Source organism: Ricinus communis, chromosome 5 (genome assembly GCF_019578655.1).
Source record: "Ricinus communis isolate WT05 ecotype wild-type chromosome 5, ASM1957865v1, whole genome shotgun sequence".
Classification (NCBI taxonomy): Eukaryota; Viridiplantae; Streptophyta; class Magnoliopsida; order Malpighiales; family Euphorbiaceae; genus Ricinus; species Ricinus communis.
The window spans coordinates 10,434,963-10,507,051 of NC_063260.1; the positions used below are offsets into that span (position 1 = coordinate 10,434,963).

Below are 72,089 nucleotides of genomic sequence, written 5' to 3' on the forward strand. Positions count from 1 at the left end.
TTCAATGGGTGATATCATTGTTTTACATATATAGCTAGTGATAGTCAAATTGCTGATGTATTTACCAAAAGATTATCTGTGTATACGTTATCGACAATTACTGGGCAAACAAAATAGTGAAAAGTTTCAAATAAAATGGAAAATAATATCATAAGAAAAGTTTAAAACAGAGAAAAAAATTGAAATAAAAAAGAATAAGGGAAGAAAATCATAATCAAACAAAAAATTTAGTGCAAAAGAAATCAGTAATCGTCAAAAGAAAGAAAACAAAACCATCTAAATAATATTAAAATTAAAATACAAAAGCATAAAAATAAAAGTAGAAAATGAGGCGGATGAAAAACTAAAGAGGAAACAAATCAGCGTGAGTAATTTCCTCAATTTTAAAACTAATTAGCAATTGGGCTATGAACCTGCAGTAGGATGCCATGACTATGGAACTCGTGAACGAGTTCGTTGTGCTGATCTATTCGGTGGAACCGGTGGTTAGATGCGTGGGGAAGAGGGCTCGCAGTACCCTCATTCGAATATGGAAAATGGTGACAACAGATACTTCTTTCTCTTTAGAGTTCGGCTTCCGCCAATCGAAGTTTTGTGCAGTCTCAAACGTTGGTGACAATACTGATGGCTCCTTCACAGGGAAGTAGAATATGAAAGAATGCCTAAAACAAGAATTTGAGCTTCATATCATTATCCAATATAATGAACATGAGGAGCTCAATTTAGACTAAAAAACCTCACTTCGGAATTGTATTTTCTGCAATTCAGGAGCTTCTCAATTTATTATGGGTTCACCAATCACGTGGTGAAACCTTTTAACACTGGAAATTATTAAAGGTAGCTTCCCTTCGTGGATACATCATATTTTCAGAAATTGCATAGTTTAGGAAGTTAAGTGGAAAATGCCAACAAGAAATCTGTAATGCCTATAAATGTGAAAAATTGAAGAAAGTACTCTACAAGATATCTTTATTTTCAGAAAAATTGTCATCCCATCCTCATTATACTCATCATTTTACATAATTCATATTCCCCGCAAAACACCAAAAAAACAAAATTGACAAAAACAATAAAATAAGAAAAGAAAAAGGAACAATTCTAAAGAAGCAAAAAAAAAAAAAAAGAAAAGAGAGCTTAAACTTGTTCAATCTTCTGGCAATTGCAAACCACAGGCTCTGGCTCAGGCTCAGGCTCAGGTTTAGGCTTAAGCTTAGGCTTAGCCAAGAAAGTAGGATTGTTATCACCAGCCATAATAACAACAATCTTTGGCTCATCAGAATCCACCATTACTTCCACTTTCTTAGCACCTGTTTTGTCTTCATGATCATCGTCTCTCGACTCATGATTGAACAAAGACTTCCTATAAGAGCATGCAAGAATTATCAAAGACACAGTAACGAAAGCCAACATCACTGCTAACCCACCAAACAGGTAAGGGATAGGAGAGCTCCAATGCCAAAATCCTGCAGCAGCTGCTGTTGTAGAGTTGCTTGTAGCTGTAGGTCTCATCATAATTTCCAACCTCTCTCTCTAGCTTTTGGTCCTTTGCCAGAAGAATGAAATGAAAGTATACCCTATGGTGGTATTTATAGCACTAAATAAAGGAAAGGCTTTAACAACGGAAAGAAAGAAGAGTTGGGTTTGCGCAATTAGCAAGAAAAGAGAGAAAGATGGTTAGCTCTTTTCTTCATTTTCTTCTTCTTTTTTTTTTTTTTTTTCTTATTTCCTTTTTGTTTTCTGCTCTTCTTCTGTCCTTACTGGAATATTTATCTGATGGTCTGATTAAGCGATACAACATGATGCATATAGTTAAGGTTTAGATTTGGGATAAGTAGGATTATGAATGGATAATCTTTTTATAACACCAAAAAAAAAATTTAAATAGGTCGATCATCTTTAATCAAACAGCGAACCAAAATAATATTTATTCACATGAGTTAATAAGTTAACAAGTAATGTACTTATTAACATATTTATTTTCTTGTAATATATTTATATAAGTAGTTTTGTCATTTATGAAGATGTTTTTATAATTTAAAATAATAATTCAAATATGAGGCATTCTATTATTCTTAGAAAAATATACATTTTTTGAAATTTAAATCAATATTCTTTTTTTAAAATATAATTTATTAAAAAAATATACATACGAGTTAATATAACTTGATTATATCTAATTAATAATCGTATTCGTGTTTGGATTTAATATTTCGACACGGTTAGTTAAATAGTTATATTCACATTAATTATGTTATACATATAATTCGAAATGTGACAGTTAGACAAGACATGATATAAATTGTCAATCCTACTATTCCTACTATACGACATTAAACATTACATAATTTTGATTTAAGTTATACAAGATGTTATTAAAGTTATATTTAATTAATTTAAATTTTTGCTTTTGTGATAAAACTTTATAATCTTATCAATATATGGACATATAAATAAAAATATCAAATTAAAAATATTATTATAATCAAATAAAAGAAAATATAAAAAATACTAACTTAAGTAAGTAAAAAAGAAAACATAAAATCATTTAACAAGCTATATCCTTTTATAATTACGAAACAAATTTATTAATTAATAATATTATTAAAATATAATTAAAATACTATTTTTTCAAATCAAAACTATTATTTGATTAAGAAAATAATTTATATGTGTTAAAAGTAAGTAGATATATGAAAAGAATTCTATGTCTTAATTTAGTAGGTAGTTATATATAATTAAATTACTTTTTAAAATTAGACATAATAGTATAATATAAAATTAATTTCTTAGTTAATATGATATTTAAAATATAATTAAATTAAATTTTAAAACTATAATTGTTATTTAATTAAGAAAGTGATTTTTCCTTAATAAATTAATGTAAAAAAATCATAAAACTAAACATAAGTTTAATTTTATATATTAAAAATAAATACATTAAAAATTTTCTATAAATAAAAATAATAATGTATGTCAGAAAAAGGTTTATAAATCCGAGAATATATTTTACTGCTTTTATTAGTAATACTGGAGACAAAGCTAATGGCGGAAAAAGAAAAGAGAAGAGTAGAAAAGTTTTTCTTCCCAAAGAAAGAAAGAAAGCTGTTATCCTAAGCTGTGATGTGATATGAATTGGATTATGCCATTGGATATAAACAGAACCCAATCCCATGCTATTTTGTTTAATGTTTAAATAATCTTAAACGAATAGTTAATTCTGAATTTTCCTAAATACCATTAAGTTTATTTTTTAATGGGTACTATCTTAATTTATTATTAATTTTTCTATATTATTTTAAATTTATTTGAATTTTACATATTTTTTAATTATTTATAAAAATTAAAATAAATTTAAAGTTTAATAATTATTGAATGTCATTGGTTAAATTTTAAAAATAAGATAGAAATTTGTGAAAATAAACAACATAATTTATTAGCTGATAATTAAGTACAATGTATAGTTGTAGTATTTAATTATATTAATATATTATTAAAATTAGAATTATATTAATAATTATAAATTTATAAAATATCATACATAAATTATATATTAAAAATGAGTCTTTAATTATTTATTATAAAACATTTACATAATTTTATTTGTTTTCATAATAAATGATTGTCACATCTTACTAATAAAAATAAAAATAATTATGAATTTAATATTTTAACTTTTTAATTTTTCTATTTCAATGTCGAATTATTTCTTTTCTTAATTAAATATTTGAATATGCTAATTTATGTATATTATAGTCTCTATTATAAATTTTATAGGTTAAAATAATAATTTAACTCATATTATATATAAAATACTCTAAATATTCTTACTCATTATTTTTTATATTTTTTATTCTATTTCTTCTTTTCTTTTTTAATTTTAGTTTTTTTCTAATCTTATTCAAAATTTTTTGCACTAACAAATATTGAATTAATCTTTTAATTTTAATTTTTATTCTTTTTAAAAAAATTACTTATTATTGTTTTATATTTAGAAATTATCTTTTTTAAAGAAAACTTAATACATTTATCTATTCTCTTATTATTTTAATATGGAAGAATATATCTTATTTTATTTTTATGGTGAATAGAAGAAAATAAAAAAAATAGATTAACTAGTTTTATTTTTTATCTAAATGAATGAAAACTAAACTTTATTAATTTTTTTAACAAATAAATAAAAATTTAAATAAATAAAAAATATAATATTATTCTTTTCGAAGAATATTTAAATTAATTTATTGATTAGAATAAGCTATGTAAATATTTTAATCTATAAAACTGGATAAAAATATTATATTAAGTATTTTTAGTTGGTTTAAATATTTATAAATAAAAAATAATTTAGAAACTAGAATATGAAGGATAAAAAAGATTGAAATACTAAAACTCTAATGAAAATAAAAATAAAAATTTTAAAATAATCAAATATATTTTAAAATTAATCAACATATCATATATATATAATATTAATGCGATAAAAGTGTATATATTCTATTAGTGAACGTAAAACAACACATATATAAGGTGTCAAAAGTGACCCTATCAATCTGTCACATCTATGGATATTATTCATGAGGCACGAATAAGAGTGAGCAAAGTCATCGGTCTAATCCCACTGAGAAATCAATCAACTGGATTATACTGTTCTTTTTCAATTTTCGAGAAAATTGAACAGTTCATTTTTAATTCTCAATATTTTAAACAATATTTTAATTTTCAGTTCGAAATTAACTTTTCAATACAAAAAAATCCTTAATTAAGTTTAGCCAACCAAAATCATTAATTATACATATATAATACTAATTTATCAATCGATTGACTAATTAATGGTTGACTAACCCTTAATTAGGATCAAAATCTTGTAACTTTTGATATCTTCATTATGTTGCAATATGTCAACAGGAATATCCTGAGGATATATTCACACACATTAAATAAGGAAAAAGGAAAAAAAGAAAATTGAAAATTGAGGAGAAGAGGTCTAAATATTCGACTGTCTCCCATTATGCACAGTGGTCCAAATAAAGGCAATCATTACTATTGAGAGGCTTCATGCCGCCGCGTCCACTAACACTTTAACCAAAATAAAATGTCAACAAATTATTCCAAAACTATGGAAAATGAATGATGTGGCCATTCTTATGTTATCCAATGAGGTTTTTAGGTCATTATAACCACATATTTCAACTCCATTGCCTACAGTGTAGCATCATTCTCATATTGTTTTATGCTTTACTTAAATTGATTAACTATGTATATTTTTCTTATTTATTCTAAAATATTCATCTCTCATTTCAAAGAATATTATATTTTTTTATTTATAAATAAGTCCTAAAATTAGAGAAAATTTTGATTATATTTTTTTATATTTCGGACTCTTAATTTTTAATTAGGTCAAGTTATCATCGAGAGTATTAAAAATAAAAGAATGATATATACTTTTTTATCACACACATTTTCATCTAATTGATCCGTGGCTTAATAAAAATTTCAACTTTTATTATTTATTATTTATATTAAATTAAAACATTAATATTGAAAATGCATCCGTGTCGGTTGAAGTTAAAAATAGATTTAATAATTATAAAAGTAATATGTAAGAATATAGTAATTATAGTTGTAAAAAAAATAGATTTTAATAATTATTTCTATTGGTATTTATATTTTATAAAAAAAAAAGGACTCTAAAGAAGACATTGGAGACAAAGATCAAATAGAAAAATTGCTTTTATTTTACCTCCTCTCACTAGATTGCATTTGCTAATACAACTTATCTCATGATACACATAAATTAATATCTATACTTGGTCAGAGCTAGAAGTTGAAGTTGAGGTGAGTACTGGTGTTGCTATATAAGTTGGCTTTTCATCTCCGGCCATGATAACAACAATCTTTGCCTCAGCTTCAAGCCCTGAAGTTCCAATGTGACTTCTTGGTTTCTCTTCTTCATTTCCTGATGTAGTTGCAGAGTCTTTAAAGTAGGAGCATGCCAGAATGATCAATGCTAATGCTATGATAATCAGCATTAGAGCTAAACTGCCAAAGAGGTAAGGTATTGGAGAATGCCATGTATTTTTGTTGGCAGGCTTCATTTTATTCGTTTCCTCTCTTTTTGCGATGATGGGTAGTTTTAATTTGCAAAGGCAATTTCTTCAGTGAGATATTGATGGGTTAATGTACTTATAGGGAAAATGTTCATTCATTTATAATTGGAATAAGATTTGGCAATCTTGGGTTGATTACTATAATGCCCTTTTGTGTTTGAGAGAAGAAGAAGAAGATTCCTCGTGCCTTCACTAGATGCCTAATCATAATGGTTAATGATATAATTAAGTTCAACCTTCTTTTATCAAATGAAAATTTGGAATTGTGATAATGATTACATGTTTGCATATTTACTTGGTGGCTGATATGCATTTTAAATCTTACTAGAAGTGTTTCATGATTAGCCTCATGAAAAATTCTAAAAATACAATAATTTAACTTAATTAAATTATATAATTTGGATTTTAAGTTGGAAGGTTAGTAAAACGTAAAGTTAGAATCGAACTATCCGACTAGAACACATTAACGAACGGTAATTTATTTTATTTATATATAAATTTTCATATTTAGTAATAATAATTATAGAATTCATTCTAAATGAAATGAATATTGTGTTGATTATAATTAAAAAAACAAAATAAAATGAGATATTAAAATTTGAAAGAGGTATTTGGTTTCTATGATATGTATTTTACTTTTAAATATAGAATTTATTTAGAAATTTTATATATTTTATTAAAATTTAATCTAATTATAATTAAATTTAAAATTATATAAATATTGCTAATAAGTTTATAAATAAATTTTATAAAATAATTTTATACTTATTTTTTTGACCAGACATAATTTAAATATTATGGAACTAATTTATACAGATGCAATGTTGATATCTTAATTTAATGAAAATAAGGCTACTTATTTTTAGAGTACCACTGCTTACTTATTTTTTACCATAATCATGAATTCTATAGTATGAACGGTGCTGATCAATGAATGAATTATTCAATGACTTAAGAGTCGCAAATTAGTATTACCCAAAACTGATATAAATATCAACAAGCAGAAGAAAAAGCAAGTTAATAATATGGCATTTCAAAGACCTTTTTTCTTTTAAGCAAAGGACCCATTTAAAGACTATCACAAAGCCATAAATTTTCTGCAAATCTTATATGGGCATAATTAGGAAGATGTAAGAATGAGAAAGAAAACGATAAATCAACACATCTAACTACCACTGATATTGTCATACTGTTTTGACTTCCAACTAACTAAAGAATTTCCTGAACAAAACACAATACCTTGTGACGTATTTTCTAGTTTCCTTGCATGTTCCTTAATTACTATCAGCATATGCTTTCAATTTAGTTACTGATATGGAAGAAAAGAAAATGCTTTATCCAGGTGCATTCTTAAAATATCTGACTACTTTCAAGGCTGTTGCTAGAAGGATATTTACATAGTAAGGACATGCACAAAAATATAATGTCTGGTCTAGTTAATGTAAGGTACATCAACTTGCCCACCAACTTTCTGTATTCATGCCTTTTCCAAAACACTCGGTTGAATTTCAAGTTTCATTATCTGGAAGCCGTATAAGGATTTGTGTAACCCGCATACCATCTTAGAGTTGATCGGATTCACATGAACTCTCCCTTTGAAACTGATAACCCTTAGGAATATCCATGTATACTTATTCAATCAGATCACCAATAAAAAACATTTTGTTAATGTCTAATTAGCAAGATACCAGCCTTATGATGCTGCTGAAGCCCAAAAAGACCCAGACAGTTTGTATTTTTCACAACGGGACTACATATTCTTCATAATCAAAACCATATTTTTTTGGGTGAAACCCTTGGCCATTAACCTGGCCTTGTAATTATCAAGAGTGCCAACTGAGTGATATTTGGTTTTGAAATCCCATTTGCAACTTATTAGCTTTTTATTAGGTGGTAAAGGCATAATGAAACAGGCTTTATTTAGAACTAATGCTTCTGATTAGTTGCAACCCAATGATCAAATTGACTGCTTATTCATAAGAAGTAAGATCAAGTTGTAGAAGAGATGCGCACTTTTGATAAGAGGGTGGCAACTTGGAATAACAAAGAACCTAGGAAAAATTGAAAGTAACATCAGAGATTTTATGATGAGGGACTGAAGCTTGATAATCCTGAAGATAAGAAGGAAGTTTGACCTGCCTAGTACTTTTCCTTGTAGGACCAGTACCGGATGAAGAAGAAAGGATAAGATCTTGACAAGTGGAGGAAGAAATAGGTAAGTCAGGTGACTAAACTGATGTATGTGAAAAAAGAACAGGTTCAAAAGAGATAGAAGTTTCTGTATGTACATGAGTCAGAAAAGAATCTTGTCCATAAGGGACAAGAAAATTGTGGATTGATATGGGAATTATGAAGTTGAAAAGGAAATATTTTAATGAAATATAACAACTTTATAAATAAAACAGATATGAGTTTCAAGATCATACACTTCGTAACCTTTAACACCAAAATGATAACAAATGTAAATACATTTCCTAGACTGGGAATCAAATTTGGTACGATAACTAACAACATTGGCTACAAAACATAAACGACTAAAATAGCTCAACTGATCATAAAAAGGAAGTTTATTATATAAAAGTTCAAAAGGAAACTTGTTTTGTAAATTTGATGATTGAGCTCTGTTTGAAAGGAATGTAACAATGAGAATTGCATCACCCAAATACCTTAAAGGAAGGTTGGCATAAAAGAGAAAGGATTTAGCTAAATTCAAGACACGTTGATGCTTCCTCTTAACAGTACCTTTCGGTTGAGGGGTAATATGCACAAGGTCTATGTGAACAAGCCTGTGATGTAACAAATAGAATCAAGGATAGGAGCTGTAGCAGATGATGATGCTTGTAGATAATTTAAGCCTTGATGAAATTTAGCCAGTCCAATAATCATCCATGACGAGAGGACCTACATAAAGTCATGTGGGTTGGGATGAGGCAAAGTGCTTTTGGAGGTTAACTTTCTCACAGAAATCAAGTTAAATGTGAAAGATGGAATACATAGAAATTATGCAAAGTAATGAAAGGATTCAAAACAATAGTACCAATGCGAGACACTTTAGCTTTCTTTCCATTAGGAAGTTGAACAAAACAAGCATGAACATGAGAAGATTGAAAGTGAGACAATGAACGAGCAATATGATTTGTTGCTCATGTACTAATGATCCAGGGAGCAACTTGAGACTTATTTTGCAACAAGTGATTGAATAAAGAACTATTGGAAGCAAAGAAGACAGAAGAGCCATTACCTGCAACCTAGACAAATATGGTAAAACATTGCTAGAAGACCCAGCAGTAGAAGACACAACTTCATCACTAAGAGGAGTCAATAGCTTATGAACTCGCACTATAAGAAATTCTGGGTTTAGCGGCAGATTTTATCTACCTTTAATTACAGACGGAATAACGACGATTTAGCAATAGAAAAGTTAAAAAAAATAAAAAATGAACTTTTAAGATGAATTAACAACAGAATAGAGACAGCATTTGCGACACACCCAACCCATTGCAAAATTGAAGCCAAATTTAGCGACGAACTTCAAATCTTTCACCAAAAAAATATTTGACGATTCGTATAGTAATAGACTTAAAGATAAATTTAGCAAAAGTTTTAGTCATGAACTTAGATTTTCTGCACTAAAATGAAAAAAGTTTTAGTGACGATGGATTTTCAATTTTTATATTTACTGCACTTTCTAGATTTTCTGCTTACTTTTTTGGAACTTAATGATGCTTTTTTTTGAATTCTTACACTTTTTACTTTTCTCACTTAGCAACAGAATCCATCGCTAATCTTTTGACCCATTATAATCTCTTCCTCCCTTCATTTATTATCTCTATCACTTTTCTCTTTTCTTCTTATTTCTTTTCTTTCTTTCTTCTTCTTATTATCACTTTTCTTTTTCTATTTCTTTCTTCCTACGCTTTTCATTTTTCTGTATCTCTCTTCTTCTTTCAGTTTTTCTCTCATTTATATTTTTCAATTTAAATATAAATGGTTTGATTTCATACTTTGTCTCGGTACCTGGCTGCAGCTTGAGTCACTGAGGTTTTGAGATTGTAAAAAAGCAACGATCTTTGGGTTTCTTCTCTAAGCACCAAATTGTATGCCAGATCAAGAGTAGGAAAAGGTTTTAAATTATAACCACAATCTGAACAAATAGCCTGATAGAAGTCATTGAGAAACTTAATAACATAGTCATTTTGTTTGATTTCGATAAAGACTTGAAAGCATCCTTGATTACAATCCTTCCTATATATATTCCATTCAACTCTATGAAATAACCATCGACACTCTTAGTGCCTTTAACAATTGAAATAAGATGTTGTAGATGATAGATTCTCAAATCACTGATTAAGTTTGTCCCAAATCGGACTTGCCTCCTCCATGTAGAAGATGGTTGAAGCAATAGCAGTTGAAATTAAACTCAAAAGCCAAGCAACCATGAGATTTATCCATATGATGTAGGAGATACAAAGGACAATCTGGTGATTGTCTGAGAATGTTGCCATCAAGGAATCATGTTTGTTTATGATTGAAACAATAAGAAGAAAAGATTGCTTCAAAGAAGCAAAATTCATGAAAGTAAGTTCAGGAGCCATAATAACTGAGCTATGATTCTTCGCATGATGAAGAAAGAATGGTAAAGGAGGATCTTCAGGTGGATTAGAGGATGAAAGAACATAATCCACCATGATGAGCTAAAAGACCTTGAAAAGAACGATGAAGAAGTTAAAAAAAAAAAAAAAAAGAAAGAAAGAAAGAAAACTAACTGTTTCTAAATTTAGGACTTGTTTGACTAAACTGGTTAGAGACGACAATTTGCCTTGTACCCAAGGGTTACCTGTAACCTGACCTAAATGGAACGGAGAATATCCGTCTGGCTACTAGTGACGGGGCGGGAATAAGCATAAGCCACCCCGTCCTATCACTGCAATATAACTTGCCCCTACCTATTTTTATATATATATTTTTTATTTTTTATTTATAAAATATAAGTAAATATATTAAATATTATTTAAATATAAACTTTATTCATTCAATTATAGTTAAAATATTAAATAAATATATTTAAAAAATTAATAAAATATATTTTTAGCATAAAAATATATAAACTAAATATAGTGGGTATTACTCAAACCTGACTCGAGCTCGCTTAAAAAAACCTTTTCCTACCATATATCGGCTCTGATCCTTGGCGGGGCGAGAATGGAGGAAACCAGACTCACCTCAACCCGCCCCATTACTATTCTTGTAGTTGGTAGCCAATAGTTGTTGCTAATAGCTAATAACTAATAGTTAAAATCATATATAATTGATGTTGTTCATATGTGTAATCACTAATATAGCCATTAGTTAGTTGTTTATTTTTAAGTGTCATATTTGTTATTTCATTTAAAAAGTTTTATATATAATATAACCTATTATTAGTAGATAAAGATTATCATATTAAATTTATTTTTAAAACAATATAGTTAATATAGTAAAAAATAAAATAATAAAATATTGAGTGAAATTATTAAAAAATATATAATAATATTTTATTTTAAAATATCTCAGAGTTATTTTTATATATATTTATTTCTTATATTTTAAAAAATTCTCATGATAAAAAAAAGAGTTGTCATGATCTGATCTGTGGGTCCATGACCGGCGTTAGGAAATAGATGGATTTAAGGCTACCGAAATTTGTAGCAAACCTGACTAATCAAACTCAAATAATACACACATATGTATATACTAGTCGAATATATCAACAATTCATTTACTAATATTCATTCACATAATCACAATATAATTAAATCAATCTATCAGCATGATCACTTAATAATTTTTCATAGTTTTAACATATCAAAATGAAATATTTAAGTTTGGAATCACTACTTCGGATAGTCTAAATTTTTAAATAATTTGAAATGTAAATGAAAGAAATTAATTACAATATGCCTGAAGGAGAAGGAAGTCGGACTGTCGAGAGAAAGACAACAAAAAACATAGCTATCACTTGAAAAATTAAAATTGAAACTGTCAGTTTTGAGAGTGAGTTAAAATCATATATTTGAATTAAAAAAGCTATATATATAATGATTATTTAAATAATATAGAACATCACATAATAATAAATGCGTGTCATTTTATAATTTAAAAATATGCGATTTTTAACATATACGGGACGAGCACTTTAGCAGAACCCTAACCTCAATTCTACCAGCCTTTTAGCTCTTTTACTCCAATAAAACTGACGCTTAGAGAGCAAAACTCGATTATGATCCTTAAGTCCAGTCTGGTCATTTAAATACCAACACAGCCGGCGCCTAGAGAACAACACTCGACAAAGGACCTTTCTCCGGCAACCAAAAGCCTATAAGCCTAGAGAGTTGTGCTCGACCAAGGCACAACACCGAATATTACTGTATTACCTGACTCTGACTTCCATCGATGCGCAAATGGTCCTGATGTAACCCATTAAGTAGTACGTTCTACTGTTGTCTTATCCCGAACTGCATTATACATTAGCATCAATAATAATATGCAACATGACACTCCAACAATTGCAATTTAATTCATGTAACATAAAATATTAAGAATCATTATTCATTAGTAAGATTTAATGTTTTTTTACTCAAATTCCACATTGGAAAATTGGAGATTTGAGATTTTTTTGTTATTTTTTTACCACATTGGAAATGTAGTAGAATGCAAGGCTCCTCCATGTATATATAATGGAGGCTTCACCTTGTTAATAATTCATTCCAAAAAAACAAGTCTTATGTATTTGACTAAGTTTGTTTTTCTTCTTTCTTTCTTATATTATTATTTTTTATGAGCTCAATTCTCTTCAATTGGTATTAGAGCCAAAAATTTCTTAGTATGCTCTGTGGTTCCACATCAGAAAAGAATTTTGGTACTGGAACTAGTCTGTCAAGAGTCCTGTTTATTAACGTACAAAGCAGTTGTACGGGGGAGATTCTGCTCGTGCACAGTTTGGAACTGTGAGTTCATCGGTTTGGAACCGGAATTATTTGGTGAGACGCGGGGCTGCTGAAACCAAGTCACGATGGCAGATTCAAGTAATGTTGGTTTTATTAAAAAATTGAATAATAATAATTATAGCATGTGGAAGACCTACATGGAGTCATACTTGCAAGGTTAAGACCTCTAGGAGGTTGTTGCTAGGACCGAGACTACATCACCACTAGAAGATGAAGCTGGTAATATCAGAAAGTCAAAAATTAAAGTTGGCAAAGCTATATTTGCCATTAAAATCACTATTGAAGAAGAGATGATGGAGCATATAAGAGAAGCTTCTACCCCAAAGGAAGCTTGGGATTGTTTTGCTTCACGATTTGCAAAGAAGAATGATGTAAGGCTACAGTTGTTGTAAAATGAACTAATGTCAGTCTCACAATGAGATATGACAATTAGTCAGTATTTTACGAAGGTGAAATCCATTTGTAGAGAGATTGCTGAGTTAGATGAGGCATCCAAAATTGTCAGTAATAGGATGAGACGGAATTGTCAGTAACAGTATGAGACGGATTATCACACACGGATTGCGACCAGAGTACAGAGGATTTATGGCTGTAGTTCAAGGTTGGCCCACACAACCTTCTATTGAGGAGTTGGAAAATCTACTGGTAGGATAAGAAACTCTAGCAAAACAAATGGCTCGGGTATTCTTAAATTCTGAGAAGGTGGCACTCTACACCAACAAAAGGAGAAATCAATTTCATGGTCAAAATAAATGAAAGACTAGAGGGAATACCCAATATGGGGGAAGTCAACAAAAGCAACACGAGAACAACAGTCAATCTAGAAATTTTAGACGTTCGAATGGCGAGTGTTTCAATTGTAGCAAAAAGGGACATTACACAAGAGATTGCTAGTCGAAGAAGAAGACAATAGAAAGTAATGCAACAACAGTGAGCAACTATAACCAAGCAGAACCTGAATGGGATGCTGAGGCATTGTTTGTGAATTTTGAGACAATGCAGTTTAAGGAATCTTCCAGTTCAGAATTTATGGTTGTACTTAGCCTCATGGCTACCAGTAGAAGAAAAAGAGGAGCAAGCCTCTAGTGCTGCGAGTTCTTATAGAATTGATTATGAGAGAAATTGGATCTTTGATTCTGAGTGTTCCAATCATATAACAGGAGATATGAATAAACTGTGTAATATTTCAGAATATAAAGGCAGGTGAGTTGTGGTGACTACAAATGACTCGCAGCTACCAATCACTCATATTGGTGATATGGTGATTGATTCTTATCTAAATCAAAAGCAAATGCAGTTGGAAGATGTTTATCGAGTTACTGGGATGAAGAAGAATCTTTTATCAGTCTCACAATTAACTGATAGTGGGAAGTTTGTTATTTTTGGCCCTAGAGATGTCAAGGTTTGTCAACAAGTCAAAATAGTTGACACACCAATTATGGAGGGACAGAAGATAGATTCCATGTATGTTATGCTGGCAGAGGAGGCATATGTGGAAAAGACAGGGAATAAAGAAACTGAACCAGAGTCCTTTAAGGAGGCTTTCCAGAAGACAAAATGGAGAAAGACGATGGAGGAAGAGATGGAAGCTCTTGTTCAGAAGCAGATTTGGGATTTAATCCCAAAGCCAAAAGATGTAAAGCCCATATCATGCAAATGGGTGTACAAGATCAAGACTCGTCTAAATGGTTCAGTTGAAAGGTACAAAGCTCGACTAGTAGCACGAGGTTTTTCACAGCAGTATGGATTGGACGATGATGAGGCGTTCAGTCCTGTAGCAAAGATTGCAACAGTTCGCATTTTGTTAGCTCTAGCTGCAAGTAAGTACTGGAGCTTGTGGCAGATGGACGTGAAAAATGTTTTTCTGAATGGAGAGCTTGATCGAGATGTGTACATGGAGCAACCAAAAGGATTTGAGAACCAGCTAAATTTTGAATAAGTTTACAGGTTGAAGAAAGCGCTCTATGGATTGAAATAAGCTCCTAGAGCTTGGTATGGAAAAATTGCTGAGTTTCTCATTCACAGTGGATATACAATTGCACCAGCAGATTCCAGTTTATTTGTGAAAGCTAGAGAATGGAAACTAGCAATTATTCTTATTTGTGTGGATGATCTTATTATCACTGGAGATGATGTGACAGAGATCCACCAGACAAAGGAGAATTTATTAGTTCGATTTCAGATGAAGGAACTTGGAAAGTTGAATCATTTTCTTGGTTTAGAAGTAGAGAGAATATCAGAAGGATTGTTCTTGTGTCAGCAGAAGTATGTAATGAATCTTCTTCAGAAATATGGGATGTTTGAATGCAAACCTTTTTTTATTCTGATAGAGGTGAACTCAAAATTGAGCATGTCAAAAGGCAAAGATTTGGAGGATTATGTTATGTATCAACAGATTGTTGGCAGTTTGATATATTTGACTCTCACGAGACAAGATATTACTTTTGTAGTTGGAGTAGTGAGTAGATTCATGCAAAATCCGAAGAAGCCTCATTTGGAAGTAGTTCGGAGAATTCTGAGATATATCCAAGGTACACTTGATCTCGGTATATTGTACAGAAATGGAGTACCATGCAAATTGGAAGGATACTGCGATGCTGATTATGCAGGAGATTATGATACCCGAAGATCAACTACTGAGTATATGTTTAGTCTGGGATCGAGAGTTATTACTTGGTGCAGTAAAAGGCAACCAACAGTGTCATTATCAACAACAGAAATTGAGTATCGTGCAGCGACAATGGCAGCACAAGAAAGCACCTGGTTATGCTGTTGATGAAGAATCTACATCAGCCAGTAGATTATGCAGTACCAATATATTGCAATAATTAATCAGCTATCAGTTTGGTTGAAAATCCAGTATTTCATGCAAAGACAAAGCATGTGGAGGTGCAATATCATTTTATTAGAGAACAAGTATTGGTTGGAGAAATCAAATTATTACAGATAAAGACAGAAGATCAATTGATTGACATTTTCACTAAAGGACTCAATAATCTGAAATAAGAAAAGTTTAGAAAACTACTTGGCATGATTTCAAGAAAGCATATCAAGGAGGAAATTAATAATGAGGGGAGTGTTAAGAATCATTATTAATAGGATTTAATGTTTTATTTACTCAAATCCCACATTGAAAAATTGGAGATTTGAGATTTTTTTTTTTTACCACATTGGAAATGTAGTATAATGCAAGGCTCCTCCATGTATATATAATGGAGGCTTCACCTTGTTAATAATTTCATTCTAAAAAAACAAGTCTTATATATTTGACTAAGTTTATTTTTCTTCTTTCTTTCTTATACTATTATTTTTTATGGGTTCAATTCTCTTCATAAAATACTAAAATTAAATCACAAAAGATGTACTGATATAATTTAATACTACAACATTCATAATAATAATAATAAAACTAATAATGAGAAATAATAATAATAATAATAATAATATAGATAGTAAAAAATAAATTCAATAATATTTATGCTACTAACATAACCATACTAATTATTCATTTAAAGAATTACATTTAGGTCCAGATTTGACATATGCAGCAGAATATATGACTTTAACTCATAGTTCTATCGAATTTCCACTAACTACTCCTACACCTCGGGTGGAGCCGATTGGACTAACGGATTATCTATTCATGAAAATAATTAAATTAATAAAATCTTTCATAATTAATCCTAAGCCTAGACTTCTAGATTTGATTGCCTAAAGAAATCTCGACTGATCCCGACTAGAAAATTTTATCGAAAATTCGATGGAACCTCCCAAAAAATACGGACGGTTGTCCCCCGTATAATGAATCTATAACCTGCTAAAACTACTTCAAATATTCAATAATTATTTAATAGAATCGAGGCCACCAAAACTGCATTATTTTTTTCCACTCCGCAGCACAATTCAGATCACAAAAATTATTTATCTATCCGGCATAAACATTTAATGCACAATCAACTCACAAATAATTTGCAGGTACCTAAATGAATCGTTCACAACTACTTTTATCATAAAACATAATAATATCTAATCATACTAATTAATTTATAATATTTATAATTAAATTATCAATTAATTTAATCAAATTAAATTAAATTATTTATAATTAATAATTAATGGTAATAATATTTTATAAAATTCTTAAATAATAATTTAAAGTCCAAATAAAATTTATCTAGTCCAAAAATCTAAAATTTGCATGTCCAGAAAATACTAGAATCCGAAATCTGATACTATCAACGGTATCAAAATTTGAATTCAAAAGTACTTACGTGAAACTTGAGCTGCGAGTATGTAGATATTTTTGCCTGAAACTCACTGAAAACCACCGGATCGAAGCTGAAAAATTTCGTGAATAACTAACTACCGCAGTCAACTCAACTATAAACTTCTAACTAACTATAGTAGTTAGAAATCTTTTCGTGAATAGCTTTGAAGACATTTCCACATATTTTATCCCCAAATAGATGCAAAGATGATTTAGGGGGCCCCATATTGGACCTTTATGCCCGTAGTTGGCAGCAATTAAAGAAACTGGAAGGGAAATATTGTGGGAATAAAATTTCTGTGTAGTCATATATTTAAATTAAATAAAATTTATGATTATATGATAAAATTATAAATTAATAAAGATTTAAGTACTAAAAATTTTCTTTAGATTTTAAATTTAATATTATTAATGAAATAACATAAATTAAAAATAAAATATATAAATATCTTGTCATATTATATAAATAAGATTGATAAGATAAAAAATACTACAGTAAAATAAAATATAGCATAACATGTATTTTTTAAAAGATATATAAATATTACTATATGGAAAGATATTTTTTTAAAGCAAGACTTAAAAATATATAATTTATTATAATATAGAATTTATTCTTATTTATAACTGGTCCAAATTAGAACTATAATTTTATAACACTATATAGAGATTATTCGTATGTAAAATATCACTCGAGAGAGATTTTACTATATATAACTTTTTATCCCCGTAGCTAGAATCCAAATCTTCGCTTGCATTTTGTAGTTCCTAGCTAGCTAGACTGTTAATAATTGATTTGATTTATTAATTAATTTATGTACAAATAGATCAAGGACAAACTTCTCTGTATTAAATTTAATTTTGTTATGAGATTAAATTAATCAATTATTTATTTCAAAATTAGAGATTTAGAAGAAAGAAAAATATTTCTTGAGATATAAAATATAAATATAGTATATTTATAGTTGATTAATTCTGTTTTATATTTTTGAGAGATATATATAAATATATTACATTAACATTTCAAAGGATTAAAATCAAAATCAAAATTCTTTAGAAAAAGATTAAATAATTTAAAGGATATGGATATGAAACGAAAAGCAATTTATTTAAAACGTCATCTTGCACCTAAATACAGGGCCGCATCTTTCTTTCTGTTTTCTGTTAAGCAATTGACCACGTGGAACTTTGTTATTGCTCCAGTTCACACCCCAATTGAACTGTCCATATAAGTGGGAAATATTTTATATTTTCCAGTGAAACCCAAACCAAGAAAATTGAAATTCTTCTTTAATCAAGATACCCATTTCTCTAATCGTTCTTGCTTCAAGATCGTTCTGCCATAAAGAAATTGAAAACCCATTATTTTGTTCTCTGCAATCCTTTTCAGCATTGGCAATCAAATTTGAATTCTCTCTAGAAGGGGATTCTGTGATCAGATCTTGGTTTCTTTTCTTAAACCAAATTCCTTAAAGATTGAAGTGAAAATCCTCTTTCTAATCTTATTATTCATTGCAAGAGGAGGAGTCAGGGTTGATCTTTAATTCATTACAGCAACATTATAGTCATTTGGGTTGGTTTTGGTAGAACGTCTTTTATCGATCTTGGCAAGCATCATGGATAATCTTCCTGACGATCTTGTGAGTCGCATTCTCTCTTTTCTACCAATAAGAGACGTAACTCGATGTAGAACCATATCCAGTAGATTTGGAGAGTTAGGCAACAGGATTCTTGCTCAAAGCATAACGATAGATTCAAGAACAGTAGGAGCCGATCTAAGAAAACGCCGTAAATATTGTTTTAATTTGAATAGACAGTGGACGGAATTATTGCGAGAGAGGAATATGGGAACGTTAAATCTGTTCTGGGAGTTCAGTGCTGCAGCTCTTGTAGAAAGACGTAACGCAATCAGATGGATAAATTATGCTGCGGCTCTTAAAGCCAAAGTGATGATCATTCATCTTCAGGAAACTCTTTATCTGCCACCATCTGTCTATAAATTGGAATCGCTCGAGTATCTTTCTTTGAGTAAGATTACAATGATGCGATTGTATGACAATGAAGTTCGTTTTGGTTCACTTGAGGTCCTATCTTTATGCCACGTAAGAGTTACTAAATCCCCCTTGCTTGGAGAATGGATATCAGCAAATTGCCCCAGACTAAGGGAACTGAATGTTCAGTTTGTAGAAGGGGTAGAAGTTCTTAATGTTTCAAGCACATCCCTTGAAAAGTTTTGTATTGCTAACAGCATTAAAGATGATCTCCACAGAGTCGACGTTTCAACTGAGAGACTTAGGATGATGACTGTTTGGCTTGTGACTAGCCCGGATACTAGGCAATCTACTTCATTAAGAATCGCCGCGCAAAATCTTGAATCTTTAACTCTATATGGAGACATTCTTGATGAGTATCGATTAGGAAACTTAAACAATCTTCAGGAAGCTTATCTTTACTATAATGGGTGTAATTCATTGATAAATAGAATAGGCAGAACGGTGGATCAAAATCTGATGGAAATTGTTCGTGGCGTAAGTCAGGCTAGACGTATATTCTCACATGAATCTTTCATCGAGGTGATTTATTGGCTTTTTAATTTACTGTGAATCAGTAGAATAAGTAATTCATTCTTTATTTATAGTGCATGGATCTTTCTGGTATAACATCAACAATGTTGCAGCCACTGATTGAAAGAGGACTGCTGCAGCAACTAGCAACATTTGGCAGAGCAGAATCCTTCTTTCTTTGGATTCAGTCACCGAACCTCCCATTCCGAATAATTGCTTCGTTCGTTGAGGCATTATTACGGCCGAATCTGAGGATGATTAGCATTACGTATACCAAGGTGAATTGTTTTCCAATTTTCATGATCACTTTGACTGAATTGATAACTTGCATTGTTGATCGTTCAAATTGATGATTTTTCAGTTCATAGTGATTTCGCCTGAGGGAAGTTTCTTTCGGAGTCAGGTAACCCAAATGGGTACAGATCTAATGCAGAAAATCATTCGTGATGAACTGGAGATCGAGACTGACATAGAGATAGACATAGATGATGATTCAGACTTCATTTCAACAGTACAGATATCCTTCCAAACATAGATAGTTAGAATTATGAGATATTGTAGTAAGGATGATCAAGTCTCTTGTCATTTCTTTTTTCTTTATTTGTCTTGTCTGAATTGGCACATTTGTTAGGACATTTATATTTTGGGTTAAGGAAGTATGGATGTTATTATAATGGCAATTAAACCAAGAATCAGAACATTATTTGCATATGTTGTTATGTACTGTTTGAAATATTTAACTATGTTGTTATGTACATATATCTAACTATTTTTATAAATTCAAAATGATTCTTAATATCAGAAAGTAATATATTAGTTATTCTTTGATAATAATTTAATCTAATTTTATATATTTTATTCAAATGAAGTTTAGTTATAATTTTCAGACTGCTAACCCACTAATATAGATACCCAACATCAGTGCTAACCTACCAAACAAACAGGAGAGCTCCAATGCCAAAATCTCTCTATTTTTTAGGCCTTTTGGTAGAGTAATGAAATGAAACTATCATATGTTTGGTACTTAGGAAGTAAAGGAAAAGCAAAAAGGAGTTTGGTTTGGGTAGTTAGGAAAAAGAAGTATAAAAAACAAACACTACGGATAAAATAAGGTAAAATGCATACATTATACTATAACTATAATTATTACATCCATTCAATACCTAATTCAATAATCACAAAAGATGATACTCAAATTGATCAGTAATGAATCATGTTATATTTTTCTGTTATTATATGATACTGTGGCAACTAGATTCTTTTCAAGTTTTCTTATCAAATAAAAACATTCAATCAAAATATACAATAACAACAAAAAAGGATTGTAATACACATTGTGAAAATTAATTAATACACATTGTGAAAATTAATTAATGAATTGCTCTTTTCCAAAATCAAGGAACCGAAACTAAACAACAAGCTCATTAGATCCAAACAAAAGTCTTGTAGACATCCAAAGCTATTAGTACAAACCCAACTTATATTTTCCAAAAAATTAAAACATAAAATTTAACACGCATTTATGTGGTAATTGTAGATTTTAAGAAAAAAATAATAATTTATTTAAATAAAATCAGTAAACTCATTTTCTTCATCATCATCACATTGTTACAATCATCCTCAGTAAAGTCAGAATCAATTAATATCAATTGAATACTTAATAACAACTTTATAACTAAATAAAAAATAAACACTATGAAAAGATATAATTTAGAGACCATATTTAGCAACCATATAAATATAATCACTATTTAGTTACTATTTAGAGACCCTTTGCTACTATTCATAAACTTAATTTTACTTTTGTTGTTTAGCAACCATTTTACAATTATTTAGCAACCAAATCAGAAACGACCATTTAGACACTACTTAATTGGACGCTAAATTTTTGTACATAATTTGAAAACCACTTAAAAATAATATTTGTGGTCTTACATGGTCGCTAAAATAGACGCCAAAATTTGTACATGTAAAGTAACAGCTGCTTAAAGAATACAATTTTGGTCTTTAAATTAGAGACCATCTAAATAATCGCTAAATTAAAGGCCAAATATTTTAAAATCATTTAAAGACCACATTTGTCCATATTATATGGTCTCATTTTCTTAACAGATATTTAAAAAAGTATTAAAAATTTATATATTTGGTATTAAAAACAGAAAATATAGTTTTAGAATTTTATATTTATTTACATTTAATAATATATAATTATAAAATAAAAGATGTATGTTAAATGTATATAAATATTAATTATATTACTTATATTATATATTTTGTTTAATATATTTTCAAATATTTTATTTTAATTAATTATTTTTACTCTAATATTGAATTATTAATTTATTTCTATTATTAGAATTTTATGTTTATTTTAAATTTATATATATATATTATGTAATTATATTGTAAAAATAAATAATATATATGTATTTAATGAATATATATTATAATTATAAAATAGATCACAATGGATGAAGTGATCGCTAACTGTGAAATATATGAAAATAAAGCTATTGATTCGGTGTCATTTGACAACGGTGTCACAAATATTGTTACCTACAATATCAAGTAAAATAAGTAATAGAAGAAAAGTTTTCCTTTTTTTAAAATCTTAACCCTGTAACAGATAAATTCTATTTATATGTAATATCATCTAAAATTACTAAAAATTAAATTTAATTAATTATAAAGTGCTTTTTTTCTATTTTTTATATTTCAAAAGATTTTTATTTAATTGATAAATATTATATATTTTAATCAATTTAAGCCTATTAATAGGTATACTTTTATTTTATTATTGTCTCTAAACAATAATAAAAAAATAAAATCTTAATTTAATTATTAATTGCATATCATAAAAAAAACTTAATGTTAACTTTTCAACAATTACAATTTTATGTATGTTTTGTTAATTTATATAATATAAGAGTATAAATTATTTTTATCTTTTTATAAATTGATGGCTGTATTTTTTTTCAAATTCAATTGATTCATTATAAATAACTGATTTGATATAATTTATAAAATAAAATTTGTTAGTGAAATCATAAAAACTAATAAAAATATATAAAAATATATTACAAATAAAAATAAAATAGTATAAAAGTATAATTATAAATAAATAATGTGACAATAAAACTTTAGAGGGAATAAAAAATAACATATTTATCTTTTATATTTTCTTAGAATTAAAAATTTAATCCTAAGGTTTAGGATTCAATTAAGTAGCTTTTTTTTTTTCTTTCTACAGTGAAGAACTAAAAAATAAAAATTTTTATGGTAAAAATTTATAATAAATAAAAAATATGTGATAGAATCAAATTTATCAATATTTATTTAATATAGTATTAAATAATATAAAATGAAACTCTCACCGTTAAATTGTAAAAATTGATAAAATAAAATATTAGATTTTAATTATATAAATAATTAAAATTGATATTTATTTATTATATATTATAATATATATTTAATATTATTTTAACCAATGATTGAAGTTACGATTGTTTAAAAAATATAATTAAATGAGCAGATCTAACTATTAAAATCATATAGGACTCTATTGTGTTGTGAGACCAAATAATGCCCCGGAAACAAAAGCTTTCTCCTCTCATTTCCCAATTATTTCCATAATGTCTCCACCCAATGAAAACACTAAATTCCCAATTGAGTGGCCGCGCCACTGGTCTCCGCCACCCTCCGCTTTGTGCGCCGCTGCTCAATGTGTCTCTTTCTCATTCCCGATATGAGAATCAGTCTCTCTTTCTCTCTCTATTTCTCTCGCCAACCTTACCCGATTCTCTTACAGGTTGAGCAGCCATTTTCGGTTTCTTTCTTCCTCTCTCATTTGTTGTTCAGGCTTGGCTTTGTATTCTAAGGTGTGTTCCTCAAATTGTTATTGAATAATTCTTATTATGAGCATTGTTTGAGCAGCCATTCTCAGTTGAGCAGCCATTTTCGATTTCTTTTAATGAACATGTTTACTCATAATGTATGTTTGAATTGTGAGTATTATTTGTGAATTTGTATTATCAGGAAAAATAATATAATAATACTTTGGGTTTGTTGTTATTCCTCTCGAGCCAAAGGAGATGGTAAGGATTTGATCTTTCTTGTTATTCCTCTTTTCTTGAATTCCAATTGTTTACTAATATAGCATTGAATTCTTGCTTTATTATCTGCTTTCTTTCTTTTCTTTTTAATGCTATTGGCAGATTTGGTGGTGATAATTCAGTTGTGATGATGTGTCAGATTCTCTTATTTTTTTGTGTTTTGTATAAGTGGTTATGATGGAATAGGGATGAGTTCTTATTATGACATCAATTAGATTGCAACAATTGACTTTGATGGCCGTCTCACTATTGATTTTCTCTGCAATTCTCTCCCTTGCTATTGAAAATTTGATTTATTCCCAATAGGTTTCCTCGGTTGTTGAGTATGTATGGATTTTTATTTTTAATGTTGTTATAATATGATTTGCAGTGAACGCAATGGATCTAAAGGAGAAGTACTGAAAACATAATGAGTTATCATGTATTTGGAACACCACCCTTTAGTTTAGCTTTTGGATCAAACCCATCCTTTCTTACAGAGACTATATGATCAAGGAGCAAGGAATTTTTGGATGCTTAACACATGTCCTCTTGAATGCTTGACGCATAGTGTTTTGTTCTTTTCTAGTTTTCTCCCACTTAGATTTTATTTACCTTGATCCCTAATTCCTAATTCCTAATTCCATTAGTAAGTGGTTGTGATGTGTGTTGATATGTTAGATATAATATTTTTGTTTCCTGATAGAGTTTACGATTTTATAATTTTGTATTTTTTAATTAAAGTTATGTAATATAATAGTTAAATATATTTCATTTTTGGATATAATTATATAATATTATTTCTTTGATTGGAATAATTTTGATTGTTTATTAATTTTAATTTTTTATATTTTTAATCTTAATGTTTATATTTGTATAAGAAATTATAATAAAATATCAATCAGAAATTAATTTTTAAAACAAAATCAAAGACTAATTTAGCTACCACATATGTAGTTTCTAACTTTAACTACCACATTATATGGTTGCTAAGTGGTTTTTATAAGATGAATATTTTCAATTAGCGATCACAATGAATAAATGGTAACCACATCAAGTGATTGCTAAGTAGTATTCTAGTGGTCTCTCATGTCAAAACTATAACGATCAATTCGAGACCAAGTAGTGACCACACAAGGATAGCACAATAGAAACCACAATGTATACTTGCTATTTTTGTTAACGACTACATATAATGTTCTCTAAATTGTTTTTCTAGTGAAATATGATAAAAAAAGCTAAGATATATAATATAAATTACTTTCTACTTGAAAACAATTTCTAAGAGTAACTATAGCTTGAATAATCTTTAACTTTAGAAAATTTCTGGATATGGATATGATTTTGTCTTTTGTGCTAAAGTTGGCAACTGAAGTCATCGAAATAGATAAAATGTCATATACCAACTTTGAAAGCTCCATTTATCTTACTGAACTTTTATTCTAAAATTCTAAAACATCCAACTCTTCATCCAAATCATGTTTTAGAGATAGGTGTTTCATCCAACACTACCAAAGTTTACACCACTTGATGGCCCTTGAGTTGAGGTTCCAAGACTACCAACATTAGAAGGCGCAATAGTTGGTTACTTGTACTCTTTAAAATAATTTACAAACAGTTGACATAATATTTTTAATCTGATGCGGAACATTATCCTTACTATGAATTTTAGTATAGCAATACCGTAAGAACTTCACCTTGAATCTAGTGCAACACAACTCAAAACTCCATTATAGTCAGCCTAGTACTTCTCGAATTTAGTTGCATAACCTTAGTGGTAGTAAATAAAATTTTTGATGGTCTAATTGCTACTTCTATCAACTTTGAATGATTTTAACATATATACTACTTCAAAAGACATATTTGAGGTAGAAGAATTATATATTGAAAACACACATATCACTTCAAAAGATATCTTTAAGAACTTATGAATCATGGTAACATTTTCCTATTTTATAATTGAAGTTTCATAAATTATAAATGCATGATTTTAACCCCCAAGATGATTAAACACACCCTTATGATACAGAGTAATATCAAGCATTTGATAAGTTGAATTCCACGCTGTATTAGCATCAAAGCCTAATTATTCCTCTAACTTCTAATTGGAATTTTTTTGTAATATCATTTTTTTTCTTTGAATTACTGGTTTTTATTATCCTTTATAACTTCTTTAATGTTATGGAGAATGTCTTCAATAGTATTCAAGCTAGATTATACAATTAAAGTCAAACTATGAGTGCAACAATAGACTTGATAGAAAGCTCCATCATATATAAAAGATTGTTTCAGCATAAGATAACTTACAAATAGAAATCATAGCATCATTATAGGTCACATTATCAGCAATAATTGAAAAAATCTCATTCTTTAAATTCCAATGAGACAAAATCATTTTAGCTCATCAGCTATGCACATACCAACATAAGGAGGATTAAAACTCTAAACCGTAAGATTATTTCTTTCGGTTTATCATGATTAGTAAAATGAGTAATTATCTAAATGTACTTTGTCTTAGTATGTTAGCTCTTTCAATTATCAGTTGTGAAATAAATTCTATTAAGCGCATTCATTATCAAATAAATATAGCCAAAACTAATAAGAAAGCATGGGCAATAGTGTGTTAAAATAGGATACATGTGAAACAAGATTAAGAATTATTTATGAACTCATGACAAGCTAAACAAGAATAAGTAGATTAAAAATTATATACGAACTCATCACACGCTAAATTAACAAAATTATTATAAATTCTCTTTCCTTCTTTTGATTGGTTAAGCTATTGTAATTGCCTTGTTGAGTCAGCAGGCCGCTGTTTTCTCATCTCCTAGTTAGTCAGTCAGTTAGAGTATATACATGTTAGACTAGTTAATCTTATTCACATTTGTTAATTCTCAATTAATAAAGATTAACTTTCTAAATTATGGTGTCAGAGCTCAATATTTTTTCTCCATTTTCGTTCTTATTTTCTTGAGAAACAAACAATAAAAACCCTCACTGATTTCTTTTTTTTTTTTCTCAGAATAAACGAGTTCTTTAGATTCCTTTTGTGCTACTGATTCTTGCAGTGCTCTTATCTTTATATTCTTCTTATTCTTCCTACAAATTTCTGTCTTTCTTTTCTTAACTCTCTTCGTAGCCAAATAGAAACTTAGCTCTTATATTCTCTGAAATCAGTAATGGCAACACAACCTAGAACTGAAGAGATGCCTTCTACTCCTTATTATTTCCATCTTAATGAGAACCCAGCCTTAGTGCTTGTTAGTGCAGTTCTTACTGGTGGAAATTTTTGTACCTGGTTGAGAGCAATGAAAATTGCACTTCCAACAACAAGCTACGGTTCATTAATGGAGTTATCAAACCTCCAGATGTTGATGATCCTTTGTATCTAGCATGGGAGAGATTTAATATAATGGTGTTATCTTAGTTGCTTAAATCTATATCACTACGGATTCCTTAGAGTATGATTTCTCTTGATTCAGCTTTAATCAGATATCAGAAATGATTTGAAAGACCGTTTTCATGAGGAGGTTCTATGCGTATTGCAGATTTACAAGAAGAATTGTTTTCTTTTAAGCAAGGTTCTACAAGTGTTGCAAAGAATTTCACTCAGTTGAGAATGCTATGGGATAAATATGCTAATCTTCCACCTTTACCTAACTGTGAATGTTTTAAAGCTTCACAGAGTCATATGCAAAATAATTGTATGATTCATTTTCCTAAAGGTTTGAAATGATAGTAATAGGCAACTAGATGTGAATTGCTTTATTGATAAACTTATAATCCTATAGCATTATGAGCTTGACAAAACACTAATCTCCCTTCTTTTCACAAATACATCAAGAACACACTTCTATATATTAAATTCAATTTTGTTAATAATTAAATGAACTCAATTATTCATGTCGAAACTAGAAAATTTAAAAGAATGAAAAATATTTGTTGAGATATAAAATACTATTATAGTTTTCATATATATACAAAATACCCTGTCAAATTTTAAATTTTTATTTCAATTGTTTTTTGGGAATTTTAATAAGTTAATAATTTCAATATTAATTTGAGCATTAAATGAATTATTTTATTGATCAATTATCATAAAGTGCCATTTAATTCTTATTTTCACAAATAACTGTGTTTTCTTGATTTGAAAAAGGATAAATTTGATTTTATTTAAGTCAGTCTCATTTTGTATATATTTATTCTTAAAAATATGCAATTGTGTTGATAAATTATTAGAATGGGATTTAAGAATAACAAGATAATTTTTGACTGAAAAGTTGTTGTTATTCATCATAAATTCAATACAATTTAAATAGAGAAAATGATATCTGCTAAAACAATAATTGCAGATTTTAAGGAAATTAAACTCTCTAAAAACTAGGACTGTTATTCATCAAATCAACTAAAATTACTGGATACTGATTTGACCAAGTCTCAGTATCTACACATTGACTAAATATTAAACTTAACAACTCTTAACATCCATCCTTAAACTGATTTCTGCTGAAACAGTTTAGGATTTCATTGAAATAATAATACTTTGAGAAGAACAAACTCCAAGCATCCTCCTTAGCTTTTCAAATGCTGGATATTTGAGTGGCTTGGTTAGAATATCAGTAACCTGTTCATTGCTCTTACGGTACTGCAGCTCAATTTTTTCCTCTTTGCAAAGATCTTTCAGAAAATGAAAGCGAACATCAGTATGTTTACTTCTCCCATGCATCACTGGATTTCTTGACAACTTGATAGTTGACATATTATCACAATATATGATGGTTGGAATCTTTTGCTCAACTCCAAGTATTTGGAACATATTTCTAAGCCACAAAGCTTAACACAAACTTGAAGCTGCTGCCACAAATTCAGTCTTAGTTGTGGAAAGTGTAACTATCTACTGCTTCTTTAGAAGCCATGATATTGCACCTGAGTTGAGCATGAAGACATAACCAGACGTGCTCTTGCAATCATCAATGTCCCCTGTATAATTACTATCAGTATACCCAACAAAGCTATCAGTATTGTGCCTTTTGTAAAACACACCATAATCAGTTGTCCCTTTTATATATCCAAGAATTCTTCTAGCTGCATTGAGATGCATCTCATATGGTTTTTCCATGTATCTACTAATTAAACTCATTGCATACGTCTGGCCTGGTAGAGGTCAAGTAAATGAGGCTGCCAACTTTGCTTAAAATGAGTACCATCTACTCCTTTTTCTCCGTCATCTTTATGCAACTTTAAACCAGGTTCAGTAGGTGTACTAAATGACTTGCAATATGTCATTTTGAACCTTGAAAGAATCTCATGGGCATATTTTTGTTAACAGATGAAATTACCAGCAATAGTATGAATGTCCTCTAGTCCCACAAAGTACCGCATTAAGCCCAAATTAGTCATTTCAAACTCTTTCATCATAAACATCTTAAATTCATCAAACATGTCAGTATTATTACCAGTAAATATCAAGTCATCAACATAAAGACAAACAATAAGCATTTTACCTCCTTCAGACTTGACATAAAGAATATGCTCAAAGGGACATTCCTGAAATCTAAGCTTAGCAAAATGAGCATCTATGCGACTGTACCAGGCCCTAGGTTCCTATTTTAGTCCATAGAAGGCTTTCTTCAGGCGATAAACCTTATCTTCCCTTCCTTTCTTCTCATAACCAAGTGGCTAATCAATGAATAATTCTTCTTGTAAGTTGCCATGCAAGAAAGTTGAGTTTACATCTAATTGAAGGATCAACCACGAGTGTTGTGCTGCTAAAGAAATCACCAATCTGATTGTATCCAACCTCATTAAAGGAGCGAAAAATTATTTATAATTAATCCCATGCTTCTGCTTGTAGCCTTTTGCCACCAAATGAGCCTTGTGCTTATCAATCTCGCCTTTTCATTCAACTTCGTCTTGAAGACCCATTTGACACTAATGGTTTTCTGACCTTTAGGAAGATCAGTGAGCTCCCATGTGTGATTTTTCTAAATGGACTCAATTTCTTTATCTATTGCTTCTCACCATTGCTTTTCTTTCATAGCCTCATCAAATGTGATTGGGTCACTATCTCCAAACAAAGTAATTTAAGCATCATCATCTAAACTAATATCATCATAATCCATTGTCCATGTTGGCCGTTTTCTTGAGTTTTCGTCCCTCAAATAATATCTCATTTCTTCTTCTTCTGAATGTTGATTAGATTGAGTAACGATTTGAGGTGAAACTGATTGTTGCCCAATTTCAGGTTGCTCCTCGATTTCAATTTGCTGCTTTTGGATTTCAACAACCTCTTCCTCACCAATTGAAACTTCGTCAACCAATACTGACATTGATGCTGCATTGCCATCAATCCAATTCATCTAGTTTCTTCATTAAATACTACATCTCTGTTTATTACAACTTTCTTTGTCAAAGGATTATATAGCTTATAAGCCTTTGAGGTTTTACTAACACCAAGAAATACACATTTCTCGCTTTTGGCATCAAGTTTGCCTCGTCTTTCATCAGGTACGTGTGCATATGCAATGCACCCAAATACCTTAAAATGATCAACAATAGGCTTCTTACCGCTCCAAGCCTCTTGAGGTGTCATGTGTTTCATCACAAAAGTTGGACTTCTGTTTAAAACATGAACATACCACATTACTGATTCAGGCCATAACTGTTTTGGAACCCTTCCTGTTGCTAGCAAGCTCCTGACCATGTTGAAGATTGTTCTATTCTTCCTCTCACTCATCTATTTTGCTATAGAGTGTATGGGGCTATCAAGTATCTTTTAATCCCATTTGCTTCACAAAATGCAACAAATTCATTAGAGTAGAATTCTCCTCCTCGATATGTTCTAAGGGTTTTAATCTTCTTATTAGCTTTATTCTCAACAAGAGCTTTGAAACTCTTGAATGCATTGAATGCTTCAGATTTTTCTTGCAAAAAATAGACCCAAGTTGTAACACCCTTAGTTATAATAATAATTATATATATATATAAAAAAAAACTTTTTTTCTCCCTCCCCTCCTCCTTTTCCTTCCTCCCTTCCTTCTCCCTCCCTTCTTCCGTGACACCTTCCTCCTTCCCGCTCTGCAGCTCTCCTTCCCTTTCCTCCTTTCCGAAGGTAGAGTGCTTCGGCTCTCGGCTTGTTTTCGGCGATCTAGAATCGGACTCCCCACCCCCGAAAACCCTTGAAGCAACCCTCCTCCGTGGGAAATCCTTGCCGGCCTTGAAAGGTGTCGCGTGAGCAGCGACTTTCCGGCCCCGATCCGCCGGCCACTTTCCGGCCAAAACTCTTGTCCTTAGGACTCTCCGCAACTTGAGGCGTGGCGCCGGTTGAATTCGACTTGGACCGGCCGGACCAGTGTTTTCTTGAAATATTTTAATTTTCAACTCGGTATAATTTTATTAGACTCGAAAATTTTGTTATAATATTAGAAAGTTATTGAGGCTATTAATTGCTTGTGTTGGGTAGTTTAAAAATAAATCAAATTGAATTGTTTGGATTGTGGTGTTTTGGAGTCGGGAAAATATTAATGCGATTCTTGTGGCCCGGCTCCTGTTATTAAATTCCAGCATGTCCGATATGTTTTTGGCAGTCCTGGACCCGTTTTACGGGGGGTAAATATCCGTAATTTAGGGAGGTTCACATCAAATTTTGAGAATCCCTCGAGTCTAATTTAATTCTAGGCGGTCGACCTTAGGGTCTAAGTTTAGGAAAAATTTCGAATGTCTATTAATTGTATGTCTTTTGTTATTAGATAATTCAGCCTTCCCTTGACTCCACCCGAGGCGTAGGAGCGGACTGTGGAACGCATCAAATCTGTGAGTTAAAGTCATTTAATCTTTGCGCTATTGCTAGTCTGATTTTAATATGCTATTTAGAATTTGTGCTTAATATGATTATTAGTATCGCAAGGTAAATGATTTCACTTGATTATTAATATTTGAAATAATATAAATATTATTATTAGTATGTTATAATAAGATAAGCGTTATTATTTTTCCCTCGCAAATTGCACGTTGTTTTACCTTAAATCTTTAATCTTTATTTCCGATATGTGTTGGTTGAGTTCATCGGGATAATGATATTTATTATATGTGATGATTGCGAATTGGGAAATGTGGCTTGTAGAACATACGATGGGTTACATTAATGATCATGGACATGTAATAAGATATTTATGGGTTTGCCACGGTCGAGCATGGCTCTGGGCTGATTTGTGTAAATTAGGAGGTAAGGTCCCTGGTCGAGCATTGCTCTCTTATTTGGATATTTAAGTGACGGTGGAGGTAAGGTCCTGGTCGAGCATTGCTCTCGGGGCGCCGATCTTATTGGATTAAGAGAGCCGAATGGCTACTAGATTTCTTATTTGGATATTTAAGTGACCGGTGGAGGTAAGGTCCACGGTGAAACATTGCTCTCGCCAGTCTTATTGGATTAAGAGAGCCAAAGTGGGTTTGTTAGAATTTGGGGTTAGGGTTCTACTTAGCCACACGTCCCGTGAAAGTAAAAATGTCTTTATTTATTTACACTCTCCTTTTATCATTTTATTATTATGGTGTATGATTTTATATTATGACTGCAATTATATTCAGAAATTGGTATATTGTTTTGAATAATTAATATATCATGTGAAGGTTGCAAAAGCCCTTAGATTATTTGATTTTGACTCACTCTAGACCGGTTGTAATTTTTCGGTGTGAGTTAAAGACTTTCGTCGGCGGTCCGACTTCTTCTTTTCGGACTTTTGTAATTATCTTGTACTTGTATACTTGTCATTTTTACTCTAGAGTATCCGCAGTAGGAAATTTTAAAATTTGTATAACTATTCTGACTCTTGTTGGTAGTTTGATGATGTATTATGCAAGACAATTATGACTATTTTATATTTGGTTAATTGTATATTTGGATTTGCGGGTTGGTAAGGCTTACTACGGGTTTCGGTGGCCTTAAGCCTACCCATTCCCTAGTGCCGGTCACGGGCCCCCAGAGTGGGTCGTGACAAAGTTGGTATCAGAGCTTAGGTTTAGTTTTTCCTTCGACCTAGGTTAGCTTTCTAAACTACTGCGGAAACTAGGATAAATTGAGTATGTCCTTGCATGTTTCGTTGATTCTAGTATCTGCGCTATCGTTAGAGAGTCTGTTGGGTTAATAGCTTGTTGTTCATTTTCAGCTCTTACCAATGCCGAGAACCCGAGCGACTGCAGCATCGGCCCAGGAAGGCGAAGATGAGTTTTCTGCTCAGACGGCTCCTCCGGACCCAGCCCATGGTACCAGAAGGCGAGGTAGGCCTCGAGCAGCTGCCCAACCAGATCAGGGCGAGGCTCAGGAGGTACATGGTGCTGGTGAAATCCCAGTGGAGGCTTTTGTGTCTAGTATGACTGGGATGCAGAGGGCCCTAGAGCAGTTGCTAGCCTTTCAGCAGCAGCAGGCTGCTCAGGGTGCAGGAAGCCGTGCTAGTGGGTCCGGTATTAGGAATCCGGACGATGTCCCTATGTCTGAGTATACCAAGTTAAGACCTGTGGAGTTTGATGGGACAAATTTGGAGACCCTCCGGACTTTTGGATGAGGTTGAAAAGAGGCGTCTGATTTGCCTTCGACAGGGAGGACCATCGAGATGGCCGGGTTTTCCTTGAAGGAATAGCATCCCAGTGGTTCGGAGATTATATCCGCCTTTCGGATGGGTTGTCGTGGAGGCAATTCGGAGATGATTCAAGAGTACTTCATCCCTTTCGGTGTAAGGCGGGAGTATAGAGAGAGGTTTGAAAGGTTAGTTAAGGAGAATCATCGTGGCTGAATACACCGGGCAATTTGTTCGGTGAGTAGGTATGCACCTTGTCGGGACTGAGGAGCGTAAGAACAAAGAATACATTTCGAGGGCTCGGCCCGAGTTTGTTTCCTTGGTTCAATCTAGGAGGAGTAGCTTCCTAGAAGTTCTGACATGGCGAGGCGATGGAGATGACGCTACGAGGGTTTAGTCAAGGGACCGGCGATTGTAGGAAGAAAACCGGTTGTGGGTGGGTCCGGTCACTGTCGTGCCGTACTATGGTAGTGGAAGTTACTCTAGAGGTACCGGCCGTGCGAGAAGTCACCGCATCCACGGAAAGGGTAGGCGTAATCGGAGGAGTAGCCGAGGATTGACCGGTCGAGGCTTGATGGTAGTGGGCGAGTTCGGGTTTCAAAGAAGACTAGTTCGGGGCCGACATGTCGGATGTGTGGCAGTCACATCGGGGACCGTGCCTAACGTCTAGTGGAGCCTGTTTTAGGTGTGGTGAGATGGGACATATGGCTCGAGAGTGTCCTCGCTATTTCGGTCGACCGGCTTTCGCAAGGCTCATCCATTAGTGCGACTTTCCTGCAACCCCGGAACATTTTCAAGATGGATCTCGGTTTGTTGGCCAGGCCGTAGTTTTGGAGGGAGATCTTCGGAGGCCGGTCTGGGGCAAGGTTCAAGGTCGAGCCTGTGGTCTCAGTCAGCCGGGCAAGCTAGAGTGTTTACCCTTACTCCTCAAGATGCGCGAGCCTCAAATGTTTGTGGTGTCAGGTACTATTCTTGTTTGTCATTCCGAGGCTAGAGTTTTGTTAAACCACGGGGCTACCCATTCTTTCGTATCGCCTAGTTTTGCCATAAGATTGGATGTCCGGCCCGTTAGGCTCCGGTCCGCCGAGTCGAGATTTGGTTCTTCGGCCTAATTCTTTTAGATGTGATGGATTTTGATGTGATTTTGGGAATGGATTGGTTAGCTTTGCATTTCGCCATGTTGGGAGAAACAAGTGACTTTCCGAATTCACGGAGACTCGAGTTCTATTTTAAAGGTGAGCGGATACCTTCTCCCACGAATCTCGTGTCGGACTAGGCGGATGCTTCGCCGCGGATGTCGGGGATATTTGGCTTTGGTTAGGGATACCTCTGCAAGGAAAGGTTGCGTCGAAGACGTTCAGGTGGTTCGCGAGTTTCGATGTATTTCCGGAAGAACTACGGATTGCCGTGATAGAGATAGAATTCGACGTGTACAACACCTATCTCTTCGCCTAGAATGGCCGAGTTAAGAGAGCTAAAGGAGCAGTTGCAAGACCTCCTAGATAAGGGTTTCATTAGACCTAGTACGTCTCCTTGGGGTGCTCCTGCCCGCTCAGAAAGAAGAAGGATGGCACCTTGCGTCTTTGCATCGATTCAGCTTCCTCGCATCGATGACCTATTTGATCGCGGTGTATTTCTCCAAGATTGATCTACGATCAGGGTATCACCAGTTAAGGATCCGTGGTGAAGATGTGCCAAAGACGGCGTTCAGGACGCGTTATGGGCATTATGAGTTTCTGGTGATGTCGTTTGGACTCACTAATGCCCCTGCGGCTTTTATGGATTTGATGAATCAAGTGTTCAAGGAATTTCTGGATCGTTTTGTCATCGTATTCATTGATGATATCTTGGTTTATTCCAAAAGCGAAGAGGAGCACGCGTGGCACTTGAGGATAGTACTTCAGACTTTGAGGGAGCATCAATTGTACGCTAAGTTCTCCAAGTGCGAGTTCTGGTTGGAAAGCGTTGCTTTTCTGGGGCACATAGTGTCTAAAGAGGGTATTCAAGTGGACCCTAAGAAAGTGGAGGCAGTGACTGATTGGCAGAGGCCAACTTCAAGTGCGTTACTACCGTCGATTTGTGCAAGACTTTTCGAGGATAGCGGCCTTTGACTAAGTTGACTCGGAAAAATGTCAGTTTCGATGGATTGGCGTGTGAGAGAAGCTTTCAAAAGTTGAAGCCTTTGTTTGACTTGACTCGGTGTTGACCTTACCTTGGATGGTGGATTCACGGTGTATTGCGCTTCTTAGAGTGGGTTTGGGTTGTGTTCCGATGCAAAATGGAAAGGTAATAGCTTATGCGTCTAGGCAATTGAAGAAGCATGAACAAAATTACCCGACCCACGATTTGGAGATGGCGAGTAATCTTTGCATTAAAGATTTGGAGGCACTATCTCATGGAGAGACGTCGAGATTTATACGGATCATAAAAGCTTAAAGTATATTTTCCAATGAAGGATTTGAACCTGAGGCGGAGAAGGTGGTTAGAGCTTCCGAAGGACTATGATTGTAATATTCTCTACCACCCGGGTAATGCGAATGTTGTGGGCCGATGCTTTGAAAGGGAAGTCGGTAGGTAGTCTTGCTCATGTTAGTGTAGAGAAGAGACCGAAGGGTTGCATGAAACTGTATGATCAAGGGTTTCAGGTGGAAATATTAGAATCGGGTGTGATGTTAGCACATTTCAGGGTTAGGTCTGTGCTTGTCGACAAAATCAGGATGGCTCAGAATCGGGACCCACAGTTGCAGAAAATCTTGGAAGATGTGCAGCAGGGTCGAGCTAATAACTTTATTATAAATGATGATGGCACCCTCATGATGGGCTCTAGGGCTGTGTTCCCGATGTGGATAATCTCAGGAAGAAGATTTTAGAAGAAGCTCATTGTACAACTTACAGCGTGCATCCGGGCTCCACAAAGATGTACCATGATTTGAAAGGAAATTATTGGTGGAGCGGGATGAAGAGAGATGTAGCAGAGTTTGTCTCCAAATGTCTGACGTGTCAATAGGTTAAATTAGAGCATCGCAACCGCTTCCTATACCAGAGTGGAAATGGGAAAGGATTACTATGGATTTTGTATCAGGCTTACCCAAGACTTCTGCTGGTTATGACTCTATCTGGGTAATTATGGATCGATTGACTAAGTCAGCGCATTTTCTTTCAGTAAAGACTACCTATTCTGTAGCTAAGTATGCAAGAGTGTATTTGGAAAGGATTGTCAGTCTTCACGACGTCCCGGTTTCCATAGTGTCTGACAGGGGGCCGCAATTTACTTCAAGGTTTTGGAAAAAGTTGCAAGAGGAACTTGGTACCAGGTTGGACTTCAGTACGGCCTTCCATCCTCAGACGGACGGACAATCAGAAAGGACTATTCAGACTTTAGAGGATATGCTTCGGATGTGCGTGATAGACTTTGGTGGTCAATGGGATTGGTATCTACCGTTGGTCGAATTCGCGTATAATAATAGCTATCATGCAAGTATCAAAATGGCACCTTTCGAGGCCTTGTATGGTCGGAAGTGTAGATCCCCCGTATGTTGGGAAGAAGTTGGTGAACGGAAGTTAGCAGGATCGGAATTGGTTCAGATCACTTCAGAAAAGATTAGGTTATTCATGACGATCAAGACTTTTAGTAGCGAAAAGTTATGCGGATCCAAAGCCGGAAGCACGTGGAATTCAGTGTTGGGGAATATGTATTCTTGAAGGTGTCTCCTATGCGTGGTGTGTTGCGATTCGGCAAGAAAGGCAAATTGACACCTCGTTATGTGGGACCCTTTGAGATTATTGGCAGAATTGGAGATGTGGCATACAAACTAGACTTGCCACCGAACTTCTCGCACGTGCATCCGGTATTCCACATATCGATGTTAAGAAAGTATATTTTAGACCCTTCGCATGTGTTACAACCACAGAATGTGGAAGTTGGTGAAGATTTGACTTATAAGGAGCAGCCAGTCAGGATTGTGGATACTCAAGTTCGCCAGCTGCGCTCAAAAATTATTCCGATGGTCAAAGTTTTGTGGCGGAATCATTTGTCTGAAGAGTGTACCTGGGAGACCGAGCAGGAAATGAGAAGGCTCTACCCTCATTTATTTCAATCCTAAGTGGGCTATGGTTTAAAATTCGAGGTCGAATTTCTTTTCTAAGGGGGGTAGAATGTAACACCCTTAGTTATAATAATAATTATATATATATATAAAAAACTTTTTTCTCCCTCCCTCCTCCTTTCCTTCCTCCCTTCCTGCCTCTTTCCTCCCTTCCGCTCTGCAGCTCTCCTTCCCTTTCCTCCGAAGGTAGGGAGTTGTCTTCGCCGTTCGGCCTCTTGCCGGCTTGTTTTCGGTCGGCGAATCGGACTCCCCACCCCCGAAAACCCTTGAAGCAACCCTCCGTCGGAAATCCTTGCCGGCCTTGAAAGGTGTCGCGTGAGCGGCGACTTTCCGGCCCCGATCCGCCGGCCACTTTCCGGCCAAAACTCTTGTCCTTCCCGGACTCTCGCAACTTGAGCTTGGCGTAGGCGCTCCGGTTGAATTCGATCACTTCCGGACCCAGTGTTTTGGACGAAATATTTTAATTTTCAACTCGGTATAATTTTATTAGACTCTGAAAAATTTTGTTATAATATTAGAAAGTTATTGAGGCTATTAATTGCTTGTGTTGGGTAGTTTAAAAATAAATCAAATTGAATTGTTTGGATTGTGGTGTTTTGGAGTCGGGAAAATATTAATGCAGTTCTTGTGGCCCGGCTCCTGTTATTAAATTCCAGCATGTCTGATATGTTTTTGGCAGGTCCTGGACCCGTTTTACGGGGGGTAAATATCCGTAATTTAGGGGAGGTTCTGTCAAATTTTCGGCAGAATCCTCGAGTCTAATTTAATTCTAGGCAGTCGACCTTAGGGTCTAAGTTTAGGAAAAATTTTCGAATGTCTATTAATTGTATGTCTTTTGTTATTAGATAATTCAGCCTTCCCTTGACTCCACCCGAGGCGTAGGACTGTGGAACGCATCAAATCATGAGTTAAAGTCATTTAATCTTTGCGCTATTGCTAGTCTGATTTTAATATGCTATTTAGAATTTGTGCTTAATATGATTATTAGTATCGCAAGGTAAATGATTTCACTTGATTATTAATATTTGAAATAATATAAATATTATTATTAGTATGTTATAATAAGATAAGCGTTATTATTTTTCCCTCGCAAATTGCACGTTGTTTTACCTTAAATCTTTAATCTTTATTTCCGATATGTGTTGGTTGAGTTCATCGGATAATGATATTTATTATATGTGATGATTGCGAATTGGGAAATGTGGCTTGTAGAACATGCCGCCTGGTAATGATCATGGACATGTAATAAGATATTTATGGGTTTGCCCCGGTCGAGCATGGCTCTCTGGGCTGATTTGTGTAAATTCACGGAGGTAAGGTCCCTGGTCGAGCATTGCTCTCGGCTTATTTGGATATTTAAGTGACCGGTGGAGGTAAGGTCCCTGTCGAGCATTGCTCTTCTTATTGGATTAAGAGAGCCGAATGGCTACTAGATTTCTTATTTGGATATTTAAGTGACCGGTGGAGGTAAGGTCCCCACGGTGAGCATTGCTCTCGGGGCGCCGATCTTATTGGATTAAGAGAGCCAAAGTGGTCAAGTAGAATTTGGGGTTAGGGTTCTACTTAGCCACACGTCCCGTGAAAGTAAAAATGTCTTTATTTATTTACACTCTCCTTTTATCATTTTATTATTATGGTGTATGATTTTATATTATGACCGCAATTATATTCGGAAATTGGTATATTGTTTTGAATAATTAATATATCATGTGAAGGTTGCAAAAGCCCTTAGATTATTTGATTTTGACTCACTCGAGCGGTCTCGGTTGTAATTTTTTCGGTGTGAGTTAAAGACTTTCGCATCCGACTTCTTCTTTTCGGACTTTTGTAATTATCTTGTACTTGTATACTTGTCATTTTTACTCTAGAGTATCCGCAGTAGGAAATTTTAAAATTTGTATAACTATTCTGACTCTTGTTGGTAGTTTGATGATGTATTATGCAAGACAATTATGACTATTTTATATTTGGTTAATTGTATATTTGGATTTGCGGGTTGGTAAGGCTTACTACGGGTTTCGGTGGCCTTAAGCCTACCCATTCCCTAGTGCCGGTCACGGGCCCCCAGAGTGGGTCGTGACACAAGTTTTCCTATTAAAGTCATCGATAAATGATATAAAATATCTTTTATTACCATTTGAAGTTGGATTGATTTGTCCGCATAAGTCTGAATGCACCAATTCAAGTATAGAGTAAACCCTTTCTACTTTTCCACTAGGAAAGAATCCCTCTTATGCTTTCCAATAATACATTCTTCACAAGTTGTTGATGGAGGAATAATTGCAGGAAGACCAGTAACCATTTGCTTTTGATGAAGAGTCCTTAAGCCATTCAAATTCAAATGACCGTATTTGTAGTGCCAATTCCATGATGAATTGTCCACTTTACCCAACAAGCATTCATTAACTGTTGTGATCTTCAAAGGAAACAATCTATGTGAAGTCATTTAATTATAGCAATTGACTCTCTTTTTGGATCATACACCTCACATTCTCCTCTGAAAATTGTGATCATGTATCCTTTTTCTTGTAACTGACCAGCACTCAAGAGATTAGTTTTCAAATCAGGAACATAAAATATGTTTCAAATGGTTTCAATAAAATCATTCCTGGTTTTAATTTGAATATCTCATTTTCCCATCACTTTAACAGTTGATTTATCCCCAAGATTCATAACAGAATGAAAACTTTCATTTAAATTAACAAAAGATGGCTTATACCCACTCATGTGATTGCTACATCCAGTATCTACATACCAAGTCTTTTGATCAGGCTCCTCCATTGCATAAAAGGCCATCAAAAGTGTTTCTTCCTCCTTCTATTCAACAAAGTTGGACATTTCTCCCTTTTCTTTTAGCAGCTTTGTGTAGCATTCACTCTTATAATGATTATAGTTTCCACACCTGTAATATTCAATCTTGGATTTATCACCATGCCCTTTTGCTCTCCTATAAGAATCATCACTTCTTATATGAGAGTTGTCATCATTTTTCTCATCTTTATCTCAACGACTACCTCTTCCACATCCTCGTCCACCTCTTCTACAGCCTCATCCTTTTGTGCTTGATGATTCAATATAAGCTTTGAGTGTTGTTTGTTCATCCATTTTATTGGATCGATTGACCTTCGATTCATGACAGATCAAAGAGCTTTGAAGCTTATTAATGAACATAAAAGTGATGTCTTTAGATTCTTCAACTAAACAAACAACATAATCCCATTTTGAACCCATCGACCTCAATATCTTTGTCACAATTTTATCATCTTCCATGTCTGCACCATGAAAGCGCATCTTGTTTGCAATTTCCATTGTTCTTCTAATAAAATTTACAACAGGCTCTCCTAATTTTATTTGAAGAGCTTCGAACTCTCTTGTCAAGGATTGAAGCAATACTTGCTTCACCCTATTTGTGCCTGAGTACTTCTTTTTCATTGAATCCCAAATTTGTTTGGATGTATCCTTTTGGAGAATGGTCTCCAAAATGAACGATCAATTGCCTGAAACAAGTAATTTTTTGCTTTTAGATCCTTGAGCTTTCGATCTGACAAAGCTTTAGCTTGTGTTTTAGTGAGAGTTTCCCTTGCTGTTGGTTCAGCTACACCACTCTCCATAATTTCCTAATATTCTTTGGACCTCAAGAAGTTTTCCATCAACATACTCCAGTGATCATAATGACCATCAAAACGAAGGATTGATGGTTGTACAAAACCATTGTTATCACATGCCATCTGCTTCAAGCTCTAATACCAGATGTTGATAAAATATTAGAATGGGAATTAAGAACAACAAGATAATTTTTGACTGAAGAGTTATTGTCATTCATCAGAAACTCAATACAATTTAAATAGAGAAAATGATATCTACTAAAATAATAATTGCAGATTTTAAGAAAACTAAACTCTTTAGGAACTAGGACTGTTATTCATCAAATCAACTAAAATTACTGGATACTAATTTGACCAAATCTCAGTATCTACACATTGATTAAATATTAAACTTAACAACTCTTATCAATTTGAACCAAAAATTATATTAAGTATCATTTTATTTTGTTCCATTGTCAATTATTGAGTTAGATTAATATTGATTGGCTTTAATTAAAAGAATTAATTAGCTAATATAAAATAAAAATGAGAAGAAAAGAATAAATTAATAAAAATTTGGTGTTATTGTAGCAAATATACTAAAAAGGGACTTAGGGACATTTTCTTTATTTTGACAACTATTGCATTTAACTCCTAGGAGCATAAACCCATTTTCCCTCAAGTCCAACCTTCCTCATTGGTAGCTGGTGTTTGTGCCTCACTAGAGCCAAAACTTCTTGGTTAGGATCTGGAGGTTTACAGAGAGCTTCACACGAAAACAACACCATTTTTGAACTTCTTGCGGTCGCGAGCTTTATGTAGGTACCCTCATATTTAATTTTCAACATCATTGGAAATTCGAAGATTGAACCCTAGTCTTTACTGGACAGGTGTGACGACGGGATATCTATCTCAGTATAATATTTTTAGATGCAAAATTTTAATATAAAATCACTAATAATTATTTAATTTATAATTAATAATTTTTTTAATTATACTTTATTATGAACTAATTTTAGTAAATTAATTATTAATTAGTAAATATGTTACATAGTTGAATGTGAATAATATTTAATTACTGGAAAATTGTTGTACATAAATTGTAGATTATGTTGATTAAAATGATTAATTAATTACTATTGGTATAATTGCGTTGGTGGTGAGTCGGGAAAATGTTGTAGTTTTGGAGACTCGACTCCTGTTGAATTTAAATAATTATTTAGAAGTATTTTTAGCAGGTTCTAGAAATTTTCTATAGAATTTTCAAATTAGGAATATTCAAGATTTTTAGGCAGTCAAATTCTAGTAAGTCTAGGATTAGGATTATTTTTTGGAATTTATATTATTAAATTTTCTTGAGTAGATACTCCAGCGGTTCAGCCAGCTCCACCAGAGTCGTAGGAGTAGCTTAAGGAATCGTCTGAACTATGTGTTAAAGTCTAATAATCAACTGTCTTTACGTCATGCCATTTATTTAATTTAAGTATTAATATTGTTATTATTATTATTATTTTTATATTATTCTTATCGCTATCAATTTTAATATTATTGAGAATGAGAATAGCATTAGAATGTGCAACCTAATGGGTTGCATCAGGACCGCTTGCGCACCGATAAAAATCAGAGACATGTATGAAAAACGTTATATAAATTATATGCCCTCGTCGAACATCGCTCTCTAGGCTCACGAGAATTAGAAATTGTCGGAGAAAAGTTCCCTAGTCGAGCTTGGTTCTATAGGGGCTAGCTAAGTTGGAAGTAAGTAACACAACTGGATTTAAGGACTATTCTCGAGCTGTGCTTCTGCTTCAAGTCTTATTAGAAATAAGAGAGCCTATTGGCTAACAGAATTTGAGTCTAAGGTTCTGCTAATGTGCTCATCCTGATACAATAAGATTATTTTCCGAATTAATGACATGATTCGTGAATATTTATTTCTGTAATTATATCTATATTTGTGTAATTGTTTTGGCATGGTGATTATATTTATTCTTAGATTATATAATTTTAACTTAATCTCGAGATTGATAGTCTTACATTTATTTTTCAGGTGACAGTTAGGACTTTTGTAGCTCCACTATTTTGACAGCCAGATATCCTTCTCTTTTCAGGCTCAGTGTAATTGCTTGCTTTTATATTTCTGTAAATGACATCTAAACTCTCCGTAATATTTATGTTAGGACTTTTTTATTTATAATTTGGGAGTGCTAAACTATTTGAGGCTATGTATACATGTATTGATATCCAGATTTAATTTATGGTTATGTGGAATATTTATGATCAACAAATATTATTAACTTATGATGCTTGCATGTTCAGTATAACTATGCATAATTAGGAATTATTTAAGGTTAGGCTTGCTATGGATTTCAGTGGCATTATGTCTACCCATTTCCTAGCGCCAGTCACAGGCTCACAGATCGAGTCGTAACAAAGTTGGTATTAGAGCATAGGTTTGGATTTCCTTTAACTTAAGTTAGCTTCCTTAGTTATTGTGGAGTTAGGTTTGAGTCTATCTTTGTATGTTTTTGTTGATCTAGTATTTTCCTTACATGTTAGAAAGTATATTATCGTTTTGATGTTTTGCTTGTTTATTTTCAATTTTTGCTACACTAAGGACTAGAGCAGTTGTAGTAGTATCGACGGCTCATGAGGCCTAGGATGAGGTCTTTAACCAGTCGGTCCCACCACAACGCGCTCATGATACTAGGAGGTGAGGGGTGGGCCTCGAATTTGAACCCGATAAGATCAAGGTGAGGCTCAGGAGGCACCTGGTGTTGGTGGAGTTCTAATTAAGGTTATGGTGATCAATATGACCGAGATGCAGTAAGCTCTAGAGCAGCTTTTGGTTCATCAACAATAGCAAACAGTGTAAGGTTCAAGAAGCTGTGGAATTAGGTCTGGTATTGGAGATTCAGATGAGGTTCTTATATTTTAGTATACTAAGTTGAGACCAATAGAATTTGATGGTATTTCAAGAGACCCCTTAAACTCTAGACGAGATTAATTCTTTGGTGGCCAGTGTGACTAGGGTGAGCTCTAGAGCAGCTTTTAGTTCATTAACCGCAGTAGGCTACGTAGGTTCAAAAAGACATGAAAGTAGGTTCGATATTAGAGATATGGATGAGGTCCCTATGTCTGAGCATATTAAACTGAGACTAATTGGATTTGGTGGTGTTTCAGGAAACTTGAGAAGAGAGCATCGGACTTTAAGTGTTCAGATAGGAGGACTTGAGATGGTAGGTTTCTCACTAAAGAGGATAGCTTATCAATGGTTTATAGGTTATACTCGTCCTTTATTATATGGTATGACTTGGAAGCAGTTCAAAGATAGATTTGAGGAATACTAGATACCCTTCAGCGTGAGGCAAGAATATAGAGAGAGGTTTGAGAGATTGGTTAATGGGGACATGTCATTGGCAGAGTACACTAGATAGATTATTCAGCTAAGTAGGTATGCATCAAATGTCATTGGGATAGAGGAGCAGAAGAATTGCAAGTACATTTCAAGCATTATTTTAAAGTTTGTCTCTTTTGTTTAGTCTAGGAGAAGTAGCTTCCTAGAAATGATAGATATGGCTAGACAAATGGACATGACCATTTTGAATGTTCAGATAAGGGACTAATGAGGGTAAGAAGAAGAAGACCAAGATTTTAGGTTAGAGTAGTGCACAACCAACAGTGCCATTTTTGTACTGGAGGTTACTCCGAGGGTTCTAACCAATAGGCTGAGTAGAGAGGTTACCTTATCCATAAGAAAGGTGGCGTAATTGGAAGGGTAGGAGAGGATTTAGGCAAGGACAAAGATTCAGTAGTAACAGATAGAATCTTGGCTATAGCAGTTCTATTTTTGGAGCTAATGTTTGTCAGATGTGTGGTAAGTCATATTAGGGATCATACCTCATCACTAGTGGAGCTTATTTCAGATGTGTTGAAATGGGTCATATAGCTCGAGCTTGCTCTTGATATCTCAATCAGTCAGCCTTCTCTCAGGGTTCAACTGCTAGTGTAACCCGACCAGCCTATTCAACATCTCCTGGTTCATCCTAGGTTGGTTTTCAATTTTCTTGGCATTAGTGTAGTGGTTTTGGAGGTAAGTCTACAGTAGTTAGAGTTTAGAGTTTAGAGTCAGGTTTCAGGTTCACAGCAGCCAAGCTGTAGACAAGCTAGAATGTACACTCTCACCCCTCAGGATGCCCAAGTTTCCAATGTTGTAATGTCAAGTATTATTTCCATATGTTATTCTAAGGCTAGAGTCTTGTTAGACTCCGGTGCTACTCATTCCTTTGTATCTCCTAGTTTTGCAATGAGATTGGGTGTTTAGCAGTTAAGCTACACATTCCCTTATCTGTGACTATGCCTTTAAGTGATGCCTTAGAGACATATATACTCTTCCAGTCATGTCCGGTATCAGTTGAAGGTCGAGAACTGTTAGCAGACTTGATTTTATTACATGTCAATGATTTTGATGTGGTCTTAGGGATGGACTGATTGGTAATGCATTATGCCACGCTAGATTGTCAAGAGAAACAAGTGACTTTCCGGATTCTAAGAAACTCAAAGTTCCACTTTAAGAGTGATTAGATTGTTGCACCATAAATCTTATGTCAGCCATTACATCTAGGAGGATACTTCGCCGTGGATGTTAGGGATACTTCGCTCTTATTAGGAATGCTTCAATAGAAAAAGATAGAGTTGAGGTTGTTCCTGTTGTTTGTGATTTTCTAATTTTTTCCAGAGATAGTTTCCAGGATTACTGCCTGACAGGGAGATGCAGTTTTGTATCGATGTAATGCCAAGGACATTTCCATTTCTATGCCACCTTATAGAATGGAACTAGAGGAGTTAAAGGACCTTATCCATAAGGGTTTTATCAGACCTAATACATTTATGTGGGGTGCTCCAATATTGTTTGTGAAGAATAAGGATGGTTTTTTGCTCCTTTGTATTGATTACAGGCAGTTGAGTAAGTCGACTATTCATAACAAATATTTATTTCCCGTGTTGAGCCTTCTTGATATCTGCCAATTTTATCAACTTGTATAGGCAAGCCACACAAGCGTGTGCTCCTCGTGTCAGTTTAAAAAGTCTCTGCCCTTTTGATGTAACTCATTCTAAATGTGAAACGGAGTGTCATTGCCTCTTGTAGCTTCCCTTGTCATGTCCCGTGTGGAAATCTTAGATAAAATGCCTTTTTTCATCCGATTCCATGCTTTCCGAATCCAGTCACCTCCTTGACATGTATTATCCTTAAAATACCTAAAGAATTGAAAACTAAGTTTAAAAAAATAAATCAAACTCAATTGAAGAAAAAATCAATATAGAATAAAAGCTCTAATGAGTCCTTTTAGCACTTATGAATAGAATTAGAAATATATTTGAAATTATTTTAGGATTAGGATTGAATTAGATTAATTTTATTATAATTAGGAAGTTAATCCCCTCTTTCGTGTTTATTTATAATATATATAAAAGTACGAAAGAAAATATTTTTTAACTGACTAAAATATTCTTAGAATAAACCAATAATTGCTAATCTTATAATTTTCTAATCCTAATAGAATTAATTGGTCATTAATATAATATTTTATCCGTAGGGTATTAATTACAACCATTCTCAAAATGAACAAGTTATATATAGCCGAGTACATAAAAGGAAATTTTTATTTTTAATCGTGTACTTTTATAAATTTGGTCTTTAATTTTTTTTCTTTTCATTAATTTTTTTTCTTTATTAAAATGGAGATTTTATTCCAATATTTTATATTAAATAATTATTATAATAATATAATTAAGTTTTCTTAAGAAAACAAAAAATTATCCAATTAATAAATAATTATAAAAAGATATAATTGAATAATATAAATATATAAAGTTTAGCCTTGATACTAAGTTATTAAATTAAAGAAAAAAATTTAAATATTTTATGATATATAAATTTATTTGAAATATAATTATTTATTAAGTTTATAAAATATATAATGCACATGAGCTTTTATTATGCGATAAAAATACTATAAAATTAAATATATTTAATAAAATATTATATTAAATCTCAAATTATTAAATATTTTTATATTATTATTTTTATAATTTAAATTTACACGTGTAACGCACGTAACGAGTAATTCAAAAAAAATAAAATAAGATTAGAATTTAAAAAAAAAAAGATTGAATAATTTAAAGGATATAGATATAAACTTAAAGAAAGCCACGAGCAATTTATTTAAACGACATCTTGCAGCTACATGGAACTTTGTAGGACCGCATCTTTCTCTCTGTTTTCTATTAAGCAGTTGACCACGTGGAACTGTCCATTTAAGTGGGAAATATTTAATAACAATTAATAGAACAGAGAGCTACAAATTTCCAGTGATACCCATTTCCCTAATCGTTCTTGCTTCAAGTTCGTTCTGCTATAAAGAAAGAGAAAACCCAGTACTTTGTTCTCTGGAATCTTTTTCATCATCGGCAATCAATTCTGGATTCCTTCGAGATGTGGGTTCTGTGATCATATTTTGGTTTCTTTTCTTGAACCAAATTCTTTAAAGATTGAAGTGAAAATACCCTTTCTAATTTTATCATTCTTTGCAAGATTGAATTCCAAGTTTTGCAGAGGAGTCAGGGTTGATCATTAATTTTTTACAGCAACAGCAACATTATAGTCATTTGGGTTGGTTTTGGTACAACACTTTTTATCAATCTTGGCAAGAAAGAACCATGGATAATCTTCCTGACGATCTTGTCAGTCACATCCTCTCTTTTCTTCCAATAAGGGACGTAACTCGATGTACAACCATATCTAGTAGATTTGGAGAGTTAGGCAACAGGATTCTTGCTCAAAGCCTAAAGATAGATTCAAGAACAGTAGGAGCCGATCCAAGAACACGCCGTAAATATTCCTTTTCTTTTGATAGACAGTGGAGGGAATTATTGCGAGAGAGGAGTATGGCAACGTTTATTCTGTTCTGGGAGTTCAGTGTTGCACCTCTTGCAGAAAGACGTAACGCAATCAGATGGATAAATTATGCTGCGGCTCGTAATGCCAAAGTGATGATCATTCATCTACAGAATACTCTTTATCTGCCACCATCTGTCTATAAATTGAAATCGCTGGAGTATCTTTCTTTGAGTAATATTAAAATGATGCGATTGTATGACAATGAAGTTCGTTTTGGTTCACTTGAGGTCCTATCTTTATGCCACGTAAGAGTTACTAAATCCCCCTTGCTTGGAGAATGGATAACAGCAAATTTCCCTAGACTAAAGGAACTGAATTTTATATCTGTAGAAGGGGTACGACTTCTTAATGTTTCAAGCACATCCCTTGAAAAGTTTTGTCTTTCTAAGAGCATTAAGGATGATCTCCACAGTGTCGACGTTTCAGCTGAGAGACTTAGGGTGATGATTGTTTGGTATGTGACTAGCCCGGATACTAGGCAATCTACTTCATTAAGAATTACCGCGCAAAATCTTGAATCTTTGACTCTAGATGGAGACATTCTTGATGAGTATCGATTAACAAACTTAAACAATCTTCAGGAAGCTTATCTTTACTATAATGGGCGTGATTCTTTGGAAGAAGGCAGAATGGTGGGTCAAAGGGTAGAAATTGTTCGCGGCGTAAGTCAGGCTAGACGTGTATTCTCACATGAATTTTTCGTCAAGGTGATCGTCAGGTTTTCTTTTGCCTTTTTAATTTACTGTGAATCAGTAGAATAATTGATTTCATCCTATATTTATATAGTGCATGAATCTTTATGGTATAACATTAACAACGTTGCAGCCACTGATTGAAAGAGGACTGCTGCGGCGACTAGCAACATTTGGCAGAGCAGAATCCTTCTTTCTTTACGTTGAGTCACTGGACTTCCCATTCCGTTTAATTGCTTCGTTCGTTAAGGCATTATTACGGCCGAATCTGAGGATGATTAGTATTACGTATATCAAGGTAAATTGTTCTCCAATTTTCGTGATCACTTTCACTAAACTGATAACTTGCGCTGTTGATCGTTCAAATTGATGATTTTTCAGCACTCAGTGACTTCGCCTGAGGGAACTTTCTTTCAGAGTCAGATAACCCAAATGGGTACGGATCTGATGCAGAAAACCGTTCGTGATGAACTGGAGACTGTGACTGACATAGAGATAGACATAGATGATGATTCAGACTGTATTTCAAGAGTACAGATATTCTTCCAAACATAGATAGTTAGAGTTATGAGATATTGTAGTAAGGATGATGAAGTCTCTGGTCATTTCTTTGTTCTTTGTTTGTTTTGTCTGAATTGGCAGTAAGTAGCACATTTATTAGGAAGTTTATATTTTGGGTTAAGGAAGTATGGATGTTATCATAATAGCAATTAAACCTAGAATTAGGATGGTTCAAATCAAATGGTTACCCCATCAAACATATCTTTCATTGATGAATTACCTGTTGTTGCCATCAAAATCATCACTTTTGGGATACATATTCAGTACTGAATAGGAACAAATTATAAGCATGTCCACAAATCATTTTCTTTTTCTTTGTTTTATTACCTTTATAATAAATCCAAAGCATGAAAAGAGTTATTTATTAATTAGAGAAAAAAGAATACAACCCAAATCATGAATTCACCTACTTTGCCAGAACACTGAGTTGTTTCAGCTGTCAACCTGCATACCTGAAATTGATTATGGACATTGGTGTGTTTTTTTAATCAAATACCTCTTTGACAATTGGGTATGACACAAACTTAGCCTTTAGTATTTTACTGAAAAAAAGGCAGTTGCTGGTCTTGCAGAAACACAAACATGGCTTTGAAAGTTATAATTTAATAAACCTTTCAGTATTTGATATTAATTTATAATATTTTAAAAAATAATAATAAATTAATTATTTTTAAATATTTTTTTTATTTTTTAAAATTTTAAAATTTTATCAGTGAATAATATAAAAATTATTTTAAAAATATCTATCACTTAATTTTAGTATTATATAAATTAATACTATCAAGGTAATTGATATTATTATTTTTTAAAATTAGATATTTATTATATAATTTATAATTGAATATAATATTAAAAAGTTAAGATATTATTTTGTAGAATTAAAATTTTAATCTAATTAAGAAATATGTTATTTTTAAAATAAAATTAGTATTATTATCTGATTAAAAAACTATTTATTAGTTAATATAATATTAAAATATAGTTAATATGCTATTTCTTAGAATTAAAGTCCGTATTGAATTAAGAATATAACTTATTAATCAATAAATTAATAGAAAAAATTATAAATTACATATAAATCTAATATCCCTTGAGTCAAAAATAAGTATACATGTCAAAGCAAATAAATATATGTATCAAAATAAAAAAGTTATATGTAAGAAATTAAACATATCAAAATTAAAAATTTTATAAAAATTTTAATATTATAGATTAACATGCCAATATAATTAATATTGTTATTTTTTAGAATTAAAAATTTATTATATAATAAAAAATTTAATTTATTATTAAAAATATAATTTTAAGATGTTATTTTTATATTAGAATTATTATCTAATTACAAAACTAATTTATTAGTTAATATAATATTAAAATATAACTAATATGCTATTTTTTATAATAGATTTTGTATTATTATATAAAAACTATTTATTAGTTGATATAATATTAGAATATAATTAATGTGCTACTATTTTTTAGAATAAAATTAGTATTATTATTTAATTAAAAAATTATTTATTAGTTAATATAATATTAAAATATAATTATTATCTATTTTTTAGGTTTAGAGTCCGTGTTTAATTAGGAATGTAATTTATTAATTAATAAATTAATAAAAAATTATAAGATTACACATAAGCTTGAATTCCATGTGTCAAAAGTAGTACACATGTCAAAATAAAAATCATGTGTCAAAAATTACATACACATGTCAAAAGAATTTTAAAATTCAGAATTATATACATATATATATATATATATATATATGAAAGATGGGTTTGACACTACTTGTTAGGTTAAAATTTTAGGATGAAAATTATCATCAATAAATCCAAAACCAATAATATATAATCGCTAAGAATTAATAAACTAATATATGTGGTACCTGAAGCCACAGCGATTAATTACTCTTTAAAGTCTTGTGGTTTGCCTTCTAGATTAACACTTATTTAGTAGAAAATCTTTTAATTTTCTATGTATTTTCTAACTAATGATGAGATATCAGTTTAGATAAAACATCTATGTGTGACTTGAGGACTATAATCATTATATATATAAGTTCTTTATATAAATATCTCTTTTTTATAACAATAATTCTAAAAATACACTCAAGTCAAATATCCTAAAAATCAACTAAATACCAATTATGCCAAAATCTGTAAAAAGACCACACGTCAACTAAAATCAATAAAAGATTAACAAAATCAACCAGTTATACAAAATTTAAATAAACAAAAATAAATATCAATCAACTAATCAAATTAAAATCTAAACAAATATGGATTAGATTATAAAAAAAAATCAATCAAATATCAACAAAAAAATAAATCTCTTAACATCGTCTAAAAGTCAATAAAATATAATTCAACTAATATAATATCCTGAATTTTTTATTTTATTTAATGATAGTTTTTCAAAGATATTTTAGTAATTTAGTATTTATTTATTAAGAATTTATTGAGGTGTTGATAATTATTTTAATCTATACACTTTTTTTTGTTAATTATTTTAATATATATGTGAATGATATTTTATTCTTATGAATTTAATTTATTATAATTACTTTATATATATATATATATATATATATATATTAGTTAATATTTATATATAAATCTAATTCGAATAATAAATATTAACTACAATGTGGTACATGGATAAAAATATTTTTAACAAATGATGATTTTGTCCTGACTTTGACAGTGTCTTTAGTTAATAATAGGAGCCATCGAGTTTTGTACTAAATATAATGACACATGTTTTTTTACCATTTTAGGATGTTTTAGCTCCATTGATAGATCTAAAATTATTTTTATATATTTAGAATGTTTTAATGATTTAATAGTATATTTATATATATATAATATATAGAAAATATATATTTTTATCTCACCTAAGTTTAATTGTCTATTTTAAGATAATATTAGCTAAGAGAGAAAAATAAAAATAAAATACTCAAAAATGAGCTTAATTAGACATGTACGTATCAATGCTCAAGATTAAGATGCGTGGACTGCTATTTGCTATGCTAGCCCAATTCTATTATTTACTTAAAGAGATATTTTAGTAATTTTGTATTATTATTAGGTTTTAAAATGATAATATTTGATGAAGATAAAGATACCTATAGTCTTATCTATTAGATAGACTTATATTAGTATACTTATCTTTAGAAAGATTTACTTAGAGGAGGACTCTTCTCTATATATATTTCTGCAAACCTAGTTCTAAAAGGAAGGGAAGAGGTATCTCCTATCTACTTTCTGCATCTGTCCACCATTCTCTGAATTCTCTACAGTTCTTCGTAAACACTTTAGTTCTTAATTTTCATTGTTCTTTTATATTTAAGAAGCTTTTCAAGAAATGGAGAGTGAGGACCAATCATCTTTCTACTTGAAGAAATTTTTAATTTTAAGAGAGCTTTTATTTTCTTGTATTTATGTCTTTCTATTTAATACTATGATCATTGGGTTAAATATGTTAGACTAGTTTTCATAAGTATTTGGTTTAGCCTTTTTACTTTTGTACGGACCTTGTTATTTATTTATTTAATGATTGATTTCTTTACTTTCATATTTTTAGTGGTTTCAGTTATTATTGTTAGTTAACTATTTCTTGGCTCTCATTTGGATTTGCGGACGTGCCACATGTGTGAGGTACACGAACCGTGTTTGAAATTTGCGCTTCTGACTTCTAATCAAGTTTGTGAGTTTTCAAACGTCTTTTAGCCACAATTTATTTGAATGCTCTACTAAATGGCTATAAATGACTGTAAACTTGAATAAAATAAAGTGTTGGAATGTATTGTTTAAAAGTTTCAAAGTACAAAGAAAGCTTGATTGTATAAAGAAAATACAGAGAAAAATGTCCGCTTGAAATTTGTTTGTGTTATTATCCTTTTCTATCGTTGTTCTACCTTTTCTTTTATTTTTTATATTTCCGTAACTCACATCAAGAATATAACTTATATTTAATATATGTACCATGAGGCTAAACCCCAAAACCGCCATAAAAGGAGCTTAAAATAACTTCTAGTTTTGAATCTTCTTTACCGTGTGTGTGGAACAACTGCTTTATAAATATCTGCTACCACGACTTTAATTAAAATAATTATTTAATTAAATCTTTGTCCTGGACCTAATTTTAGAGTAGGATTAATTTTGGACTCGCATGTTAATTATTCATAGGTTACAAAATATGATGTAAACAAATACCCTCCTTGCATGTATATAACCTCGCTAAAAGCCATAGGCTTATATACATATAATAAGTCTTCAGCCCCAAAAATAATTTCTTTCCTCTTTTTCTTGCCATGGATGAAAATCAAATTAAATCAAGTATAGAAATTTTTATCCTAAAGTTCTCTTTCATCCATTTGATGAAGAATGGAATTCTATAGAAAAAATTCATTCTTATATCCAAGAGGAAGCTCCTCAACAAAAATAAAATTGGAATTTCTCTTTTATATCTCCAAAATCTCCATCTTCTTTTTCATCAATTAACTTTAAACCCCTCATTACTTTGATTTCTCAAGTTTTTCATCTTCCTCAAACCCATTTAAATCCCTTAGTATTAATTTTACCAACCCAAGCACCACCTCATTTAATTCAAATTTCCTTCCTCCAAAATCCTTAAATTTCAATTCTTAAAACACCCAAAAATCAAAAGACCCAAACTTTCCTTCTTCTTCCATTCATTTTATCTTTACACCTTACATCACAACCCATTCTCAACACCCAACAAACCAAAAACAACATCCAAACTCCTTCCACCACGGGCATCTGTACCACCCATTCACTCTGCTCATCAACTTGAAGAATTTACAGCGCCACTTCCACTTTCTCCAGTAAGCCTGCATCTCATCTAGCAGTAAGAACAGAAATGGTTTGCATAGCAGCCTCACTGCCTTGCAGTACAACATCAATGACAACAAATCCTACATCTTTCCATTCCTCTTCACATATATTAAAAAATTCATTTTCTAACCAAATCCACATACCAAAAAATTCTTCTACTTACATTTCCAATACCCACATATAGAAACACTAAATTTCACTACAAATAATATTTTTGAAATTTTTTTCCTATTTCTCCTCCTTCAACTAACCAAACAAAAACTCTTTTGATATATCAAAGAAGAAAAAAGAAAAAGGGTATTTTCTTTTAATTCTCAAAAATCTTTCCCCTTTTTTATTATTTACTTTTGTAATTGTGGGTTCTATTGGTAAATTTGGTATTATATGATGTTTGTGGTATGTTGATATTTTAATTTTAAGAATTTTTTTTGTATTAGTTTGGTGAATTGTGTTTTGAATGATGTGACCCAAAATGAAAAATTTATTTCTTAGTTTAACAAACCAAATTTTCGGCATTATCCTTGAATTTTGTTTATAAGATGTATGCATGTTTCTATAGAATTAAGCCTCATAGAAAATATATATGTGTGAGAAACAAAAGCCTCAACTTTTTTAGCAATTTGAATTTTGAGACCCTCTGGATCCTAAAAATTGAAATGAATTCGAAGCTCTCCGAAGTCTAAAATTTCGAAAATGAATAAAAGGCTCTTCAAAGCCTTAAAAATTTTATTTGAGCAAAACTTCAGGAATTATTTTGCTTTGATTCATTCACTCCACAACCCCCCCTCTCTCTCTCATTTTTAAATATCTGGCCTTAGTTTACTTATCTTTTTATCTTGAAATATATGTGTTCCACTAAATGTTATGTATCTAATTTCTGCACTTTACATATATTTGTGATTATATCACTTTAATGCAATACTTCAACGCATAATTCTATCTTATTTTCTTGACTGTTGATATACTCCATCAAACTATTCATAGACCATAAATTTATAAAAGATAAAGGATGAGAATGTGTACTTTCAAATTTATACTCTTTTTATGTAGGTGTTGTCATGAATTCAGGAGGTGTTGCAAGCTCTTCTTTTCCACTCTGGTAAACTTCATTAACTTTCAAGTTAATTCTTAAAAAAGAGAAGATAAAATATATAATATATCTTATGATTTTGTGATCATGGTCTCATAGGAGTTACTCTCATTACGCACTACTACTCTACAGGTTGCTATGCCTTTACCTCCTCCTATAGATCCTCAAATTATTGGTATTCATGAGGTACACAACTGTTACACATGCTTTTTTACCTATTTTTACTTCTTCCAAAACACTCTTAATTCTTTCCTTTTACAGGCACCACCTATACTAGCTAAATTCACCTACACTCTTTCAAGAGTTTCTGACTTTCTTACTTTCAGGTGAACTCATTGCTTCTATCTAATTTTATGTTGAACTCCAATATTGCTTTAATATAGTTTTATTATTCTAAACCAAGCAATACCTTTGTTTGCAGATATCTCCCGGCCATGTTCAATCCTGAACCAAGATATCAAGGGGCTTTCCTCTTTACTGGTTTACCCAATTCTTCTAAACTCTCATCTTCTTTTCCCTTTGAAAATCAAGGAGAGAAGAAACAAAGACATAAAGAAGGAGCACTGTTACTGGACAAGACTCTCTATAAATCACTTACTCCAGGAAAGATCAAATCTTGGCCAAAATGCAGAAAGGATTGGATGATTTAGGTTGATAGACTCAGACTAGTCTTCTCTCCACTTTGGAAACAAGTTGGTGTCTATGATCTAATTAGCCTTAGCCTTGAAGACCCAATTATGGAGCAAGACTTACTATGTGCCGCACTCAGGTTCTGTTCACCATCTATCTACTCTTTTATTTTTCCTTTTGGACCAACATTCATTATCCTAAAGACATTTTTCTCCTCACCAGTTTACCTATCTTGAGATGCAAAACTCCTATTATAAATGATAAAGCAACAAATCCTTACCCTTTCTATGATCCCTGTTATGTGGAGCTTTTTTCCTATCATCACTTTGTGCAGAAATGGAACCATATCAGGGGATCCTCTTTAGATATTGAGCATATTGAGTTTATGTGGGTCCTTATTTGTCAATTCATCTTCTGCCCAACCTGCGACAAACTTAGATTGGAGCTCCTTCCCTTAGCCAAAGGTATAATCTTGGATAAGACCTGTTATGCTTTAGGCATTATGCTACTTGCCTCAACATATCAGTCTTTGGACAGGGTGGTTACGGAGCATCCATTGTATAAGATTGGGAACCACATGTGGATTGTTTAGTTGTGGCTCTTAACTTATTTTTCATCTCTAAGGAATAAGCAAATGTTAGACCCTCACTTATCCTTAGGCATATTTCTTGTGACCTGCAAGGTGAAATGTAATCTGATTGCCATAATGAAATGCTTCCTATCTACCGATAACTGGGGGCAATCAGAGCTTGACATTTGGTCTTATGGCAGAGAAATACCTTGGTGGATCAAGGAAAGGATTGTGGATATGTTTGATCTCATGGTATTCAGGACCATGCTATTTTATGTCTTTACCACAACGAGGCTTTTTGTGATTGGTGGTTCTTTAAGTCTTGCCACTGGCATCTCTTCAGCTTAACCATCATTTTTTGTGAGATACTTACCTTCCCTTTAGTGTAGGCAATTCGATCTCCACCAAACCATACATACCTTAGACTTTTCTACTGAAGTCCTTATTTTCTCTAATGATGTTACTATGCCGCGCATAGATGGTTTCCTTAAAAAATATAAAAATTATCATGCTTCATTTGTGAAATTAATGATGATGCCAGAATTGCTTTTGACACCTGGTGGCCTTAGAGATTTGCACAACTTGTTCCAATTACTACAGGTGATATAGCTCAAGGTATGTTTTCTCACACTTAACTTAGGTATAAAACAAAATGGCCTTTAAAGCAATTTTATTTTCTAACTTTATCTTGTTTATTTTTAGGTTTGCCCTTAATTCTATTTCGTCCTCAAGGAAGATCATTAAAAGGGAAACAAAAGCAGAAAGTTATAAGCCCACTCTCTATACCATCCCAAAAGAAAAAACAAAAAGTCAACGAGCCTACCTCTTTTGGTATTACCGGCAAATTTCAAAAGCTAAAGCCTATGTTCCTCTAGCTTTTACTTGAAGGTTGCAAAGAAATATTCTAAAGAGTGCCTTTAATAACTTCGAGAAGGATCCACTTGAAGTTTCAGGAGATGAAAATATGGAAGACTCTGAAAAGAACAAAAGTCATGATTCTAGCGACTCTGATGATGATCTTGTGGATGGCGAGGATGTTGAGACGGATATGGATGAAAATCCTACTCATATAGAGCATCTAGGGGATTACTCCCTCCCAAGCCACTTATCTATTTCTCCTCCTATAGAGTGTGATGATATAGAGCCTCACATAACTAAATCTCCGACTATTATTCTACCTAAGACTCCAGCTTCTCTTCCCATGCCTCAGGTACATTTCTTTTATATTCCTTTTATAAATTTTTAGGTTTGATATGTATACTTTGAAACCCGAAGTTGTTTATTCACTTTTATTATAGGACATAGCTCTAGTTCCAGAGTTTACAGATCCTCTTTTGGGACTTGATTCTCTTTTTCAATTGCTACCTATTCCTCATTGAGTACTTCATTGGCTCCCCCCAGTGAAGCAGTAAGTTTGCCAAGCAGACTCTTCATCAATTAATTGACTTAGAATTGCTGACTCTTAATAAAGATGAGCAACAACTAGCTATTTCTTCCCTTCATACGTTATATGCTGCTATTACTTCTCCTTTTGAAGCTACTAAGATTGCTAAACTTATGCATGAGGTGTCTAGTATTTTTTGTGACATCAACAAAAAAGAGCAAGTTATTAATGATATGTCTAGTAAGAATATGAGGCTTATAGAGAAAATTTTGAATATTTGCAGACACTGAAGGAAGAAGTTAAAATTCAGGAACAACAAGCTCAAAGACATGTTTCAAGAAAGTGAGAAGCTAAAATCATCTTATGAAGAAGCTACTAAAGTAGTCCAAGACAAAGGTACCATGTTACAAGCTAATTATCCTTTATTTCATGAGTGCAATAAAAAATTAGAGTAAGCAAATCATTTGAGGGAACAACATCACTTCAAATGGAAGGAGATTGGCACCACCCTATCTAAACATTTAGACCTTTAGACTTTGGTCAGTATGGCCTTACTTATGTTTTTGAATGATGTCTTAGATTCTATTATACCTTTACTTAATTCAGACTATTTTGGCATTTATGATGTGACTTAGTGTATTTGTGCTTTGGCCATTCATTCTCCTTTTATGATTAAGGCCATGTATTATTGTGAAATGTCTATTGGGACATACTAGCTCTATTGATTTGATCACCTGAGGCTATAGCCTGCATGCAGCCATGTCATTTTACAACATCATACTAGTGCACATCAGCCATGTCATAATTACCTTGACTCATGCAACCATATATTTTCTTGTATTTTCATTAGCATCATACATGTGGTTCTTGGTAAAATACACTAGGAATGATATAATAATTGGAAAGTGGCCATCTGGGCTACCTTCAATCAAATAGAAACAAACTGACTTTAGAAATATTATAAGAACATAAAAAATTACAATCAAGAAAAAGTAAATAACCATAAACCCTATGTTAGAATGAACTTAACCACTTAAACACAAAGCTAATATAATATAAAATATAAAAATACAATATAACCTACATCATATCATGCCTTCCTACAAACATTTCCCATATAGTAGGAAAATACTTTTCTAAGTATTTACCATGAATAAACCTTTTGTGAAGTTCATCTTGAAGGCTAGTCAACCAGTTAGGAGACCGTTTCCCATATTCCCTATCCTTATTGTCTGGAGGTAAAGTCACTTTCCAAAGTAAATCTCTAACCTTAAACTTCTTCAATTTCACTCTTTTGTTATAAAGTCTAGACATTTTATTTTTCTGAATAATCAATTTATTAAGTGCTTGAAGTCTTTCCTCATCAATCTGCTCTAACTCTATTATCATTGTTTCATTGTATTCATCTGCAGTTAACCCATTTTATTTTGCCACCCTAATAGAAGGAATAACTACCTCCATAGGAAGCACCACATCATGACCATAAATTAGAGAAAAATGACTTACACCAGTAGCACCTCTTTTGGAAGTTCGTTATGCCCATAGAGTTTTAGATAAAATCCTATGCCAATCTCTAAGATTATCCTCTAACATCCTCTCAAGAATTTCAATATGGATTTTATTAAAAGCCTCTGCTTGCCCGTTTGCTTGAGCATAAAATATTGTTGACTTTAAAAGCTTTATTTCATAATCTTTTACAAAGTCCTTCATTTCATCCCTAGTAAACATAGTCCTTTGATTTATGGTAATTGATTATAGGATCCCAAACCTATGTATAATCTGCTCATTGATGAACTGGATCACATCTTTTTGCTCAACTTTCTTTATTGGAGCAGCTTCCACCCACTTTGTAAAATAATTTGTAGCCATAATTATAAAGTTGTGACCCTTAGACAAAGTAGGGTGAATTTTCCTAATCAAATCGATGGCCCAACCCCTAAAAGGCCATGGTTTTATAATAAAATGCATTTGTGTGGCTAGGACTCTCTGAATGCTCCCGTATTTCTGGCATTGCTGACACTCTTTAGAATAATTGATAAAATCCTTCAGAATAGATGGCCGAAAGTAACCATGCCGTCGTAATATCCATCTCATCTTTGCACCAACCTGATGGACTCCATACACACTCTCATACACCTATTTCATAACTTCCATGGCTTCTGGAAAAGCTAAACACATCAACAAAATTTCATCAAAGCCTTTCCTGTAGAGTTCATTTTCGATAAGCACAAAATTCTGAGCTTGTACTTTCACTTTGTGAGGAGTCTTTTTACTAGGACATTCCAAATACTTTTTAATTTTTATCCTCCAATCATCAATATTATCTATATCTATATTGAAAGATTTTACTTGTATATATCTCTCTCTCTCTTATTAAAGGATGAGCTCTCCTCTCCATCATGATCGGCTTATGAGTTAATTCATTACTCATCCTGATTCTAGAAGAAATCTTTGCCATCTCATCTGCTTCCCAATTACTTTCTCTTGAAACATGAAAGAAGGCTACCTCATCAAAAGAATTCACTAACTGCACTGCAGTTGTATAATATGGTGGTAAAAGCAAATTATTGCACTTGTATTCTCCAGATAATTGTTTCAATACCAACTGAGTCCCCTATCACCAACACCTCGGTTGCTCCAAACTCTTGCATAATCTATTGACCGATCACTAGAGCCTCATATTCAACCTGATTATTGGTGCACTCAGATGCCAAATTAAAAGACAAAGCAATCTTAGCTCTTGTACGTGAGGTAATCACAACTCTAGCCCCTACAGCTCTTTCTGTACTTGACCCATCAAACCTTAATACTAATGTCTTAGCATTAACATCTACCCCATATACCTGCAACTCAAATTGTTTTTCTAAGAGTGAATCTGTCATTGGATAATTAGCTAAAAAGTCTACCAAGACTTGACGTTTAATTGACTTCTCTCGAAAATAGATTAAAGAAAACTCAGTTAATGCAAGAGACCATTTAGCGATTCTCCCAGTTGTTAATGGTCTATTTAATATATATTTAATTAAATATGTCTGAGACACAATATAGACTCGAGATTTAATCAAATAATGTCGCAATTTAGTACAAGCAAAATATAATGCTAAATATAATTTCTCAATAGGAGAATACTTTACCTCGAAAGGTGTCAATAATTGTGCTCGAGTAATAAATCTCATGTTCATGGTTGTAGCAGTGTTTTGTGCCAACAAACAACCAATGGATTCATTGGCTATTGATAAGTACAACTTGAGCGGAATACCTTCCCTAGGAGGCATCAACACTAGAGGCTTGGTAAGGTACATCTTCAACCCATCGAAAGCTATTTGATGTTTTTCCTCCTATTTAATCTCACTTAATTGCTTTAATTTCAACAAATTTGAGAATGTCATAGTTTTTTCTGCCAAATCTGAAATTAACCCCCTCAAATAATTCACTTGACTAAGAAATCTCTACAACTCGGGGTTTAACCTCCAAAATAGCCTTGGCTTTGTTGCCATCAAATTCGAACCCCCTCTAATGTACTAAGAAGCCTAGAAAATTTCCTACCTTTACACCAAATGCACATTTTAAAGGATTCAGTTTCAACTTATATTCCCTTATTCGTTGAAAACTTTTCCTCAAATGTTCCACACGATCACCTACTCGTTTGTATTTTATTACAATATCATCAATGTATATCTCCATATAATGACCATCAAATCATGAAAAATAATGTTCATGGCTCTTTATTAAGTAGCACCTGCATTTTTCAAACTAAAGGGCATTACAAGCCATTTAAAAGTTCCAATAGCACCCGGGCTCCTAAAAGCAGTTTTAGAAACATATTTTGCAATTAATATTTGATTATAGCCAGAGAAGCCATCCATGAATGAAAATAACTCATTCTTGGATGTTGTATCTACGAGCATATCAGCCACTCACATAACATACATATCTTTTTGGGGTAGCGGCATTCAAGTCTTGAAAGTCCATACAAACTCACAGCTTCCGATTTTTCTTCACTACATGAATAACATTAGATAACCATTGAGCATATCTAGTTGTTCTAATAAAATTGGCCTTGAATAACTTTTCTATTTCCTTTTTTTCTTAAGCTCTACCTCCTTGGACATTCTTCTAGAAGGTTGTTGATAAAGATTAAAACTAGCTTTAATAGGAAGGCGGTGCTTTATTAAGCTCCTGCTCAAACTGGGCATTTCCTCATTAACTCCAAGCGAAGAAATCTTTGAACTCTTTTAAAACTCTAATAATATCTCTCCTCATGTTATCAGACAATAATGAACTAACATAAGTCATCCTTGGCTCATATCTTATTCCTAAATTCACTTTGAGGAAAGGATCATGAACTTGGGGTTGAATATCTTCCAACTTTCCAGTAGCCTTATCCAAATCATGAATCTGAATCTCTTTTTATTCATCATCAGGTTCTTCTTTGAGAATCCCTTTTGCTCCAGAATTCCCTTCTGTCATCTTTAACTCAACTTTGTCAATTAACTGTTGCATTAATGTTTAAATATCGCAGTGGTAGCTACTACAAGTTCTTCTTTGGTGTAATTAATCATCTAAAATTTCCTTAATAACAGGTACCTTCGGCCTATAAGACAGTAGTTGTCGGTTTCAACAAACTCTTTGCTTGAGTTTTAACCTGCTCCTCTAAAACTCTTACTTCCTTAGTTTCTCCCTTTTTCTGCTTACTCACGAACTCAATTGGACTAAAATCTTCCTCATAAAATCTTGCCTCCACCGAGTCAGAATATGCCACAAATGGTTGCCAATTGACCCATACCATTTCCACATCATCATCATTCCAAAACAAAAGGAACTAATGAAGAGTCGACGACACACAACAATTAGTATGTATCCAATCTTTTCCAAGCAAAGTGTTATAATTACCAGTTGAGTTAACCATAAAGAAAGCACTAAGAGAAGTCTTGCTCCCAATGGTGATCTCTATTGGAAGAACTCTAAATATTTTTGACACTTTACTATTAAAAGCTGCCACTATAACATCTGTCACTATCAAATCAACCTCAGTCTTACCCAAGGCATTCAACATCTTATAAAAGATATTGACAGCTGAACCATTATCAACCAATACCCTTGAAAAAGACCTTCCATTCAAATGAGCTTTTACATATAATGGCCTAATGCGTTTGGTCATCTCCAGGGAAGGTTTCTCCAAAATTACTCTTTTCGGCTTTGTTTAAATTGATAGCCTGAATGCTAATTCCACTTTGATATCCCTCATGCTTTAAAGGCAAATTTCACCTTTGAGTCTCTTCTCTATTAATATTTTCTAACTCAATAAAGTCTTCTTGTCTAGTACCCCGAGTCTGAAAGACTTCTAGAAGTGTAAGAGTTGTACAACCATATGGAATAGAAATCCCACCAACCATAAATGTTCCTTATACCATAGGCTCTTCACAAGCTTTTTCTGTAGAACTCCTAATTGATGATAAAAGGTCATCGTCCTCTTCTTTGATCATATCCATATCTTCTATTGCTTTTCTATAAAATTTTGATCTTTCAGGTTTAATCTTATGCACCCTTTGGTTGTCTCCTTTTTCCTTTGTCCCTCGACTCTTTATCTTTGAAATCTCCTTTTTTGCATTCTTATCAAAGGTTGAGGAAACTTCTTATTTTCCACCTTGTGCCATTTATTGTTAGGCAAAAAATTAGGTGGAATAACATACCTAGGTTCTCGGGAATCCAGTCTATTGGGAGAATAATGTCCTTCCTCACATCATCTTTAGGAGATTTATCAACAAATTTTAATTCCCTTCGTACTAGAGAATTCCTTGGTACTCAGACCTTATGGAACATAGTACTAGGCTTAAACACCCTTGGTTCAACTCTTACTTTCATAATCTCAGGCTTCTTTTCTTCTTCTAATTCTTTTTTCAACTTTCTGTAATTCAAAAAAGATCTTAAATTAAAACTGGTTGCATTAATATGTACCACAGAAGGAAAAGGATCCTCATCTACCAACATGGCTTCCTTATTTTTTGGAAATTTTAAAATTCCCTTGTTAATTCTATCTTACACTAAATTCTTAAAAGCCCAACAATTATTGGTAGCATGATTATGAGAGTTGTGATATTTGCAATAATCATTTCCTTTAAGTTCCTCTTTTATTGGGACTTTATGGTCAGGAGGCAGCTTAATGAAATTTTCTTTGCGAAGGTAATAAAAAAATATCCTATGTCTTGGAAACATCAAAAGTATATTATGGAGAGGCACCACTTGCATGTGATTTCTTTCAAGACTCAGGATTTTTCCTTACCAAAGATGGACAAGTGCAAGAACTAGTGGCTAAAAGATCTACCGCTGCTACTTCCATCACAGAATTATGAATTTCTTGATAATAACTCTATATAGCAACCCTTCTCTTATGATTCTCCTCTTTTAACAATTTTTCATATTTGGTTACTTTTGCTACCAACTCATAAAAATTCCTGAATTTCATCCCCTAAAATTTCTTTCTCAATTCAATGTCTAGTCCCCTTTGACATAGATCTTACACTCGCTTTTCATTTCCTTGAATCTGGCAGTGTAAACATCATCGATTCACCAACCTTCTATGCCACTATGGATAATTTTGCAATACATACTTCTGGTTCTGCCTTGAGTATAAAACTGATGTTCCATTTCCTACCATGTAGATATAGAATTTCTTGACAAAGTTGCGTACTAAGTAAAAGCCATTCTTGTCAGAGAGTTAGGAAAAAACCTTAACTTAAAGTTAGTAAAATTCTCCAGATTAGGCAATTCACCATACTAAATTATAAACCTAGCAATATGCTCTAAGGTAGAGTGACCATCCTCTTTAGAAAAAAGAGTAAAATCAGGGATCCTATATCCCTTAGGATAAAGGTTGTCCACATCCATGTTATTAGGATATGGCTTATGAAACTCTGGTCGGCCTATCTATCTAAGGCTGGGACCATATAATTCTTGTACCACATCCCTAACAACCTCAACATCTAATGGGGGTTCTCTGTGAGGCTGAAAAAGCAGATACCCATATTCCTATAATGATTAATTATCAAAGAATTGCCCCCTAGGCCTGCTTCTACATCATACATGGTAGGTTGATTAATGGGATTAGTATTAGCAAAAATTTGATGGGTAAGTAAGGCCTGCCAACGTTATTGCGGCCGTTAGGAGTTTATATTCTAACATCCTCATAGAGAACCCCCCCCGCCCCCCCCAGCCCCCGAGTCCGTCTAGGACATTCCTCTATCTAGAAGTAGCATTTGAATTTTCACTCTTGGGAGTATTAAGACAACTACTAGTTAATTTCTCACTAATTTTCTATAGGATCTTGAGATGCATATTCTAGGTTTTTTATGAACACAACAAAAATCCTAATAATGGATTAACAACTGGATCAATTAAGTCAATACTTGAACCTTCAAGCACATTAGCAATAGGTGACCTACCAACGGCTCTTCCAATAGTTAATAGCACCTCAGAGTGCTGAGACATGCCTTGAGAGCCTTGTTCTTCTCCAACTGCTCCACCATGTAAGGAACAGAAATTTCAGCTTCACGTTCTGCTTCATCAGCAGCAACCATAGTGTCCTAAGACTCCATTAGTTCTTTTCCATTATTATTTCTTATACTTGGGGCCATTTTAAAACAATGTCTCACCGAGCGTGCCAAATTATATTGGCTCTACATTGGATTTGTGGGCATGCCACGTGTGTGTGGTACACGAATCGTGTTTAAAATTTGCGCTTCTGACTTCTAACAAAGTTTATGAGTTTTCAAAAGCCTTTCAGACACAATTTATTTGAATGCTCTACTAAATGGTTATAAATGACTGTAAAATTGAATAAAGTAAAGTGTTGGAATGTATTGCTTAAAAGTCTCAAAGTAAAAGGAAAACTTGATTGCATAAAGAAATATAGAGGAAATTGCCTGCTTGAAATTTGATTGTCTTGTTATACTTTTCTATCCTTGTTCTCCGTTTTCTTTTATTTCTTGTATTTCCGTAATTCCCATCAAGAATGTACTTCTATTTAACACATGTACCATAAGGCTAAACCCCAAAACCATCATCAAAGGAGCTTAAAATAACTTCTAGTTTTAAATCTCTTTTGCCGCATGTGTGAAACAACTGCTTCATAAATAACTACTACCCACCACTTTAATTAAAATAATTATTTTAATTAAATCTTTGTCCTAGACCTAATTTTAGACTGGGCTTAATTTTGGACTGGCCTGTTAAGTATTCATGGGCTATAAAATATAATGTAAACACCATCATATTAGTTGTTATAAAAATATTTAGGTTGAATGTATTAGAGACGCCAACTTTGCTTCAATCTATGTAAGTATAAGAAACTTTAGTTGCATCGTCAATTTGAGTGACTAAAGGAAAAGACACATCACCATCTCATTCATTATATCTAGATTTAAAGTAAAACAAGGGGAACTACTAAGTAATTGGCTAGGCTATACATCATATCATTCCATATTTACTTTACAGTTTACTATATTTCTTTTATGAATATTTGCTCGTATCCCACACACTAGCAACGAGAAAAATGTCGTTAAATGCTATCGCTAAATATAATAATAGACGTCATCGATAAAGACCATCGCCAAATATTATTTTCATAAAAATAAATGAAATAATTAACCGTCAATGGTCTATTGCTAGAGCTTAACATGGACGACATCAATAACATCTGTTATTAAATGTTTTTGAAATTTTCAGCATATGCCTTTGCTAAAAAAATTTAGAAAATAAATTATACATTTTATTTCTGTAGTTATTCTATCAGTAAATATAAAGAATTTTTTTACATCAAATATAATAATTAATATTAAGTAGTTTTTAATGGTTTAGTAAAATTGAATATGAGCAATTAAATTTGAAAAATTCATGATAATATTAATTTTTAAAATATATATAAAAAATATAATAAATTTGATTATTATTTTTTTTATATATTCTTTTATCATTAACAGAATTTTTCATATAAAATGGACATACCTTACATAAAATGAGTCCATTTTCTGATGAAAAAATATTTGTAATATTTTAATACATACACTACAAGAAAATATACCTTGTGCGACAATAAATTCTATTCTAAAACTTTATCAACATAATATTATATTTCAAAACAGATAAAGAAAATACATAACTCACTTTCTCAGCACAAATAGTCAATTTATCAATACAAAATATATAATAAATATTCATTTTAGAAAATAAATAAATTATCAGCACATAAAATTGAAAATTCTACTCATCGCTTACTAACCACGCACTTTAGAATGTACCGTCCCAAAAAGACATATTATTAAATAAAAAAGACATAATATATACTTTTTGATTTTATATATAATAAGATACAAAAAACAGATTAAGAGATTATATAAAATAATTAAACACATAATATAAAAATTAAGAAACCTATATAAATACATTAAAACAAAAATTTAAAGACAATAGTTTTTAAAAGAAATAAATTTCATTTCTAAAATTAAAATTATAAATTATATCTGTGTAAATATTAAAAATTAAAATCAAAACTTATAAAAATATTAAAATTGAAACTTTAAGAAATAAAATAAACTCTACATAATTATAATAGAATTACAAATTAAGAGTATCAACAAAAATATATAGCAATATGGGACATGAAAGGTAAGAAATGGGAGTAAACAAAATGAAATGTTGTGATTGAAAACAAAAATCGTAACAAGCAATAAACGAGAGTAAAAATGTAATAGTTTAAAAGAAAAGGGTATGGGATGTAACTTCCTCATATATATATATATATAGATAAAAGTCTTAATATTATATTTTTAATATTTTTATTTTAGCCCGTTATCAAATAGAAAACACATTTAGATCTCTACATATTAAAAGTATATATCCTATGACACACATTAGAGTCCAAATTACTCAAACCATATTATATCACTTTTAATTGAACTCAACCTTATATGACAACCTGTAATATATAATTATTCACATATAAGCTCAATATTAGATTAAAGATCCAAAAAAACAATTCAAAAGATGTTTCACAAAAATATTGGTAACTTCTATTCAAATATAATATGGTGCCATATAAGGAGTCCAGCAGCTGGATTCTATTGAACCATCATGTCTAAAGTGTGATGGTTATTCCTATAAGTAATTAGCACTTTAAGCCCCAACATGTTCCTCTTTCTATATATAGAATCAACTTTTATTTTTCATATCTAAAGTTATATGCTAGCAGATATTGCATTGCAATATACTATTCTTCCAATTTTACTTATACAAAAGAAGTCCAAAAGTACTTCAGGCCATGTGAATTACATACATTAGCTAATTGACTAGTTCTAACAAAGTTACCCACTATTTCAATTTTTGTATCATGATTTGATATTGCATTACAATATATTATTCTTCCAATTTTACTTATACAAAAAAAGTCCAAAAGTACTTCAAGGCATGTGAAGTACATACATACGAGATACTTGAATCTCAAATTTTGTATCAGCTGCATAAAATTTCCTACAGACGCAGATAAAATTGAAACAACTAATTAAGCAAAATAAAAATAACAACACCCAATAAAGAGATCCTACCAATTGCATAACATTATTATCCTCCTTTACTATGCCATTTAGGGCTGAGCATGGATCTCGGTGATTTTCGCCTGAACCGAATAACCGTACCAAAAAATACCAGAACCGAAATAACCGAAAGTTTTTATAAGCGAATTGAACCAATCCGAATTTTTTTACGATTATGGTATAGTACTAGTTCTTTAGTAAAAACCGTACCATAACCGTACCAGAACCGATCCGTCTTGTACTGATCCGAGCCAAACCGTAGAACCGAATTTTTTATATATATTTATTAATAATTATTTATATTATATAAATAACACATATTAAAAATAATTATAATATTATAAAATACTCTATACTCTATAAAAAAATTATTTTATATTTATCATTTATATAATTCAAGCAATTGTTATCGAAATAAAAAAATACATATTAAAAATAACTATAATATTATAATATACTTTATACTCTATAAAAAATATAAGTTATATATATTAATATGTCACATAGTATACTGATACTAGTAATCTAGTATACATACTATAATACTAGATTTAAAGTACTTAAAAGCTAGGTGCAAATTAAAGTACTTGAAAGCTAAGTATACCATTTATTATGGTGAAGATGAGGCAAAAAATTTAAAAAAAATGGTGAAAACAGCTTTATATATGGGTGAGGTTGTAGGGAGCTCAAAGAAATCTGCATATGATAGTGGGCCAAGTGATACGGAAACAGAAGAAGAGATTGATGAGTTCTTTTTAGAGGAAGAAGCGTAATAGAATTTGTCTAAGATATCTGAGTTAGATAGGTACTTCGAAGAATTTGCAGAAAAATTCACCATTGATTTCGATATCTTAGCATATTAGAAGGTGAATTCAGTAAGGTATCCTATCTTGTCCAAGGTTGCACGCGATGTATTGGCTATCCAAGCTTCAACAGTAGCCTCTGAATCTGCATTTAGTACTAGAGGACGAACTCTAGATTAATATAGAAGTTCTTTACTTCGTACAACAGCGGAGGTCCTCATTTGTTGTCAAGATTGGCTTAGAAGTTCAAATAAACCTATCCAACTAGAAGAATTAATAGAGGATATTGTAAGCATAGGGTTAGGTAACATTTCTTTACTTCTTACATATGTTTGTTTATTGTTGATGCTGTTAAGTTTTATTGACGTAGTTTTTTACTTTTATTGTAGAAATTATTCAAGATCCTGAGATTGGTGAGTCCCTTATGCCAAGATTAAATGTGGAGTGCTAATTTTTAGGGAAGGTAATAACATTCCTTTGCTAATTATGGACATGTATTTTAGTGCTACATAAATTCTGTAAATTTATTTATTTTAATGATTGTCATCTGCAAAATATTTTTATGCTAGCAGTAACATATATTTTAATGGTTTGTATTTGAATATTGAATGAATTATTATAATTGTAAGTGACTGAATTGCAAAACCGGTTGTTCAAGAATGTGATTGCAATTCTAATTCAGATTTTCATGCTACTTTTTTTAGGTTGGTAATCATATTTTCTCTAAATGTATTTGATTAAAGATGAGATTAAAGTTGTGTTTTTTAAATTTTTTAGAATCGAAAATAGCACCGAATCGAACTGTATTTAACCATAAAATTGGTACAATACGGTATTGGATCCTTTTATGTTTGGTACGGTACTGGTACCTTCAATTTTAAAATAACCAAGATTTGGTATGGTACTGATGATTTATAGATAATCGAATTGGACCGATCTGTGCTCAGCCCTAATACCATTCACATTAACTATACTTAACTTCTTTATCAAAACCCCAATCTGAAATACTAAAGATCACAACCCCTAGGTGGGGACTTATCAGATTATTAATCTAATCAACTATACACAAGCATTCTGAATTAACCTAAACTTTAGATCTCATACATGGATTCTTATAAGCTAAAATTTGAGAGCTTTCAAAATGGCAAGATGTTCAGCTTCATTAGCCAAAACTTATTGAGTAATGCAAGCAGATAAACCTAAATTTATGAATATATAGTCTATTTTAGTGCTTTAATTATATGATTTATATACATACTTATTATCTTACTTTAATTTTATTGTCCAATTTCAGATATCATTAGCTGAAAAAGAAAAATATGAGCTTAAATACTTATAAATGGGCTTAAATAAGATTGATGCTGCCAAGACCCAGAAATTAAGACGCATGGATTATTATTTTAATAAGCCTAGCCAAATTATGCAAGGCCCAAAAGGAGAATTAATTAAGTCTTTGTGTGATTATAGACTATTATTAGTTATTTACTTAAGCTAAGATACTTAAGAGATGTAGAAGATAACTCTTAGAAGTTTTGTACTTAGAGGATGACTTTGCAAAAAGAATCTCTAGAAGTATTGGAGATTAGATACACAAATAAGGCTGCAACTGAGTAGAGCCACTTGTGAGCTACTTAAGGCTCGGCTCGGTAAAAGCTTATTCGAGTTCGTTTGTCAGGATAAACAAGCCAAGCTCGAGCTTACCAGTGCTCGATTTGTCTGAGCTCGCGAGTTGCCTCGTGCATTAGCTCAATAAAATAAATAAATAATATATTCTAATTAAAAATAAAATAAATAAATAAATCATAAGAACTCAACTTTTTTTATGTTAAAAATAATAATATATATCAACAAATTAGGTTTTAAATATAAATATTCTAATTGAATAATTTTAATATTACTTAATCAAGTGCTAGTTTAATAATATTGTTAATTAAGTTGGCTTTTAATTATGTACATTTAATTTATATTAATTTCTTATCAATTTATTTTTTTTATAAATTAATTTAAGTAGAATATAAAATAAATACTATATATGAAAACAATAATATAGTTTTGTGTATAATATAGTTAACTTAAATCAATATAAATTATGTTGCTTTATTATAAAACTATAAAATTTTAGTGTTGAACAAACAAGTATATATTATATAAATGCTTAAAAATATTACTATAAAACTATGTAGTTTTAGCGTTGAATAAACATGCATATATTATATAAGTACTTAAAGATATTTAGAAATTATAGTCTATACATTTATAAATTAATGAAGTATGAGAAAATATTTTTGCAATATACTTAATGTAAAACTTGTAAATAGAGTAAGAACTTTATACAGTAACATAAAAGCTATTATAGTCTAACTGATATAGAAAAGGTATCGAAGTAAGAACTATTATAAATTAACATGATTAAATATTTTTATAATATACTTAATATGAAGCTTATGAAGCTAGGCTCGATTCCTTTTTACAATCCTAGTCCCGACCAAATTATAAATGGATTTTGAACGAGTTTGAGATAGAACTCTATGGAATTTGTTGAACTCTTTCTTTTATGTATAAAGAACTTGATTTAATTATTTAAATTTTTAAATTTATATGCATATTTTACTTTTATGTATAATTTATTTATAATTATAAAATATACAAATACATATTTGGCAAACTTGAGCTTGCTT

At 31.9% G+C, this 72,089-nt stretch overlaps 5 protein-coding genes and 1 long non-coding RNA gene across 6 annotated transcripts; 5 read left to right on the forward strand and 1 right to left on the reverse strand.

Moving 5' to 3' along the window:
- Nucleotides 1-233: 233 nt before the first annotated feature.
- On the reverse strand, nt 234-1,989 carry LOC8283754 (protein GLUTAMINE DUMPER 6). The gene has a single exon (XM_002539738.4). The coding sequence runs from the start codon at nt 1,510-1,512 to the stop codon at nt 1,135-1,137; it is 378 nt and encodes a 125-aa protein (XP_002539784.1). The 5' UTR covers nt 1,513-1,989; the 3' UTR covers nt 234-1,134.
- Nucleotides 1,990-18,642: 16,653 nt separating this feature from the next.
- LOC8263904 (F-box/FBD/LRR-repeat protein At1g78750) lies at nt 18,643-20,549 on the forward strand. Its single transcript, XM_015726387.3, has 3 exons — nt 18,643-19,930; nt 20,035-20,199; nt 20,283-20,549. The coding sequence occupies exons 1-3, from the start codon at nt 18,974-18,976 to the stop codon at nt 20,454-20,456; spliced, it is 1,296 nt and encodes a 431-aa protein (XP_015581873.1). The 5' UTR covers nt 18,643-18,973; the 3' UTR covers nt 20,457-20,549.
- Nucleotides 20,550-23,484: 2,935 nt separating this feature from the next.
- Nucleotides 23,485-24,665, forward strand: LOC107262179. Its single transcript, XR_007215750.1, has 2 exons — nt 23,485-24,015; nt 24,404-24,665. It is a non-coding gene; the product is annotated as an uncharacterized LOC107262179 (long non-coding RNA).
- An 8,067-nt stretch (nt 24,666-32,732) lies between these two features.
- Nucleotides 32,733-33,572, forward strand: LOC125369998. The gene is made up of 2 exons (XM_048373552.1): nt 32,733-32,752; nt 33,177-33,572. The coding sequence occupies exon 2, from the start codon at nt 33,186-33,188 to the stop codon at nt 33,570-33,572; it is 387 nt and encodes a 128-aa protein (XP_048229509.1). The 5' UTR covers nt 32,733-32,752; nt 33,177-33,185.
- A 13,606-nt stretch (nt 33,573-47,178) lies between these two features.
- On the forward strand, nt 47,179-49,613 carry LOC125370151 (F-box/LRR-repeat protein At4g14103-like). Its single transcript, XM_048374732.1, has 3 exons — nt 47,179-48,942; nt 49,061-49,225; nt 49,309-49,613. The coding sequence occupies exons 1-3, from the start codon at nt 47,995-47,997 to the stop codon at nt 49,480-49,482; spliced, it is 1,287 nt and encodes a 428-aa protein (XP_048230689.1). The 5' UTR covers nt 47,179-47,994; the 3' UTR covers nt 49,483-49,613.
- A 6,931-nt stretch (nt 49,614-56,544) lies between these two features.
- LOC125370191 lies at nt 56,545-58,726 on the forward strand. Its single transcript, XM_048374946.1, has 3 exons — nt 56,545-57,253; nt 57,341-57,848; nt 58,306-58,726. The coding sequence occupies exons 2-3, from the start codon at nt 57,603-57,605 to the stop codon at nt 58,366-58,368; spliced, it is 309 nt and encodes a 102-aa protein (XP_048230903.1). The 5' UTR covers nt 56,545-57,253; nt 57,341-57,602; the 3' UTR covers nt 58,369-58,726.
- The last annotated feature ends 13,363 nt before the right edge of the window (nt 58,727-72,089 follow it).

Bases quoted from the DNA above. Each gene is read 5' to 3' on its own strand.
- LOC8283754 (XM_002539738.4), bottom strand. From the start codon at position 1,512: ATGATGAGACCTACAGCTACAAGCAACTCTACAACAGCAGCTGCTGCA.
- LOC8263904 (XM_015726387.3), top strand. From the start codon at position 18,974: ATGGATAATCTTCCTGACGATCTTGTGAGTCGCATTCTCTCTTTTCTA. The intron at 19,931-20,034 runs GTGATTTATTGG...ACAATGTTGCAG, and splicing joins CACATGAATCTTTCATCGAG to CCACTGATTGAAAGAGGACT. The intron at 20,200-20,282 runs GTGAATTGTTTT...ATGATTTTTCAG, and splicing joins TTAGCATTACGTATACCAAG to TTCATAGTGATTTCGCCTGA.
- LOC125369998 (XM_048373552.1), top strand. From the start codon at position 33,186: ATGCCGAGAACCCGAGCGACTGCAGCATCGGCCCAGGAAGGCGAAGAT.
- LOC125370151 (XM_048374732.1), top strand. From the start codon at position 47,995: ATGGATAATCTTCCTGACGATCTTGTCAGTCACATCCTCTCTTTTCTT. The intron at 48,943-49,060 runs GTGATCGTCAGG...ACAACGTTGCAG, and splicing joins CACATGAATTTTTCGTCAAG to CCACTGATTGAAAGAGGACT. The intron at 49,226-49,308 runs GTAAATTGTTCT...ATGATTTTTCAG, and splicing joins TTAGTATTACGTATATCAAG to CACTCAGTGACTTCGCCTGA.
- LOC125370191 (XM_048374946.1), top strand. From the start codon at position 57,603: ATGGAAGACTCTGAAAAGAACAAAAGTCATGATTCTAGCGACTCTGAT. The intron at 57,849-58,305 runs GTACATTTCTTT...GAATATTTGCAG, and splicing joins CTTCTCTTCCCATGCCTCAG to ACACTGAAGGAAGAAGTTAA.